The sequence below is a fragment of the Trichogramma pretiosum genome, unplaced genomic scaffold, assembly GCF_000599845.2.
Source record: "Trichogramma pretiosum strain Unisexual culture from Peru unplaced genomic scaffold, Tpre_2.0 scaffold10, whole genome shotgun sequence".
NCBI classification, from domain to species: domain Eukaryota; kingdom Metazoa; phylum Arthropoda; class Insecta; order Hymenoptera; family Trichogrammatidae; genus Trichogramma; species Trichogramma pretiosum.
The window spans coordinates 1,607,821-1,678,458 of record NW_019641652.1 but is presented as its reverse complement, the minus strand read 5'-3'; the positions used below and the strand labels follow the sequence as shown (position 1 = coordinate 1,678,458).

Genomic DNA, 70,638 nt, shown 5'->3' with positions numbered 1-70,638 from the left:
GACGGATTAATTTATATCCGATAAAAATTATAACTGCGCGTTATAGGTGGTAGAAAATTTTCACACCGCGGCCTCGACCGAAATTCCTCTATCGCATTACGTTATTATCAAACTCGCTATTAAACTTCCTTATCGTCCCTGTGTTAAGCTCCTTCTTCTTCTTCTTCTTCTTTGTCGCGTGGGTGGTTATTATAATCTTTCTCGAAGATTGAAAACTGAAACTCGATTACGGATACCGTCATCGTTCATCCCTCGGTTCATAAGATGTAATGAAAAACGTATACAATAAAATACGCGATATATAGCGACGGTCCGCGATATATAGCCGCTCGCGAAGTTCGCGCGCGCGCGCGAGCCTTGACTCAGTTTTTCGACGCAGATTTAGGATGGTTATAACGCGCGGTATACACGCGCGAGCGGCCTGTTGTGATGATAGCTACACACACACATACAAACTTACACTCAGCCGCTGCAGCAGTGGCAGTAGTAGTCTATATACTCACCTATTTATATATAACGTTTGTAACAAATAATGATGTATATCGTAACGATTCGCGCGCGCTTATATGTAGCGGCGGCCCACGCGAACTCTCCGTTATATTTTATACTCGAACTGCAGACGGTGTACGGCGGCACACCACGTGTTTGTTATTGTGGGTGTAGCGCGCACCGAAAGCTCTGTGTGCGTCGCGCGAAAATAATTCGGCGCGGAAATTAGCTCATCCGGTTCATAGGATAATAATAATTACGCGCTCTTGCGTATAGCTTGTAAACGTGCGATTTCGACTCTAAGATATTTGATCCAAACTCAGTGCGCGGTGTTTCCGATATGATCACAGATCGCCGATAAGAAATTCGTGATCGATATATCGAACTGACAGTGTGAAGCGTGACGCGAGTGCGCCATTGATCGAGCCGCCGCCGCCGCCATGGAGTGGTCCTGGTGGAAGGACTGGTGGCGACTGAAGCGCTGGCGATCGCGCAACAACGCGAACAGCTGCAAAACCGGCGACGACGATCAGGACGGTGCCGACGACGACGAGGACGACGACGACGACGACGATGAGAATAACTCGTACCCCGGGCGAAACGACGACGACGACGACTGCTGCTACTGCGACGAGTGCTTCGTAATGATATCGATGACAATTATTTATTTTAACGTATAGCTTCTTTTTTTTTGTCGAGCTTATACTCGAAGGCCTCTATAGGTATAGAAGAGAATCAGAGGCCGAGCTTGTTATACACGTGTGTGTGCGCGCGCCCTTCTGTGTATAACGCAAGAAAACGTATATACATTGTGCGTGCTCGTCTGGCATCGCGCCGACGTTCGAAGTTATAATATATCTGCGGCACATGTCTTACACGCACACACAGCAACACGGACGAGTGTAAATACACCGAGAAAACGCACCGCGCGTAATAACGTCGAACGCATTATTATAGCGTTAATTTCCATTGGCGGTCGAGAGACTTGGTCGCGCGAGTGCAACTGATTTATCTATAACAACGAGTCCGCGCCGACGTTTTATAAAAGCTAACCGAACTAATTTTAAGCGCTACTGAGTATAAGGTAGTCGAAAGATCGTTATCGTTCGAAAAACAAAAGAGACATCGAAGTGTCGTCGAAAAGCTCGCGGTGGATCACGGAAAGCTCGAGTTTTCCGCGGGGGAATTTTTTTGTTTTTCTCCGTTTTGCAAGTGCAACGTAATAATATGCACACGCGTTATAATTGAGCTAACTCGTGCGGCATACAGACGAGGTGTGTGTACAACGTATATTATATACTTTAACGCGTCGCGCGAATTGGCTGACATCCTAAAACGGAGCGCGGCGCAACTCGCACATTGACAGCTTAAGGATGAGTTTGTGTAAACTATGGGTCGCGCAGCATCTTACAATACGTACTTCTCTCTTTGTCTCCCTCTTTTTTTCACGAGTGCCTCGATGCGGTGTCGCGCGCTAATCCGAAAAAAAAGCTAACGCACGTGTGTCATCAAAAAGCTGGGAATAAGAGAGATAGAGAACGGTAGCCCCGCGCGGCGAACAGCTGACGAGATGCTACACGGCTGCGATACGCTCGCACGATGTATCGATATTTTTTTCTCGTCGTCGTCTTCTTCTTCTTCTAAATCTATAGTCTTTTGTAACGACATCGGTGTGCGCTGCTCCGTGCGCGACATGATGTAACTCACTTAGCGTCTTTCTCTCTCACACACTTATACATCTCTTGCTCGCTCATACACGCTCTCCGTTTCAGGTCAATAGAATATTTTGTACACGTATACAAATTCTACATTATATACATGTATGCCCGTGTACAGCGTTGATTTAAAATTTAAAGTCTATTTTTTCTCTCCGTCTCTTTCTCTCGCTTATCTGTTAGATTATACACGTGAGAGAGCTGCTGCTGCCGCTGCTCTGCCACTACCACCGCCGTTACCAAAATCACCACCACTGGCAGCAGCAGCTCACGGACTAAATATTTATCGCCGTTCGATGTCTGCGCCGATTATACATTATCATAATTTAGTAATACCTCGAAAATTGGCTCGCTGCTGGCCGGCCACTTCCGAGCGCGCGCCAGTACGATACTGCGTATTTTATAAAATAGACGACGAGCATTAGATACATAGACTGGCGAGAGTTCGTGTACATCGCGGAAAAAATTTTTTTCGATCTTTATATATAATTGTGCGTGGTGTGCGTTGACGTGCCGAGCCCTATATGTGTGTGCGTTTGTGCCTGTGTTTTGAGCAACGATAAACAGAGCCGTGTGCGACAGAGAGCCTCGTGGTGCCTTTTTTTTTTTCTTAACTTCCATTCGAGTGTTCTTTTTTCGTGATAATATCGACGATATGGTCATCAAGGTTCTTATATCTACACACAAACACGCAATTATATCTATACTCGATCACTCGCACTGTGTATAATACACACATATATACGAAATTATTACTTAGACACCACTCCCATTTAAATACACAGCAAATACGTATGTACGTACACCTGCGAATGAAATGTCCCTTATAGTCCCTAAAAAAAAACAAAAACAAACATAAAGAGATCGTAACTCGATTGTGAAAAGTGTGCGCTGCGAGTGAATTGACAGCAAAAAAAAAAAACAACGTCCCCATCCTAACTCAAGTATACGTTATTTTTTTCCTCTGTCAGGGCGAACTGTCGGAGGGCTGCGTCAACGAGGATGGCTTCCTGGCCGGCGGCGAGCCCGAGGGCGAGGGCAAGCAGGTCCTGGTGGGAATATGCGCCATGGCCAAGAAATCGCAGAGCAAGCCGATGAAGGAGATACTCACGCGCCTCGAGGAGTTCGAGTACATCAAGATCATCGTGTTCGCCGAGGAAGTCATTCTCAAGGTACGTAACAATTTCATAATACACGTTTACGAAGCAATTTTATGATTTTTTGAATTATTTTGTTTTTACACGCGCACGCAGGAGCCGGTGGACAAGTGGCCCGTAGTCGACTGCCTGATAAGCTTCCACAGCAAGGGATTCCCGCTGGACAAGGCCATCAAGTACGCCGAGCTGCGCAATCCCTTTATCATCAATAATCTCGACATGCAATACGACATACAGGTACGAATATTTTATTGAATTTTCTTGTCGATAGAAAAATTTTTACGTTATCGTTCGCACCTCCCGAATTTTCAGGATCGGAGACGAGTCTACGCTATTCTGGAGGGCGAGGGTATCGAGATACCAAGGTATGCGGTATTAGACAGAGATTCGCCCGATCCGAAACGTAAGTTCATCGTCCTGTTGTTGTTGTTGTTTTTTTGGTTGGTGTCTTCGAACTCTGTCTCGTAGTACAAAAAAAATAACTGTATTGTAAAACGTCGTAAATCTCGTTATAGCATGATATATCGAGTACAATGTGTAATAATTGTATCTATACTCTTTTGGTGTTTGTTGTGATCTAACTACGTGAAATTAGCATTCGACAAATGCATGCGTCTATCTTTATCTTCTCCGTCTTTCTCTCTTTCGCTATCTACTATTATTTTTTATGTGTTCACTCACACGCACATCTACACACGTAACAACGCACGTAATTATATGTAATTCTAATATTATGTATACGATACAAATAAAAGTAATAATAATTACGTATTGTCGATTATGCTCCGTTGTTGAGAGGCGGTGCTCTGCCCCACCACCACCCTCCTTCAGCTGCATGTGTTTTGTGCTGTGTTTGAATGTTCTAATCTTGACAATCGAAGGACCAAAGATTTTCTTCCAGAGCACGAGCTCGTCGAGTCCGAGGATCACGTCGAGGTCAACGGTGTCACCTTCAACAAGCCCTTCGTGGAGAAGCCCGTCTCGGCCGAGGATCACAACATCTACATCTACTATCCGACCTCGGCCGGTGGCGGCTCGCAGCGGCTCTTTCGCAAGATCGGCAGCCGCAGCTCGGTCTACTCGCCCGAGTCGCGGGTACGCAAGACGGGCTCGTACATCTACGAGGACTTCATGCCCACCGACGGCACGGACGTCAAGGTTTACACGGTCGGGCCGGATTACGCGCACGCGGAGGCCCGCAAAAGTCCCGCTCTCGACGGCAAGGTCGAGCGCGATTCCGAGGGCAAGGAGATCCGTTACCCGGTGATACTCAGCAACGCCGAGAAGCTCATCAGCCGCAAGGTCTGCATGGCCTTCAAGCAGACGGTCTGCGGCTTCGACTTGCTCAGGTCAGTTTTTTTGCTCTCTCTCTCTCTCTCCGCGGGGAGTCGTGTGTCGCTAATTGGTTGTTTATATATATAGAGCAACAAAAAAGCTTCGATTTCATTAAGCGCAGATGATGATGCCCCGCTGTCGGTGTCGATTTCTCAAAATAAACTTTTTAATTAGAAAAAAATAATGATAATAAAAGTAAATAGAATCCTCGAAGGTTGCGCTGACGCGCTGACCGTTTATCAAGCTTGCGATTGCGCGCGCGAAAAGAAAGAACGAGAGAGCGAGCGAGCTCGTTGTTACCTTATATCCTCGCACGCACGGAGGAGGAGACGAGAGCCTTTCTCACGTTACTCTCTCGTTCTGGTCGATTCGCGTTATACGTACTCGACTCTCAGTCACTCGCCAGTCGTACGATCGATCGGACGCGGAGCTTTTCCGTTGTCTACACGCATTATAATTAATTTTTTGTTTCTTTGTGTTTCCACTACTACGACAACAACAGAGCCAACGGCCAATCGTTCGTCTGCGACGTCAACGGATTCAGCTTCGTGAAGAACTCCAACAAGTACTACGATGACTGCGCCAAGATACTCGGCAACATGATCCTGCGGGAATTGGCTCCGACCTTGCACATACCCTGGAGCGTGCCCTTTCAACTCGACGATCCGCCGATCGTGCCCACGACCTTTGGCAAGATGTGAGGATTCTTTATTAGGATATATACAAGCTTGTTTTATGTTCTTACGATTTTTATTGCTCGCATTTTGTCTGTGTGTGTACTGTGTGTGCATTGTATAACGAGGCTCGAGAGAGTTTTATAACGTCGGCTTCGCGACGACGACAAAATGAAAATTCATTTCGGAAGTGCCGTGTTGCTATATATCGAGGAACGAACGAAATTATGCGCTTGAATTATTCCGCAAGTACGTAACACGGACGGACGATGCGTGTATATATAGTTTATATACGGGCCAATAAGAGTTACACGATGTGATATAAATGTGCAGATGCATCAACTTTTTTTTCTTTCAAGAGCCTTGTAATATCGTGAATCGAATCAAGTATAATTGTTATGACAGCGATATCGAATTGAAGCGAAGTTTCGAGCGTGAAATGCGATCGCCCGATGAAAACCGCGACCGATCGATCTCGATGTATACACACGGAGACGTATGTATGTGTGTAGAGGCATAATTTACCGGTGAATAGAAGCTCGAGCGCGTCGATTATTGTACGGCGTACTCATACGTGTATATCTATACTAATCGACGTCGCGTTGTTTTCAAGGATGGAATTACGATGCGTGGTCGCCGTCATAAGGCACGGAGACCGCACGCCCAAGCAGAAAATGAAGGTGGAAGTGCGACATCCCAAGTGAGTTGTCTTTCTTCTTTTTTTTTATCTTCTATATTGCGATTCTTCTTGTATTTTATCGATTTTCTCCCGTTTTTTCCAGATTCTTCGAAATTTTCGCCAAATACGATGGGTACAAGCACGGCCATGTCAAACTGAAACGTCCGAAGCAGCTGCAGGAGATCCTCGACACGGCGAGGAGCCTGCTCGCCGAGATACAGCACAGAGCCGCGGGCCCCGAGCTCGAGGAGAAGCAGGGAAAACTGGAACAGCTGAAAAGTGTTTTAGAAATGTAAGTCGAGCCTGCTATACAATAATACGGAAGAGGACGGATGCATATAATTAAACGAGTTTTTCTTGACGCAGGTACGGTCATTTTTCCGGAATCAATCGCAAAGTCCAAATGAAGTATCAACCTCGAGGTAGGCCAAGGGGCAGCTCTTCCGACGACGGGAGTAGCAGCAGTACGTTCATAAATAACTACTACTCCCACCGTAAACAACGACAACGACACACACGCGCGCACGCATAATCGCTAATTTATATCTTAAACACATACCCGCGCGCGCGACGACGATTCCGTGCGCATCGATCATACTCATGCGTTGCTGTTTCTTCTTGCAGATCGACTGGGCGAGCCGTCGCTGGTGCTGATACTGAAGTGGGGCGGCGAGCTGACGCCCGCGGGCAGGATCCAGGCCGAGGAGCTGGGCCGCATATTTCGCTGCATGTACCCTGGTGGTCAAGGTAGACACCTCAGTGGTTCGTATCGTACGCTCCTTTCGCTTCTTTTGCTGACGACTAAGTTTGATATCTCCGCCTAGTTCTCTTTGATAAAAAAAAAAAAAAAAAACAAACAAATCGGATACCTTAAGTATTTATCTAATGTCACAGTAAGATCTGTTTTTACTTATATATACCATGATATATAATGATTCATATTGTATAATTTAGACTGCGCTGTAATTTCGTTTGATTACTCTGTAAATATCTGTATCTATGCTGTATTTTCTTGGTTCTTTCTTTTGGTCGGCGCTGAGAGGACCTTGCAACTGCTGATGTTGATTATTATTACTATTGTTTCAACTTATAGAAGCTGGTAGTATTTGCGCGTGACTTTCACGTATGAAGAAAATTGCCGCTACTGCTGGTATTTTAATGAAATGACAAAAAGAAAATTAATATACTCGCACTGATTATCATGTTGATGCATTGAGAGACGTTTTGTAAAGAAAAAAATGATATAACGTTAGTCGAAAAGAAATGAACAGTTCGATCGATTCTGGTCAGCCTGAAAACTGTTCATTTTTCACGAAAAAAGCTGAAAGGACATGTAGATTAGCATTGTTAGAGTATAGAAAAGTAACGCAGACCCAGAAAAATGCTGAATGCATTGTGGCAACTTGGCATTTAATTGTACATTGCTTCTCTAAGTTTCAAAGCCAATGTCAAGTAGATAGCCTGGATATGGTTCGCGACGCGGAAAACATTGTTTTTCATGGGTCTGCGTAACCATTTAGTTTTTCCATCCAGTATTGTTTCTATGCTCTATCGATTTTTATATCGCACACTTTTCTTCACGTAATTTCGACCTCGGGGAAAAATAACTTTGCATTATTGTACTTTCAATTTCTTTTCCCCCTCCGGAATCCGAGAAGAAGTTTTTTTCATTATATAAGCTTTTCACACGGCTCGCGCTCGCAACGACGAAGCGAGCTTTTATAACAGCAGAAAGATCTCTATTCATGATTATTAAATGTTATTTCAGAGGAAGACTCAGAGATGTTACCAAGCCACGGTAACTTTTTTTTTCTCTCTCTCAAAAAAAGTTCATTGCTAGTTTTGTAGTTTAGTTATGTGAAAATTTTTATGTCAATGTTTCCTTGAACGACTCGGCACTCGCAGAACAGCAAAGGAACGTTTGTCGTTTCTCTCTCCCCCCCTCAATTTCTTCGTTCTCTTATACACTTACGCAAGCTGTAAACCGCCTTTGTATTTGTTGAAATAATGTCGCTAATTTAATAGCTTTACATCCCCTCCCCCTCTTTTTCATAAGTCTAGAAGAGGTTTATAAAAAAAAATTGTCTGTTATGCTGTTATGATTAATTTAAATCACGATCATATGAAACATGTGACACATCGTTATAGTCTCTCATAGTCAACAAAAAATCATCGTGCATCTCATTGCATACGAAAAATACTTCGAGTATTTCCAGTCGCTGGAAATATGCAAAAAAATCTTCATGACTTCGTTCTTCATTTCAAATGAAATTATGTTTTAATTTGCAATGTTTTTTGGTTTTGTTTGTTTATGATGTTTATCTATTTCATATAATCATACAATCGTGCTTTGGAAATGAGCCATTAGTGAATACTAGACCTATTTTTTAAGATTTTTAGCATTCTCTACTCAATTTCTAAAATGTAACGATAAATCATTGAAATAGTTATCTGTGCATGATTTTTATAAATATTGAAATATTTAAATTTTAGTCAAATTTTTTTTTCCTCCAAGAACTGCTTAAAACATTTTCCAATTGGCTTGTAAAAGTCCTTTACTCTGCAATTTTATCCTCGAACATATCAGTAAAAAATCAGCTACACTTGTCTAAATAACAAATTTTTCTAAAAAAAAAAAAAAAAAAACAAAATGTATTCACAATTCTTACTATTTATTGGCTCAAACTCCAAAACAAAAAAAAACCCACACGAGCAGCAATAAAAGCACAAAAATGATTACAACACAGTACACTCGATACAAATTAATTGAAAAAAAAACAAATGCTTTTACACTGCGTTCTGAAATATTGACAATTTTTGCGCTGACCTGGTATTTTCTGTTTCGTTTCCAATCGTAAAAAAAACAACAACAACAAACAAACATTAGGTGAATACGCCGGAGCTCAGGGACTAGGTTTGCTGCGGCTGCACTCGACCTTCCGACACGATCTGAAGATTTACGCGAGCGACGAGGGACGCGTGCAGATGACAGCCGCCGCCTTCGCCAAGGGCCTGCTGGCCCTCGAGGGCGAGCTCACGCCCATACTCGTGCAGATGGTCAAGAGCGCCAATACCAATGGCCTGCTGGACAACGATTGCGACAGCAGCAAGTATCAAAATATGTGAGTATTATCGTCGTCTCGAATGTCGTTTGCATAATATAAAAATCGAGCTGACGAATCTCTTCCCGGTTTGCGCAGGGTGAAAAACCGATTGCACGAGTACTTCCAGCAGGATCGGGACTTCACCGACGAGGACCGCGAAAAAATCAATCCCACCAACGCGCTGAGCATCAACACGGCCCTGGACTTCGTGAAGAATCCAGTGCGCTGCTGCCAGCACGTGCACATGCTGATCCAGAAGCTCATGGACATCGTGCGCATCAAGAAGGACGACCCGAAGACCAAGGACGCCATCCTGTATCACGGCGAGACCTGGGAGCTGATGGGCCGCAGGTGGGGCAAGATCGAGAAGGACTTCTGCACGAAGCAGAAGCGCTTCGACATATCCAAGATACCGGACATCTACGACTGCATCAAGTACGATCTGCAGCACAACAATCACACGCTGCAGTTCGAGCAGGCCGAGGAGCTCTACATCTACTCCAAGTACCTGGCCGACATCGTCATACCGCAGGAGTACGGCCTGACGGTGCAGGAAAAATTGACCATCGGCCAGGGTATATGCACGCCCCTGCTGAAGAAGATACGCGCCGATCTGCAGAGGAACATCGAGGAGCCCGGGGAGGAGAGCGTCAATAGATTGAATCCTAGGTACCAGTCGTTTACCGAACGGTAATGAAGACTGAACATTTGAGCAACGACTGATAATTTTTTTGCTTTTTCACACAGATATTCTCACGGGGTATCGAGTCCCGGCAGACACGTGCGCACAAGACTGTACTTTACCAGTGAAAGCCATGTACATTCATTATTAACGGTTTTACGATACGGTGGCTTGCTTGATGTCAGTGTCTTTGGCGCTTCATCCTCTCATGTTTCGATCCACCGGACGCCCGAGTCTCTCTAATGCACGGCAATCTGCCATTTTTGTTGCAGGTCTTGAACGACGAGCAATGGAGGAGAGCCATGGAGTACGTCAGCATGGTCTCGGAATTGAATTACATGTCGCAAATCGTCGTCATGCTGTACGAGGACCCCACGAAAGACCCGAGCAGCGAGGAACGATTCCACGTAGAATTGCATTTCAGTCCCGGCGTCAATTGTTGCGTGCAGAAAAATTTGCCGCCCGGGCCGGGCTTCAGGCCGCATTCGCGCAACGAGAGCAGCCATAATTTAGTGAGTCTATATTGTCACGATGAGCGCTAATTGTTTGAAAATAACAAGTACTTGTAATAATCCATTGTACATCGAGCAGCAAGACGTAGGCTCCGGTCAGGATTCGAACTGCAGCACGCGTATCGAGGAGGAAGACACGGAAGTAGGTCAATTAGAAGAAGACGTCGCGACGCCTCCGCAAGAGCCGGAAGTGTCGACTACGATAATCGAGGTCGATCCCGTCGACGCTGCCGACGCCGCCGATTCCACCTTGGACAGTCCCACGACGAGCCGAGCCATCAACATGATGGACTTGGATCCGAACATCATGGACGAGCCGTACGACAGTGGTTTTCTGCAGAGCTCGGCACCCATTCCCATAAGGTTTTTATTTCGAATGAAATTCGATCGAAATACAGAGAGAGAGGACGATTCTTGATTTCCCAATTTCAAACCCGTGTAGCGCGAGAACCGTGGCCGGTCACGAGGCGGCCAGACTGGGCAGTCAATTGGCCGCGAGTCAGAGGCAGCGCCGCGAGCGCGAGGCGGCCGGCATCATATGCGAGCCAAGGGCGCGCAGCTACGACCATCAGCGCCAAGACAAACCGGAAAAAAGTAAGTGCCAATCTTCATCGAGACACGTATTATTTGCCAATAATACCGCTATCTCCATCGGTCAGTATTATTATCACTTTATATTTGAATTCTTGCGATTTCTTCGATCGAGTATCGAGAGAAACAAAAAGTCAATGAAGCTATCATTTTGAAATAGTTTAAGGTGCTTCTTGAGGCGATACGTAATACATATATTTGACGTACATATTGCATGGGTATTTTTTCTTTACAAGTGGAAATTCTATTTTATTGACGTTAATTGGTCGTATACTTTCAATTGGGTACAACCTCATTTGGAGCTATTTTATTGAGACACTATTGAGTAAATTTATTAGAATCATTAAATATCATTGATGAGCTTTCATGGTGGATAGCTATGATTTTGGGCAACTATTTTATCCTGAGGCTGTGCCAAAAACTCTTCTTTTTTTCTTCTTTTTTTTTGTTGCCTTTTTTTTTTAAATAATCTATCTCTCTTTAAATGCATTGCACTACCTACTATTGAGACATTACTTTTCGTATAGAGCAAAAAAAAATTACGATAACGATGGCTTTTTTCGTTGTCTTTTTTTTTTCGTATCTTTATTCGTAGCTGCGGACAAGCTGCAGTATCAGAGCTTGGACGCGGTCGACAACGAAGGTACGTTTTTTCTTGTTCTATCCTTCACACCCCCTCAAATAGTCACTTTTTTCTCCGAGCGCCCACGACATCGAATCATAATCCGGTCATGCAGAACCACTCAAAATTATAAAACAAAAAATTTGAAAATTTCCAAAGAATGCAAATTAAACGAGGTCAGCATATATTAGTACGAACCTGTCTGTACAGATTAAATTTAAAAATGTCTGAACTCAATAATTTGCAAAGTAGGGAGAGGATGTATACTTGTAAAGGGGAGATCCCCAATGATGTAGTTGGGATTTCAAAACTCCCCCCCTTGCCGAGTAGTTGCATTTCAGTCGGACATTTTTGAAGGGAAGCATTTTTACAACCACAAATTATAATCACATTTATATAATAGACAATGAACTTAGTCGAGGGCTGCATTGCACTGCCTGAACTTTTGAGAATGACTCCCCCAAAGCTGGAGCTATGATTTGTTTTTTATTGCACCAAATTATATTTTTTTCGTTTACCCCGCAGTGCTATGATTTAAAAAAAAATCAATAAATAAATAAATAGATCTCTTGTCATAAAGTGTGCATCAGAATACACAATTCACCGATCTGATTCCTTTTACGAAAATTATTCTGTAGTATTTTTAACGATTCGACTGTCAAACATTGTTGAAAGACATTTTCTTACCGTACATCGTTAGTACATTGGTACCTCAAGCACACAAACTTTCAATCTTAATTTTAAAAAGACCTCCAGTACAGATGTGAATTTTTTTTGCGCGTAAAAACGAAGAAAATTCTTTTTCCTTTTCTCAATACTTACTGTGTTATTTTTATGCGTGTTTTTTATATCTAACTGTGTGCCAACGCACACACGACATAAGTACTTTCCCAAACAGAGTACCGTCGTGTGTGCCACTTTCGAATTTCTTCTGTTTTTTTTTTCAAATAATAATCAATAATACAATATTTTTTATACAATCATGTTTTTTGTAACCAGCAATGAATATAAAGATGCGAATTTTTTTTCTTACTCTTTATATGTATACTATCTATTTATATATGAAAACAAAATCTCTCACACACATCCGGATTTGAAATAACTCTTTGCTCTGTGATAGTTGTGCGCGTGGAAGCCATGACTAATTTTTATATTAGTGAAAAAAAAAAAAAAAACGAGTCGACCGTTTGGACCACACACAAACGGACACGCATCGGTCCTGCGTGATCGATCGCGTCTCCGTAATACTCCAAAAAGTGTGTGATCCACTCAGCCGCTCTTACTTTCCCTCAATTTCCTCGTCTTCCCTTTTTTATCACGTCTTGTCGATCCTCGTGATCCTTCACAAATATGTATATTTGCACTGGTTCTAATTTTTTTTTGTTAATTTAATAACTCTCTTTGTGTTTTATTATTACGCACACTCTTGGTGAATAGTTTTTTTTTTTGATCATTCGAATTCATTCGGTAACGTGATTTACATTAGAAGTTAAGGTTTGATATCGAGTGCTATAGTTTTTCTAGCTTAAAATCGAAAATATCAGTATCTGGTATTGATTTTAGATATAGACATGTTTTTGCTGCCTATTACATAGTCTATTTTTTTCGTCGTTGTACAATAGGCGCGTTGAATTTCGTCGGGTAGAGTATTTGTTATCGATCGACAAACATTCAAAGTTCATTGAATCATTCATCGTAAACGTTATTTTACAATGAATTCTTGTACTTTATATCCGTAATAGATTGACACGTTCTCTTCTTTTAACGCATTAGTTGCTTGATAATTGGTTTTTTATTTTCGTTGTCCTCTAACTTGTGTTCTCTAACGATACAAATGGAGAAAGTAGCGAGAGAAATGAGCTATGATACATTTTTCTCGCGGCTTTTCCAGCTTACTCAACGAGCTTTTAGCAAACTTAATTATCTAATTAATTAGCTGTGTTTTACATGGTTGCCTGTGACTAACGTTATCTGATATCTTCTTCTTAATAATTTTTTTTTTGTATCGATAGTCTCTATCGCGTAAACTGGTGGTCTATTTTATGATACATTATACATATTATTGTACATATTACGATTGAGAATGTATTTGGTACTTTTGTACTTGCGTCGACGCGTGTCACAAAGAACGTCATTTTAACTTGTAACGCGCGTCGACGCGCGTGGGTAATCAAAATAAATCGTGTAAATACACCATTATATGAATGTACAAAAAAAAAAAAACAGAACGTCGTAACACTCGTGAGAGCAGATTTAAGATGCAGTCCAACACATCATCCCAGACTATACTATGCTATATTACTCATCCCCGTAGACGATTATACTCTTATTTTGATTTTGATTTGCGCTGCGCATCAGCAAAATACGCGACTACAAATACACGAGTTCAAAATTTCAAAGGATGACAAAAAAAAACTTTTTTTAAAAATTTTTCGAAAAAGAAAAAGGAACAAAAACGTTTAATTCTATCTCTTTCTTTCTCTTTCTTTTCTCTTCTTCCGCACACCTCCCCGCTATCCCCCGCTCTTTTTCTTTATTATACTTCTCTCTCTCTCTCTCTATTTTCTTGTCTCGTCGACTTTTTAATTTCAAAAAAAAAAAATTACTAAAAACTAATTATTATCATCGTAAAATAATAATGTTATAACGTATTGATACTGTCTCTCTCTATCTCAACAAAAATAAATCCATCCCCCTTTATCATCATCTTCTATCTGTGTGTCATCGCGAAACAAAACCAAAAAAAAATCCAACGTCCACCCTAATAATCTCGATCATCGTCCATCCTCCAGCGAGTCGCTCGCCGAAACTCGCGGACATATTTCCGGACGACTGTCTGTCGAGCAAGCCCGCGCCCCTGGCCGGCAGTCTGCCGCACTCGGTGAGCTCGCCGGATCTCGCGCTGTCGCCCGTCGTCGCGAACGTCCTGCCGATCATCAACGTCGTCGAGGAACCTGCTGCACCTCCAGCGGCGCCGAACAAAACTACGACTACTACTACCACTCCCGTCGCGATACCAGCTCCTCTGATAACCCTGCACAACACCCCGCTAGCTTCGCCCGGCACGATAGCTACCGCCACCGCCGCCGCAGCAGCCGCAGCAGCAGCCGCCTCCTCCGACGTTATCGATTTTTCGCTGGCTGCCGCTAACGTCGTGGCTACTAATAATCGCAGTAACGCAGCAGCAGCGGCATCATCGCAAAAGATCGTCGCGGTTAACGACAACGGCCAATCGACGAGCCTTAGCAGCAGTAGTAATAACGCTAGATCGCAGATGCTACAGCTTCCCGGCAGTAACGCTTGCTACGTAGTGAAGAAGTACGGCCGCTCGCACTCGGCGATGACGCTGCCCGTGATCGAGATCAGCGGTGAGTCCACCCCGCCGCGAACGCCCGTCTCGCTCTTGTCCCGTCCGACGACGACGACGACCAACCAAGACGACGACGACGACGATAACAATTGCTTTAACAACGACGACGAGCTGCAGCTGCTACTCGACGACGAGACCAGCGGCGATTTTCTCCTGCCGCCCGACAAGCGTCGGCTGCTGCTGCTGCGCTCGTCGTCGTCCTCGCCGCTGCAGCGTCGGCATCGACACCACCATCATCATCATCATCATCATTATCACTACCACTACCATCACCACTACTGTCAACAAAATTTCGCGCAGACGACTGCTGCATCGCGTCAGCAGCGACACTCCCTCAGCTCGAATCAGCTCGAGATCGTGACCGAGGCCCTGCTGGAGAAACGCTCGCGCTCTCCATCCCCGGCCGCGGCCGATCGCTGCAACTGCTACAACTGCAACGTGTCCGAGCTCATAATGCAGAGCAGCGATCTGTCGCCCGCGGAGCGCTCCAACTTTCGCACCTACTTCTCGCGCTCGCTCTCCCACAAATTTTCCAACTGCTCGTGCTACGCCGGCTCACCTATCAATTATCATCATCGTCGTCGTCATTCTCGCTCTCCTCGCAATCCTGCTGCTGCCAGCGCCGACGCGTCGAGCAGCGCCTCGTCCTACGACGCCGCGAGTCCGAGCAGCAGCAGTCCGCCGACGCCCGAGAACGGACTCGTGACTACTACTACTACCAATTACGCGATGAAATTGACAAGATCGAACTCGTGTCCGGACTCTCTGTTAAAATTCGCGACATTTGAAGAAGCCGTCGTCGGTAAAAGACGACGCCACGACTCGCTGGACTCCGTGCTCTCGTCCTCCTCGTCCTGCTCCCTTCCATCCTGCGCCACGAAGCTGCATCCGAGCTGCTCGCTAGACTGCCTCAGGACGACGCCCATTGGCCACAATTATATTAATAATAATAATACTACTTTTAATAATGGCGCGTCCATGTATTTGCACGACAATTATCGTTACAAGAATTGCTGTTGTTGTTGTTGTTGTTGTTGTTCTTACTGCTGCTGGGGCTGTTGTTGCTGCTGTCTCAATTACTCGGACGTCGATCAGAATGACGTCGACGAACAGCAGCAGCAGCAGCAACAGTCGTCCAGCACCGCCGTCACCGCGTGGCTGGAATCTCATTCCAAATGTCAGCCGAGACGATCCCTGTCCGGGTCCGGCTGTTGTGTAAGAGCGAAATTTGATTTGGAATTAGATCCCAGGCACAAGTTCATCAACGCTAACTACCATCACCATCATCATCATCACAACCACAAGAACCGTAACCCGCACCATCATCACCATCATCAACATTGTCCAGTCTGTATAAATAATCCGCCACCGCAGCCGCAGCAAAGCACTAATAACTACGTCGCTGCTATTAACCAATCGTCCCACAACAACCAACACCAACACCACCACCATCATCATCATCATCATAATAAACATCATCATCATCAACATCACCATCATCACTGTCCCTCCGCCCAGCTGCGCAACAAGCTCCAGCAGCAAAGATCCTTCTCGTCCCCAGACACGCGACCTTCGATCATTCAACCTGACCCTACTACCTGTAACACAGCAAGGCGCCACCGTCACAGTATCTCCGGACAGATGAGTTATTTCAAACTGTTGGGCTACAACGTGAGCAAGAAGCTCACCGGCTCCGCGAACAGCCTCTTCAGCACGGCGGTGATCAGCGGCTCGTCGAGCGCGCCCAATCTCAAGGACATGGTGCCGCCTCACGCCTCGGCCGTTGCAGGTAAATCGGCGCTTACTACTTTTTTCCCCTTTGAGCCTTTTTTATTCAATATATATGTATCGTACGCGCAGCTATCGAAGGATTCGGAGGAGTGCCGCCCATCAGGCCGCTGGAGACGCTCCACAACGCCCTGTCGCTTCGCCAGCTCGACGTATTTCTCGAGATGATGACGGGGGCGCCGCTGTTTCGCACGCCGGCCTCGTCGCCGCCCAAGTCGTCGCCCATCGGGCCCGGACCGAACGGGACTGCGGCAGCGGCTGCGTCGTCGACGGCCGCTGGAGGAGGAGCAGGAGGACACCATCAGAATCTTGGCATCGAAGCGGCTAGGTAAAACAAAATGACGCGCGCCCGATTTATTTGTGCAACGACAGCAGCTTTTTTTTATACAGCTTGGTGATGATGTAATACTTTAGACGCACTTGAACGCTGAGAGTACACGCTTTGAATAGTCATCTATTATTTTTCATTTATCTTTTTTTTTTCAATGATATAACGTATATTAGGCACTGCTTTTTAAACCAATATAAATTAACCTTTTTTTCTATTGCCATTGATTTCAATAATCTTGTGCTATATAAATTGATATGATGAAATAAATATTAGAAAAAACCTCGAGCTTTGTGCAGGTTCAATGGAATATCAAACATTAAAAGAAAAGTAATCAATGCCAAATTTTATTCAAAGTACTTTTACATGCCATTTTCGTTGAAAATGTATGTATTAGTAATAATTTTTTTACGTAAACTGCAAAATGTATGCATAGAAATTCAATCGCATACTTTATTTTACATCGAAAAATGAACGAAAACGATTTAATACTATGCTCAAGTTTAAATATATGCTCTGAAAAAATCATAAAAATTCGATCCACGCGTAGCGCCTGCATCTACCGCTAGATGGCGAGTAAATCTGCAAGTGGCAAAATCAAAATGATTGTATAAGTGAAAGCCCGGTTTTGAAAAACCGACTTCTTTTCTGATGAAATAAGTGAATAATAATTTCATTAAATTTAAATTATCCAATTTAATTGAATTAAAGTTTCACATTTACACAAATGAATCTATTATTGTGTAAAATAATTAAGATTAAAATAATCCGAATTCAGTTGAAAGATTTTGCATTAAATTTAACGTGACGATTCACGACGAAATCTTTAAATTTAATTCAAATCACGTTCATTTAAATGCTTTTACACGAAGTTAAATTTAAATAAGTAAAGGGAAAAAACTTGCTCCACATTAATTTTCATGTAAATATTGTTAATAATGTACACATTGCAACGAGCAGACCTGTTTTTCCCTGCAGGAACTGGATGGTATTAAAAAAGAAGAAAATTGAAAAGAACTAACAGCTGATTAAAAACGATTTTTCCCTTCTCGTCAGGTTGTTTTGTTCCGTTTGGATAAGGATCAAGGAAATGTTTTCCCCGTCGGCTTTTATTAAAATCTTAAACTTATTTATCAGTGCAGGCAATTCGCTCAAACGGTACTTTTGCTTGTGTGACACTTTGTGTTTTTTTCTTTACTTGGCATTTTTATCTACGTGTGATTTGGCTTTACCCTCTTTTATTGTTACTTTGTTTTTTACGATTCATCAGCTCCTCCTCGAAAAAAATGCACACCCGCATACAGTGTACAAAAATTGTAAAAACGTCTTCTCATTCTTCAGCTCTGTACAAATCGTAAGCCATACATTACATTATATATCGTTTTGAAAACATGATAACCGTGAGTTTTGTGTACAATTAAAATCGAAACTCTTCATCCATTCCCGCCCCTATCTTTCTCTCTATCGCCCAAAATATTAATTCGTTCTTCGAACATCGAACAGATACATCACGCCCAATCCGATCAATTGCAAGGGCAACGGTGCGGCCGGCGGCAGCAGTCACGAGGCCGAGCTGATAGCCGATCTGAAGTTCCAAGCGTCGCCGACGAGCCCTAACAGTAAGTCAGAAGTCGCGCGAAAACAACAACAGCAACGTAAGTACGCCAACGAAACTGACGCGAAAATTGTGAAATCACCTGCCGCAGGCACAGGTTGGAGCAGCGAGCCGGCCTCGTTCCTGTCATCCGAGCCGTCGTCACCGGCGCCGACCTCGGCGGGCGAGTGCAGCATGTCTATGAGCTTGGTCAGTAACGACGGGTGAGGGCCTTAATCAAGTTTTTAATTCTTCATACCGGAGCGCACACGTACTTGATCTTCATACTTAATTTTTTTTTAATTTACTCGCCAGGCAAAAATATACGTCGAATCTCGACATAGACTTCGACGACTTCTGCGCGAACATCGAGCAGCAGCAGCAGCAACAGCAGCAGCAGCAGCATCAGCTTCTGCAGCAGGAGGCTCTGCGCGAGAGTCGCGGCAGCGTCTCGTACACGGACTACTACAGCAACGAGGATGGCCAGATCAGGCAGAGGGCGGCCTTGGGCGGCGACAACTGCTTCCCCGTGTACGTGAAGCCGCCGAGCTCTTCCGACGGCGACGCCAGTCCGACCGCCGAGGTCGACGAGGCCGAGGAGGAAGAGGAGGAGGAGGACAACAACCTCACCATCAAGCAGGAGGACGCCGAGCGACAGAAGAAGCAGGACGTGCAGCTGATCTTCGAGCAGAAGCAGAGCCAAGAGGCGGCCAAAGCCGGCAGTAGTTATAAGAAAATTGGCAGGTTGGTTCAGACATTTTTTTTATGTCTGGGTCGTAAATGAATGTATTTTTAACGATCGATCGCTTTGCACAGGTTCCTGGTCGAGAGTAGAAATCCCAACGAGATGCTCAGCTCGAGTCTGGCCTCCGCGGATAGCAAAGGCACGCCGTTGCCTACGACGGGCGGCGGCGGCGGCGGCGGCGGCAGCAGCTCGGACCCGAAGAAAAATCTGCTCCGCTCGCAGAGCGTCTACACGCCCAAGTCAATATTGTCGAGCGGCGGCGCCAAATCGGCGACCTCGCTGCAGAAGCAGTCCTCGCTGTCCATGTCCGCGAACGTCCAATTTCCGTCTGACCAAGAGCAGCAGCAGCAGCAGCAGCAGCCACAGCCACAGTTGACACTCGCGAGCAGTATCACTGACAAGGCTCACGTGACGTTCGGTTTCGACGTCGCGCAGAATAAACAAAACTGAATGTAATTCGTTATTATCAGCGTTTGGCGCTATTTTCTTTCGTTTTTCTATGGCCTGCAGGAATCTTATGTAATATCGGAGAGGCGTGATTTATATAGATATACATTTTTCCATTTATAAATAATTGCCTTGATCCTATACACCCCCCTCGCGAAGCAGTAGTAGAGAGCAGCAGTGTTTACTTTCAACGATGAACTCTTCTTTTTTTTTTGTTACGATCGTAATTTTTATACGTATACATGATGAAGATGATCAAGTAGGTTTTACAGAGATCGATTGTATTTTTTTACCACGTTGATACCATTATAATAATAGAGTAAAATGTTTATGATGAACGTGCGCGCCTGGTGATCCGACCAGTTATTGTTCACGATTGTTTACACAGAAATTTTTGCTTTGGCATTGTACGTTAAATTTTTATTTATTTATCATGATTGTAGTGTTGCCCCCCCCCCTCTTTTTTTTGTATTTACTTCCTCGAGAAAGAGAGTACATTTTTTGTGTATTCGACTTAAAAGTCTATTTTTATAATCATTGATGTATTAATTGTACGGTACCTGACTAAAGTGCTCGGCGGAGCGCTCGAAGCAAAATGTGGATTCAAAAAGTACTTACATACGTAAAGAAAAAAAAAATTTAAACAAAACAACAAATATCAAATTGAAATATTTTACGATTGATGATTTACCAGAATATATGTAAAAAAATATGTGTAAAAAAAAATAGTTGTTAATGTGCAAAGAATAGAGCGCTTTTGTATAGTTGCACATTTTTAACGCGTGTCCATATAGGTCAAATGAATTTGTATAACGATGTTATTTGCCGCGAATCTTTTTCTTTCGCGGTCGATCAAAAACAAAAAATTGATTATATTGCGATTCACGTGAAATTTTATTTATATCGTTTAAATAACGTTTTTCCGTGACGATAGTCGTTCGGTGTCAAGGTTCAATATTATATATGATGTAAAATGCAAATGCAGTCCACTTTGATGTCGTATTATTATTGTTATATTACATCGTGTGAGAAATAATTCTAACGAATGTAAACCATGTATATCGCGTGAAACGAATTGTAAACGAATGAAACGCTTTTCCGTTGAAAAATGAAACAAAAATTATAAATGAAAAAAATAATTGTTAATTTAATGAATTGTAGAAATATAAAAAGAAAAAGAGAAAATTAATAATAAATAATCATATATTACAAAAACTATCATTATTATTCGATGCACCGATCGCCTCGACCGCAATTAGTATCGATCGAGATTTTCACCCTATAGTTCTTACAACCACCTAGGCGTGCAAAAATAACAATTAGCCCCGTGTATGATACACGGACAAAAATATGTATTTTCGAACAAAAGGCGGCAACACAACAACGACACAACTGGCCCTCGGCGTCGTAGTTTAGTAGTAAGGTGCTTATCACACCCCATATTTCAGCCGAGCAGCTTCATTGACTTATCGCTTTATAATAACTGCTATGGTATACGGGGCACGGAGAATCTGTTTTCTCTCTCTCTCTCTAGGTCTCGACGCTTACACCGTAACAAATTCGGCTAATAAGTGCGAACCCCCCCCCCTCAGCTCGCAGAGTTAAACTATTGCCATTGTGTCATATATACGATGCGGACGCGAGGGGAGCCGTTCGTGTTGCTGCACGTGCGCATATTTAGCGCCCCGCGCGCGAGACACAGAGAGATTCACTTTGTTGCGTCGAAGCGTGTCAGGGATGGGCACGATATCATTTTTGATTTTCCCCGAATTCACGAAAATCTGGCTAATAATGTAATATCGGGGAATTGATCGGATATCGAGCGACGACGCGACGCTGCAGGTGTTGATTCGTACAGACAGGGATTTGGGATTTGCGTCGAGTTAGGCTACGTAAGCTCGTTGATTTTTTGACATCTTTTGCCTTATTACTGCACCAGATTCGAGTATTATATTTGCCGAGTATACTTGTGATTTTTTTGTTCTACATACGTTCCGAACCCGTCGCGTTTACAAGAAGCGCCGAAAAGCAGAAGCAGAGTCGGTTCTCTCTCTCAACTCCGAACTCCGAGGGCAGCAGAGCTCGCGGGGGCTGTATTATTATATATATATATATATACGCAGACGCGCAAGCTGCGCATTGATCCATAGCGTCAGCTTGCAGTTATTACTTTATACCTCGTCCACTGCTGTATAGATATAGATATTTTACAGAGGTTCATATATATACCAACGAGAGATGCGTATATGGATTTATACAAAGGCACCTACACACAAGCGTTCGAGTGTATTACGGTAAACGAGAGAGACTTTAGAGGATGAATTTTCTCTCGAATGAGTTAAAAACTTACGACTCAGAGATAATTACTGACGTACGCGTTTTATGAAATAATTCTTCGAGCCTCGTCTCCACGCCCTCGGAGCGTGAAATCGCGCATTTTAGGGAAACCCGACCGCATCGATTAAAAAAAAAAGAAGAAAGAAGAGATACGGAGCTAGACGTTCTTTTCATCGTCGCGACCCAAAACGTCAAACGTCATATTACGACTCGGTATGCTATACGGCACAAGTGAAAATCGGGGGCGACGTATACACTTTAGTAATAAGCGTTTCATATATTAATAATTTTATGCACCCCCTTTGTCGTCCCCCGCGTCACAGTTTACGTATACTATACCTTACGTATATACAGAAGCGCAAACAGCGCGCGCGCGAGATTCCGATTCGACGCGCGTTAAAAATTGCTCCGAACTGCGTATGCGTGTGTGTGGTTGCACGTCAAGTGACTCGGCTAATATGTATTTGATTAATTTCGCCTGTTGTCGCGAGGGATGTGTGCCGCCGGTGCAGCAGCACAACCAACCCCCCCAGCGAATCGAGAATAGAGAGGGGAAGAGAGTCTCTTGGCTTCGGCTTTTGCGGTGAAGACAATATTATATGGATAGGTCAAGCAGCAGCGGAGTTCGTCGTGTCGTTGTTGTATACTTAGCGGCACGAGGCTACGCGTGCCGCGCATCATACCGACTTCCGGATCCTTTTCACGAGTGCCGGAAATGATTTTATCGAGGGATGAGCTTATCCTTGGCTGGGCGAGAGTATTCTATAATCGTATATAATTTTTAATTAAGAATAAGCGAGTAAGACGAATTTTTTTTCGTCTGCGAGCGTGTGACTCGAGCTCAATCGTATGCAAAGTTTACAACGTCGTTGATCGGTGTTGTATGTGTCACTTATCAATCGCATATAATTTTGTTTCAACTGTAATAAAGATAAAGGGAAAAAAGAAGTGAAAGTATATGGTATTCGAAGAAAAAAAAAGAAATACACATGCTTATACGGCGCTCACGAGAAACATTTTAAAAAATTGATAACACGATTCGTGACTTATACTGTTTTAACGACATTATTAAACGGATCATCATGACGAGAAGAAAAACTTTTAGTTTTAGTTTTTCTCCTCGTCATTTTTCATCATCATCGCGTCATAATCACCTAATTTAATTTCGATTAAATATCTTCTTCTTCTTTTCTTTATCTGTACTTCACCTGCACGATCGTGTCTTACACCTGTATAATTGCATGTGTATACAGCGGCGATAATAATACTTACAACTCAATTATTTATAATCTCGTCATATTCGTCAAACATCTCTCGACGCATCCAATTTTACAACGCCAGACCCCGCGCGATGATGTAACAATTTTTTTTATTTTACCTAAAGAATTTCCAAATGCGCTAAAAAATTTTATTCAAAAATTAAACTATCTCACTTTTGCGAAGGACATAAGCGTACATGATATGATACTGAGCGACTGGAACGATCATTATTATAGCGTGCCGTATAGGCGACACCCTCGATTCTTCGAGCCAATGGCGGAGCTCGGTCGTTTGCGTTCCACCCTTGTACCGACCAATGAGAAGATGTCACTCATACGTACACAGATGAATTCGAGATAAATAAATCGAGACTTTTTGGGTATTGTTTGATTATTTTTTTTTATTGTTATTATTTTTCTGTGCAGCTTATGTACTGCTGCGAGTTGAAAATGATTTTTAAATGAAAAAATTTTAAATTCAACAATAGCTTTCAGTCAACTTTTTTTTTCAATCCTACAATGTTTTCACTCACAAATCAATGTTTATAAGATAAAACGACCAATACGTAATCTATCCAAGCATATAGAAATTACTAGTACATAGCCACGCGAGAAGCTGAGCCTATAAATTACGCCTAAGCTTATATTAATTTCGAAAGCCCAAAGTGTCATAACACACACACGTAGGGGTAGTTTCGAAAAACTAATCATACACACATATTACATTATACACAATAACAGGCGTAAAGACTCGAAACGCTTATACAGATATTACATTACGACGCAAGGGGTTGAGTATTAAATCGCTCGAGCGTCCCCGAAACTTCTCGGGGGTGGATGGGGGAGGCGTGTCCGTATCACATACACACATATACACCGGCGCAGCAGCACACCGAGATTTCTGATCCTGTACACATGTACGCGACGACGACGACGACGATTAGCCAGCGAGACAGAGAGAAGAGAGAAGAGAGGCTTTCGAGCCAGTGCAAAAATCTTGTCACAACAATCGAGTTTCGAGCTTGCACGAGGCCGCATCGTCGAGCCAGACCTGCTCTTTCGCGTGTTTATGGCTTCGGCGGTAAACAGTGACAAAATATCGCTCGTGAGTGTGTGCTCTAACGTTGTTCGTGATTAGTGGGTTTTTTGGCCCGATGTCTCGCGTCTCTTCGATTCTTGTATTTGCGAAAGGTACAAAGTGTGTTTGCGCGAGTTATATATCGTAGAAAGAAAGTGAGGGAGTGAGTGAGTGAGTGAGGCAGAGCGATAGACGAGTGCAAGGCGGGATATGAGCTACCCCGAGTCGCACTGGGAGATCAACGGTAATCATAATCCAGTAAGTTTATTTACTTTTCTAAGTCTACAACGACATTTTTTGTTCCGCGAACGTGCATATTGTGGTGAAAATTCTCAATTTAAAAAAATAGAGTACATAACGTCAAGTCGTCGCGCCATTCGTAATACGTACATAAATTTCGCTAATTGTTACATAAACGCCGCGTCTCTCTGCTCGTTGTGCATATATTTATGTATTAATAAAAAAATCAACGCAGAACGCTCAACGACGACATTTCTCGTTTCCCGCGTGCGTCAATTAACGCCTCATATTTACACCTTTTTTTTTTTATTATAAAAATTAGGTGATAACGTCGAGCGCGGAGATGACGCAGTACGTCGGCAGCGAGATACCGAATTATCACCCGATGTGGGACAGTCCCGTGCTGTATCCGACGGCGGCACCACCGCAGCACCAGCCTCCGCAATTGCCACCCACGCACCCGCACAATCTCGGCGGCGGAGGTGGCGGTGATCACGGCATCTACCGTCAGCCCTGCGCCCTCCTTCATCAGAGGTCGGTGTACATATATACTGACTCGTCATCCCCTTCAAGGGACGAGAAAAAAAATTGTATTTATACTTTGTTGTTTCTTTATCCCGCAGTCGTTACTCGCAAAACGGACGCTCGACGAACGGCAGCAGCAGCAGCAGCGGCGGCAGTGGCAGCGGCGGCGGTGGAGGAGGTTCGCTGAGCACGAGCTCGAAGAAGCCGAGGCGACGCGTAGCCACCGTGTCGCAGAGACGAGCCGCCAACATTCGCGAGAGGAGGCGCATGTTCAATCTCAACGAGGCTTTCGACAAACTACGACGCAAGGTCTTACCATCGATAAATGGAGCTTTTATAATTATCGCGTGTGCTTCTACTTGAATTTCTAATCCCTTTTATTTATTTTTTTTCTCGCAGGTGCCGACGTTCGCCTACGAGAAGCGACTGTCGCGCATCGAGACGCTTCGGCTGGCCATCACGTACATAGCCTTCATGGGCGAGCTGCTGGGCATCGAGCCGCCCAATCCCAAGACCGAGTACATACCCAGGGATTACTATCTGCCCAATAGTTAAGCGCTCGATCCGATGTAATATTGGTTTCGGAAAAAAGAAAAAAAAAATTCGAGCGAACAACTCGAGACTTGTAAATAATCGTCGTTTGTACACATAACGCGCGATCTATATAATTTTTAGAGCTAAACGTAAACCGTGTATCTAACGTTCAAGATAGCTATATGTAATACTTGTAAATTATGAATAAAAATTACTGTATAACGAAAAAACTCGTATACGAATTAAGAGCATCGATGCGTAACGCACATGATAGTCGTATAATTACATTATCATCGAATGCAATCAAGCTAATCTCTAAAACGAGAGATCGTGGTAATTGATAACGCGCGTATTATATGCGTATACTTTGAAATGTCAAAATAAAAGATCGTGTATATACGCCCGCTCGTGTTGTATTTTTATTTGTGTATCATAAGCATGAGATGCCGCTTTTTTTTCTAAGTTTTTTCTTCTCTATTAATTGCCTATTTATTTGTACACTTTCACAACGTATACCTCGCTAACGTGTCCGACGGGGAAAAATCCCAGACTCTGTAACGCGCGATGACACGTGACGCGAAAATCGAGTATTCACAGGAAAAGACAGATGCTTATTCTACAATTATTTACATATATTTACAATCGTCAACCACCACGAGGCGCGAGAAAAGAAAATCCTCACGCCATGACGGACTTCGGAGCCAACTTTTCCACCAGCATGGGATCATCGTCCTCGATTTTGTCCGTTGTCGGCTCGAGGCTCTGCGGCACGACGAGATATCGCTTCGAGCGCTTTCTCTGGAAGTCGGGCGAGTTCCAGGGCTGCAGCTCGCCGCTGCCCAGCAGCAGATAGACGAGATTGGTGGCGACGCCGACGGCGCATATGATCCAGAAGACGAGCTGCCACTCGCTCAGGGTCTGATTGACGGCGACGAGGCCGACCAGATAGGGACCGCCGATGCCGCACAGGCCTGCCGGACACGAACACGCATTTTTTTATTTTATTTATTATAATAAATTCGCGATGTTACGGGGCAACGATGATTATTATATATCTCTTACCTGCCAAGCCGTGACTGATGGCCGTGACGGTGCCCGCGTAATTCGGGCTCAGATCCAGGGTGTTGGCGCGTATACCCGGGAAGCTCGCGCCCACCGTGAACGTGCCGACGAACGACAGCACGAAGTACTGCAGCTTGTCGCAGGCCACGTAGGCCGACCACACGGACAGAAATCCGTGCACCGTTAGCGCGATGCTGGTCATCAATTTTCGCACGTTCGTCACCGACATCCAGTTATGGACTATCAACTGATCCGACAGCCAGGAGAAGAGCAGCGCCGAGGTGGTCATGCAGACGTTGGCACCGATGAACAGCCAGGCGTTCTCCTCGTCCGTCATCTTGAGCACGTTCATGGTGTACTTGGGCAGATCGCTGAGGATCGTGTAGGCGCCCCAGTCCTTGCCGCAGGTCACCGCGACGAGGGCCCAGAACGGAGCCGAGGTCAGCAGGTGGCGCCAGGGCACGGGCGGCGCGTCCCGATGTGTGCACTCGGCCAGCTGGGCGCCGAGTCTGGACTGCTCCTCGCGCCCGATGAACGGATGCTCGCGCGGACTGTTGTAGCAGAGCGCGGCGAACAGGCCGAACCAGAGACAGCTCGCGCCGCCGAAGATATAGTAGACGCCGCGCCAGCCCCAGTCCGAGGCGACGATGGGCCCGAGACCGAGACAGATGAGGCCGACGCCGAAGGTGCCCCCGACGAAGATCAAGCCGGTGATGCGCGAGCGCTCCTCCCGCGGGACCCACTGCGACATCATGACCGAGAGGGCGGGCTGGGTGAGGCCCTCGAACAGGCCCATGAGGATGCGCAGCACTATGAGAGCTCGGGCGCCACCCCAGTCGATGGTCCAGGGCGTCGCCACGGTGCAGACACCGGCGCCGAGCATACCCAGGCCGAGGACGTACTTGCCGCCGAATCGCTCGGCGAGCACGCCACCCGGCACGTGACTGAGCACGTAGCCCCAGTAGAACGAGCCGAGGATGACGCCCTGGGTGAGCTCGTCCCAGTCGTACGTCTCGTCCGCGACTTCCACCAGCTTGACGTTGGTGGTAGTGTAATTATTAACCGTGATGGGTTTGACCCGTTCGGGCGTCGGGCAGACGTCGTCCTCGAACTCGACGGCGTGCACGTGGCGTGGCACCATCTTGGGTATGGTGAGCGGCAGGGTCATGCGCATGGCCATCATGCAGGCCACGGCGAAGAAGGCCGCCACCGTGAAGATCCATTTCTGCGAGAGGCGGCCGCCTGTTGTATGCCCGTGGCAGAGAGAGAGATCGAGAGAGAGAAAATTGTTTTATTTCATAATTCTTTGTATATTGTTGACATAGACGATGTATTGTATAGATAAATGGATTTCCCAAGAATTTGTGTGCGATTGAAATAATTTGTACATTGGCAATTGGATTAAGTTTGCTTTGTTCTAACTCGTTGATGTGTAAACTTTTTGCGTTGTATTGAAATAGAATAAATAGAAGATTGAATTTTATTTTACTTTAGACAAATGATTTTTTTCAAAATTGTAATATATTTGACGATCGTTTCATTTTAAAATATTTCATGCACAAATCCCTTTAATTTGAATTATGTACTTTATTTTGTTACAATGATAAAGAAAAAAAAAGAAAATCATGTACTCACAGCAGGTTCGATCTTCCACAGGCATTTTGTGAAAAGTTTGAAAAATCAAAAAAAAGCGTAAAATAATCCGCACTATCACTGGTCACGAAATATAATCAATTCACCATACGAAATCTGCGTTTGCCATCTATCACAAAACTGCCTACCTACACACGACTACTGTAAAACTGTGCTCTATTATCGGCGCTACTCGCGACACGATCGATACGCATCTCGGGACTGTAATGCGCGCAAGTTTGAAAACGGCGTCAAAGTTATATTACATTTTATTCGTGCGCGTATATATATATGGCGTCGAACCGCGTGCTTATGTTGTAACTTATTATCGTTTGCCTATCGCACCAATCCGAATGGTAGCTTTGGTTTTGTTTTGATCTTGTGTTTTTTTTTATCTATACGTGTGTGTAAAGCTTTTCGATTTTAACGAAGATAAAGAATCGGATTCTCTTCGGTGTGTGTGTGTGTATGTAATTTTTTCCCAAAAATGAATGAGCATAATATACAAATATCCGATCGCGCGAATTCAGGGAATACACGCCGATACAGCCGCGTGCAGCTTTTCAAATTGTTGCTCGAACGAGCGCAAGACTAATTATAAAAGTTGATAATCGAATTATATGCGTGTCACGGCACGCGATCTCGCGTATATTTATAGTTGCGGAAGTGACCGCCGGCGGTACACCACCGAGCGCGTCTTTAATTTTACATTATACATAATAACGATGAAAAAAAAATATATACAATCGATATAGACGTGATGATAGTCGTGCACCGAGTGATAATTATAACGCTAATAGAGTGAATTTTTTTTTTTTTAATCGAGATAACGAAAAGTTCGAATCATGTCGCGAACGAAAGTCGCCGCACCATCGTGTCATCGCGCGTCGGGTTTTCCATTTCACGCCTGATTCCGTGAGGTTGCAATGTAATTATTGACACAATCGAGACCCGCAATTCGACTGCAGACGATTATTGAATAAGTCGAATTGTAGCGCCAATTTTGTGGATCGAGTACAAACGATACCGCCAAGAAGTATATGGAAATCTATGAATGCGCTCGAAGTGCATTACAAAATCGTGTACTGAGATTATCGAGGGATTAAGTGAAAATCCGCGTATTGCAGAAATCATTCATTCGTATCTTCATCGCTGTTTTACATTTAATGTACGAAACAATGAGAGCGGCCTTCTAAACTTCAAGGATCGTCCTTAGGATACCGAAAATCGAGCGAACTTTGCCCCCCTGCGGCGATTTTTCGCGCCTGGCCAAAAGTTTGGCCGTGTCGACGAGACGGCCGTCGGCAAAGCTGCATGCCACGACGCCGACGCGATTCGCTTGCATAGATAAAGCAGCGACGATACAGTCACCCGCGAGGCTCTCCGATGGAAAAATTTCAGCGCGCTACCGAGATATACTCGTCGAGTTATATCTTGGTTATCACAGTTGGGAAGCTTCCGAGCTTTACCGATCGTCAGCAATAATGCAGCGTTGGTAAATAATTTAATTCATAAAATCGACGAATCCAGTAAATGTGTAAGTGAAAGAATTGATGCAGATGTTATTATTAGTCGCGAAGAAAATTCTACGCGAATAGCAGTTCTGTCTATGTAAATTTTTTCCATAGTCAAAAGTAAAAGCCATGAAAATTTTTTTTAAATTTATCAAACATGAAATCCATAACGCTTCTATCTCTCTGAGTCCTGATAGGACGCAAGAATCCTTTATGTATGCAGTGGAATTGAAAGTTGCAGAAACCACAAAAAATACTGCAATTTGTCTTTTGATCTTAATTGATAGGATTGTCTTTTTTACATAAAAACATTTTTATTGCATTGTAGGCTTTCAAAAATTTGTAACAAAATTCTGAGATTTAAATTTTATCGGAGAATGATCTAAATTTGATCATTAAAAAACTAATGATGCAGATTAATAAGCGAAGTAATAACAGCTGTGTTGATACGTGAAGAAGGTATTTTGAACCAATGACGTTTTTTGTAGCTTTTAAACTGTGTTGTATATGACAGACTCACAAAAACTTGCATAAATTAGAGGTCCAATACAACACGGAGTAAAAAAGAAATTTTCGGACAGGTCCGGATTTAAACATGAATTGAAAAGGACAGAATAAGTCAGATCGATTGTCGACCTTTGCATCTATCCCTTCTCCAAGCTGATATGAGGTCCGAGTCAAGACTCAAGAGTCAGTACGAACACGCCATCTTCGACTTTTGATGGTGTCGGCGGCGGAATGATATTATTTAATTCACTAATTCCAATAATCAAAAAAGAAGATCTGACTGCCTTGGCCTATAAAGTAGCGGATGAACCACGCCTATATGGCCACAGCAAAAGCAGCAACAATGAATATATACATTTTTTATAACACATGTGTCCATTCACTCGATGTTATCGTGGTGAACTTGATGTCTGCCGGGAATTCGATTGTAAATACTTAGTTTTAAAAGACCAAATCGATTCCTCGAAGAAATCGTAGCTGAAATAAAATTTTAAATTATTTCAAATGTTGTAAGAATAATGTATAAACAAATAAATCAGTACTTAAATTATAAACAATATGATCATAAGCTATTTTGACCTCGTTCCTCGACAAACTGATCATGTCTATGGCCCAAACAAATTAGTTTGAATGTTGTCTTTCCCAATGAAACAATACATAATACCAAAAGATAAATTTTATTCATTCAATAAACTAAGTAGAAAGATTCATCGTTTATTTTAGGCACCAAAATGGTTAAAACTGAGAAGGAACCGAAGGATATCGTTTCAAAAGATTACTCAAGTAAAAACGACGATGTTTTTTCAGACGACAAAAAATACGTTTGTGATATTTGTCAGGAGGCATTTACACTAGAATCAAGTATGACAACACACCGAGACACAATTCATAGTGAAAACAAAGATTTCGTATGTAACAAATGTGAAAAGACATTTCAGTTCCGAAGTCATTTAAGTAGACACCAAATATCGGTACACAAAAACTGCAAAGATTTCATATGTAACAAGTGTGAGAGAAAATTTGAAAATAAATCCACTTTACTCAAGCACAAAAAAATATTCCACGAAGTTTACAAAGATTATTTATGCGAAAAGTGCGCGAAGAGATTTGGAAATAAACGAAGTTTGCTCTTACATGTAAAGACAGTGCACAATAAGTGCGATAAGAAATTCGAACAAAATTTGAAATTGTTAAGACATCAAAGGACAGTGCACGACTGTCAAAAAAGTTCCACCTTAAAAGTCAACAATGGCTACTTATGTGACAGTTGCGGTAAGAAATTTAGAAATGAAACAAGTTTGGTCTTGCACATAACAACAGTCCATGAAGGTCAGAAAGATTACGCATGTGAAAAGTGCGAGAAGAAATATGGGTATAAACATCATTTACTTCAACACCAAAGTACATTCCACGAGGGTCGCAAAGATTACTCATGTGACAAATGCGAGAAGAAATTTGGACTAAAATCGAATTTGCTTGCTCACCAAAGGATAGTCCACGAAGGTCGTAAAGATTTCGCATGCGACAAGTGCGAGAAGAAATTTGGACAAAAATCGAAATTGAATAAACACCAAAAGACAGTACACGAAGGTCAAAAAAATTTCGAATGTAACAAGTGTGAGAAGAAATTCGGGGTAAAATCGTATTTGCGCGTCCACCAAAAGACAGTTCATGATGGTTGCAGAGATTTTGCATGCGATCAATGCGAGAAAAAATTTACACAAAAATCGAATTTACTTATCCACTTAAAGACGATACATGGAGGTCGCAAGGATTATGCATGCGACAAATGCGAGAAGAAGTTTGGAAAAAAATGGATTTTGCTTCAGCATCAAAAGACAGTTCATGAAGGTCGTAAGGATTACGCATGTGGCAAGTGTGCTAAGAAATTCACACAAAAACCGAGTTTACTCATGCATCTAAAGACGGTACACGAAGGTCGCAAAGATTACGCTTGTGATAATTGCGAGAAGAAATTTGGTAAAAAATCACATTTGCTTTTCCATCAAAAAACAGTACACGAAGGTCGTAAAGATTTTACATGTGACGAGTGTGAGACAAAATTTGGATTTAAATCGGCTTTGCTCGTACACCAAAAGACAGTTCATGAAGGTCACAAAGATTACGCATGCGATCAATGCGAGAAGAAATTTGGCCGAAAACCAGGTTTTCTCCGCCATCAAAAGACAGTTCACGAAGGTAGTAAAGATTACGCATGTGGCAAGTGTGCTAAGAAATTCACACAAAAACGGAGTTTACTCAATCACCAAAAAACAGTACCCGAAGGTCGCAAAGAGTACGCTTGTGATAATTTCGAGAAGAAATTTGGTATAAAATCACATTTGCTTTACCATAAAAAAACAGTACACGAAGGCCGGAAAGATTTTGCATGTGACGAGTGTGAGACAAAATTTGGATTTAAATCGGCTTTGCTCGTACACCAAAGGACAGTCCATCAAGGTCGTAAGGATTTTGCTTGAGACAAATGCAAGAAGAAATGACGATTGAAAATTGTAAATATGTCTGTACTTATACATGTGTTTTTCTAAAATGTCATTAAAAATTGTGGCAAAATAATTTAACGCTATCTTCATTTTGTGCATTCACAACGATCATTACACCTTTGTTAGCTGTCACCTTTGTTTGCTGTGTATTTTTGTATTAGACGAAATTTCCCATGCTGCTAATTACTATCTCTCTGTTAATTTCTGTAAGTCTTGTTTGGAGCTGTAAAGGGTCAAACTTTTGGTGGGATACTTGATTTTTGATAAACCTCACGGGAAGATATGCTGAACTGATTACACATCCACAAATGAACGATTTTGATGAACTTGCTGTCGTCTAAGAGAGACAAGATCGATAATGACAATCAGTTTCTACCGAAAAAACCAACGCCTGGTCTGCTCCGACCAGACTCGCCGAGGAGCCCCTCCGGTCTCACTTCGTCCCCCTCTGGGACCCCCGAACCTCCTCAATCAGTAATATCCAGGCTGTTTTCAGGCAGATAATCCATGACCGATTATCATTGATTCGACGTTGCTGATCCACGTGGAAATCCAGGCAACTATTTTTCAACTGGGAGTAAGTAACTCAAGTACGCTGTGTAATTTTAAGACAATTTTCCCCGGTTTATTTGTCATATGATCATAAGCGATTTCGACATCGTTCCTCGACACACTATGATCATGTTTATAGCGAAAGCAAATTAGTTTGAATGTTGTCTTTCTCGAGGAAACAAGCCATAACATCAAAAGATAATTTCCTGAATCAATTTCCGTAGTACTAAATAGAAAAATTCATCGTTCAATTTAGGATAAAAAATGGATAAAAGTGAGAATAAATCCGAAGATATTGTCTCGAAAGATAACTTAAGTAAACATGACATTGTTTTTTTTGACGACAAACAACACGTTGATGATATGTACCAGGAGGTATTTACACTAGAATCAAGCATGATAGCACACCCAGACACAATTCACAATAATCAGAAAAATTATAAATGTGACAAGTGCGATCAGAAATTTGAGTTCCGAAGTCATTTGAGTAGACACCAAATAACGGAACACAAATGTTCCAAAGATTTTTCATGCAGCAAATGCGAGAGAAAATTTGAAAATAAATCGAGTCTGTTTACGCATCAAAAATTAGTACATAAAAATGGCGAAGATTTGATGTGCAAAAAGTGTGAGAAAAAATTTGAAAATAAATCAACTTTACTCAAGCACAAAAAAATATTCCACGAAGTTTTCAAAGATTATTTATGCGAAAAGTGCGCAAAGAGATTTGGAAATAAACGAAGTTTGCTCTTACATGTAAAGACAGTGCACAATAAGTGCGATAAGAAATTCGAACAAAATTTGAAATTGTTAAGACATCAAAGGACAGTGCACGACGGTCGAAAAAGGTCCACCCTCAAAGTAAACAAAGGCTACTTATGTGACAATTGCGGTAAGAAATTTGGAAATAAAACGAGTTTAGTTTTACACATAACAACAGTCCATGAAGGTCGAAAAGATTATGCATGTGAAAAATGCGAGAAAAAATTTAGACAAAAAGTGCATTTGTTGAAACACCAAAGAACAATTCATGAAGTACGGAAAGATTTCACATGCGACAAATGCGAGAAGAAGTTTGGACACAAATGGATTTTGCTTCAGCATCAAAAGACAGTTCATGAAGGTCGTAAGGATTACTCATGTGACAAGTGTGCTAAGAAATTTACACAAAAAACGAGTTTACTCACTCATCTAAAGACGATACATGAAATTCGCACAGATTACGCTTGTGATAATTGCGAGAAGAAATTTGGTAGAAAATCACATTTGCTTTTCCATAAAATAACAGTACACGAAGGTCGGAAAGATTTTGCATGTGACAAGTGTGAAAAGAAATTTGGATTGAAATCGTCTTTGATCGTACACCAAAAGACAGTTCACGAAAACCTCAAAGATTTCGTATGCGCCAATTGCGAGAAGGTATTTGGAGTAAAATCGAATTTACTTGTCCACCAAAGGACAGTTCATGAAGGTCGCAAAGATTTCGTATGTGACAAGTGCGAGAAGAAATTCGGACTAAAACATCATTTGCTTTTACATCAAAGAACGGTCCACGAAGGTCGCAAAGATTTTGCATGTGACAAGTGCGAGAAGAAATTTGGACAAAGCCAGTCTTTGCTTTTACATCGAACGACGGTCCATGAGGGTCGCAAAGATTTTGAATGCGATCAATGCAAGAAAAGATTTGGACAAAAAGCAAATTTTCTAATTCACCTTAAGGCAGTACACGAAAGTCGCAAAGATTATGTATGCGACAAGTGCAGGAAGAAGTTTGGACTAAAATGGATTTTGCTTCAACATCAAAAGACAGTACACGAAGGTAGTAAAGATTACGCATGTGACAAGTGTGCTAAGAAATTTACACAAAAGCCGAGTTTACTCACCCATCTAAAGACGGTACATGAACGTCGCAAAGACTACGCATGCGATCAATGCGAGAAGAAATTTACTCAAAAATCAAGTTGCTTCCGTCATCAAAGGACAGTCCATGAAGGTCGTAAAGATTTTGCTTGAGGCAAATGCAAGAAGAAATGACGATTGACAATTGTAAATATGTATGTATTTATACATATATTCTTCTAAAATGTCATTAAAAATTGTGCCAATATAATTTAACGTTATCTTAATTTTGTGAATTCATAACGATAATTACACCTATGTTCGCTGTCGTGGTGGTGCTTTATTTTTGTACTAGACGAAATTTCGCATGCTGGTAAGTACTACTCTCTTTTCATTTTTTGGTCTCTTGGTTTTTGCGACTGTTCATGCAACGAGATCAGTCGAAATAGTTTTGTTCATGTCTCGTTTGGAGCTGTGAAAGATTCAAACTTTTGGTGGGATACTTGATTTTTGATCATAAACCTCACGCGAAGATATGCTGAACTGATTAAACATCCACAAATGAACGATTTTGATGAACTTGCTGTCGGCTAAGAGAGACAAGATTGATAATGACAATCAGTTTCTACCGAAAAAACCAAAGCCTGGTCTGCTCCGACCAGACTCGCCGAGGAGCCCCTCCGGTCTCGATTCGTCCCCCTCTGAGACCCCCGAACCTTCTCAATCAGTAATATCCAGGCTGTTTTCAGGCAGATAATCCATGACCGATTATCATTGATTCGGCATTGCTAATCCACCTGGAAATCCAGGCAACTATTTTCAACTGGAAGTAAGTAACTCAAGTACGCTGTGTAATTTTAGGACAATTTTCCCCGGGTTATTTGTCATATGATCATAAGCGATTTCGACATCGTTCCTCGACACACTATGATCATGTTTATATAGCTAAAACAAATTAGTTTAAATGTTGTCGTTCTCGATGAAACAATCCCTAATACCAAAAGATCAATTTTAGTCATTCTATTTTCGTGGCGTTAAATACACGTAACAACTTCGAAAAGAAATTTGAGTTCCAAAATCATTTAAGGTGATGCCTTGGCCACAATTTTTACCGATCGAGTATTAAAAGTGTAAATTTTCATAACTTTTTTACTAGACCGATTTTCAAAAATCGGCTCTGTGGAGCCCGTCGTATTGTTGCTGTGAATAACTGCACCAAATTTCAGCCAATTTCATGGGGTAGTTTTCCCGGAAAACAGGATCAAAATTTTTTATCCTGCAAACAATAGTCAAAAATTTCAATCCTGTTTTCCTGGAAAACAGGATCAAAATTTTTTATCCTGCAAACAATAGTCAAAAATTTCAATCCTGTTTTCCTGGAAAACTACCCCATGAAATTGGCTGAAATTTGGTGCAGGTGTTCACAGCAACAATACGGAGGGCTCCACGGAGCCGTTTTGCGAAAATCAGCCTGAAAAAAAAGTTACGAAAATATACATTTTCTGAGCACAGTCGGTAAAAATTGTGGCCTAGGCATCCCCTTAACTAGACACCAAATATCAGTACACAACGACTTTGGCCAACGCGAGAAAAAATTTAGGAAAAAATCGAGTTCTCTTCTGCATCGAAAATCAGTGCATAAAGATCCAGAAAATTTCACATGTGACAAGTGCGAGAAAAAATTTGAAAATAAATCGATTTTACTTAAACACAAAAAAATATTCCACGATGTTTTCAAAGATTACTTATGTGAAAGATGCGCGAAGAGATTCAGAAATAAACAGAGTTTGCTTGTATACATCATGAGAGTTCATGACGGTCGTAAAGATTTCGCGTGTGATTATTGCGAGAAGAAATTTGGGTATGAACATGATTTACTCCAACATCAAAGTACCGTCCACGATGGTCGAAAGGATTATGTGTGTGACAAATGCCAAAAAAAATTTGGATATAAGCCGAATTTGCTCGTACACCAAAAAACAATCCATGAAGGTCGCAAAGATTTTGTATGCAACAAATGCGAGAAGAAATTCGGACAAAGCCAGTCTTTGCTTTTACATCAAAGAACGGTCCATGAAGGTCGCAAAAAGTTCACATGTGACAAGTGTGAGAAGAAATTCACTCAAAAAGGAAATTTTCTTACTCACCTAAAGGCAGTACACGAAGATCGTAAAGATTTCGCATGCGACAAATGCGAGAAGAATTTTGGACGAAAATGGATTTTGCTTCAGCATCAAAAGACAGTCCACGAAGGTCGTAAGGATTACGCATGTGACAAGTGTGTTACGAAATTTACACAAAAATCTAGTTTACTCACCCACCTAAAGACCGTACATGGAGATCAGAGAGATTTCGCATGTGACAGGTGCAAGAAGACATTTACTCAAAAAGCGAATTTTCTCTATCATCAAAGTACAATCCACGAAGATCGGAAAAATTGCGCATGTGATAAACTCGAAACAAAATTTGGAAGTAAACAGAATTTACTTACACACCAAAAGGTAGTCCATGAAGGTAGCAAAGCCTACGCATGCGATAAGTGCAAGAAAAAATTTACTCAAAAACCAAGTCTTCTCCGCCATCAAAAGACAGTTCACGAAGGTCGTATGGATTACGCATGTGACAAGTGTGCTAAGAAATTTACACAAAAACCGAGTTTACTCACCCACCTAAAGATGGTACATGGAGGTCGCAAAGATTTCACATGCGCCAATTGCGAGAAGGTATTTGGAATTAAATCGACTTTGCTTTTGCACCAAAAGACAGTCCATGAAGGTCGGAAAGATTACGCATGTGACAAGTGCCAGAAAGAATTTAAACAAAAAAGGAATCTTCTATCCCACCTAAAGTCAGTACACGATAGTCGCTAAGATTTCGCTTGAGACAAATGCAAAAAGATATGACGATTGACAATTATAAATAATGTATGCGCTTATAAATATGTTTTTCGTAAATGTCATAAAAAAAATGTGCCGCTAATTAAGTCATGGCCGCGGTCAGGATATTTGGGAATGAATATTTTGATTTTTTATAACACATGTGTCTATTCACTCGATGTTTTTTTGTGAACTTGATGTCTGTCGGGAATTTGATTGTAAAAACTTAGTTTGAAAAGACCAAATCGATTCCTCGAAGAAATCGTCGCTGAAATAAAATTTTAAATTATTTCAAATGTTGTAAGAGTAATGTATAAACAAAAAATAAATTAGTACTTAAATTGTAGACAGTATGATCATAAGCGATTTTGACATCGATCCTCGGCACACTGATCATGTTTATAGCCAAAACAAATTAGTTTGAATGTTGTCTTTCCCAATGAAACATAAAATCAAAAGATAAATTTGACTAATTTAATTTTCGAAGTGCTAAATAGAAAGTTAAATTTCAGTACCAAAATGGATAAAACTGAGAAGAAATTCGAGGAAGTTGTCTTTATGGATGATTTACATAAATACGACATTGTTGTTTCAGGCGACAAAAAATACGTTTGTGATATTTGTCAGGAGGCATTTACACTAGAATCAAGCATGATAACACATCGAGACTCAATTCACAATGAAAAAAAAGATTTTGCATGCGGCAAGTGCGATAAGAAATTTGAGTTCCGAAATCATTTAAGTAGACACCAAATATCGGTACACAAAAGCTGCAAAGATTTTGCATGCAACAATTGCGAAAGGAAATTTGAAAATAAATCCACTTTACTCAAGCACAGAAAAATATTCCACGAAGTTTTCAAAGATTATTTATGCGAAAGGTGCGCGAAGAGATTTGGAAATAAACGAAGTTTGTTCTTACATGTAAAGACAGTGCACAATAAGTGCGATAAGAAATTCGAACAAAATTTGAAATTGTTAAAACATCAAAGGACAGTGCACGACTGTCAAAAAAGTTCCACCTTAAAAGTCAACAATGGCTACTTATGTGACAGTTGCGGTAAGAAATTTAGCAATGACACAAGTTTGGTCTTGCACATAACAACAGTCCAAGAAGGTCGAAAAGATTACGCATGTAAAAAGTGTGAAAAGAAATTCGGGCATAAACATCATTTACTCCAACACCAAAAGACAGTACACGAAGGTCGAAAAGATTTCGAATGTAACAAGTGTGAGAAGAAATTCGGGGTAAAATCGTATTTGCGCGTCCACCAAAAGACAGTTCATGATGGTTGCAAAGATTTTGCATGCGATCAATGCGAGAAAAAATTTACACAAAAATCGAATTTACTTACCCACTTAAAGACGATACATGGAGGTCGCAAGGATTATGCATGCGACAAATGCGAGAAGAAGTTTGGACAAAAATGGATTTTGCTTCAGCATCAAAAGACAGTTCATGAAGGTCGAAAGGATTACGCATGTTACAAGTGTGCTAAGAAATTTACACAAAAACCGAGTTTACTCATGCATCTAAAGACGTTACATGAAAGTCGCAAAGATTACGCTTGTGATAATTGCGAGAAGAAATTTGGAATGAAGTCGAATTTGCTTATCCACCAAAGGACAGTCCATGAAGGTCGCAAAGATTTTGCATGCGACAAGTGCAAGAAGGAATTCACACAAAAAGGAAATTTTTTTAACCACCTAAAGACAGTACACGATAATCGCAAAGATTTTGCATGCGATAAGTGCGAAAAGAAATTTGGGCGAAAATCAAATTTGTTCAGGCACCAAAAGATTGTCCACGAAGGTCGGAAAGATTTTACATGTGACGAGTGCGGGAAGAAATGTGGAATAAAATGTAATTTGACTATGCACCAAAAATTAGTCCATGAAGATCGCAAAGATTTTGCTTGCGATCATTGCGAGCAGAAATTTGGAGAAAAATCAAAATTGTTTCGACACCAAAAGACAGTCCACGATGGTCGCAAAGATTACTTATGTGACAGCTGTGGTAAGAAATTTGGACAAAAATCGACTATGCTCATTCACCGAAAGACTGTACACGAAGGTCGTAAAGATTATGCATGTGACCGTTGCGAGAAAAAATTTGGACAAAAACCGCATCTACTTGCCCACCAAAGGACAGTCCACGAGGGTCGCAAAGATTTTGCATGAAGTAAAAGAGGAAATGACGATTGACAATTGTAAATAATGTATGTACTTATAAATATGTTTTTCCGAAATGTCATTAAAAAATGTGCTAATATAATTGAACGTTATCTTCATTTTGTGCATTCATAATTACGATCATTACACCTTTGTTCGCTGTCGTGGTGGTGCTTTATTTTTGTATTAGACGAAATTTCCCATGCTGCTAATTATTACTCTCTGTTAATTTCTGTAAGTCTTGTTTGGAGCTGTAAAAGGTTCAAGCTTTTATTGGGATACTTTATTTTTGATAAACCTCACGGAAAGATATGCTGAACTGATTCACCCAATAAGTCCAGGACGAACATATTTTTGATACTTTTTTGTACCGCTGTACTTTTGCTGAAAATGGGGTCTGGAGAACTTTCGAATAAGCATAATCTACGCAAAATTTAATGAACTTTCTGAATCCGGTGTCAGATTTTTGATATAACAAACAGGTCAAAAGTTGTGGATGGTTATATAAAAAAACGTAATTTCAAAAAAAAATTTCTTCTCCTTTTCCAATTTTCACATGAAAATCTTTTAAATACTAGCGTCTTCAGTACAAATAAAGCATCCATGGGTCTTTATCTTAAAGTTATGATGGTTCAGAATAGTGAAATATGATTTTAAGTACCAAAAATGGCGATTGGAAAACGAAAATATATAAGGAAATTTTTATCTCAAAAACGATGGATTTGAGGCACAAATTTTACGGATGAATGAGTTGTTTGATAAATTCTAATAATATCATATATTGAACAAATCAACGCTTTAAGTGACGAAATTTCGCATCACTCTTCAACCTGATTCATTTTCGAGTTCTAACTCATGGACCAATTCTGTAAATAATTTTTAAGACGTAAAATTAAATATCCCTTTAGAATCAGAGCTTAAACTTAAGATTGGGTGCGTGATTGAAAAGTTTGTCTATGTAGCTTCGTGAAATCTGCCTCTATCTTGATCGCTCGACTTGTATGCTGTATGTGAAAAAAATATATAATTCATAATATTTCAACATAGAAAAAAAGTTGTGATCGAATTATAAAATCGTAAATAAATTCATTTATTACATTTGCGTCACTTAGTTCGTGATCACGCTTAACTGTGATAATTTTTTCGAATATTATAAATATATCGAAATTGTTCGCACTTAATTCTCAGTTTTCAATTTCAATTAAATTATTACATAAATAAATGTATAACTAGCTGGGAACATGGATCATTATAGAGCTTTACGAGGTTCTCCTCGAGGAGGACTGCATTTTGACATGTGTCAAATTCATACTCGATCGAGGCCTCATAAAATTAAAAGCCCGAGGTACCAAATTACTCTATAAGAAAGGAGAACTCTGAGTAAATAACGAAGCATCCAAGAAGGATCTCAAGTAAGTGGATTCCTTTATTCAACATTCCATAATCGCTGTTTAATGAAAGTATGTATATTTGATTTTCAGACCTATTGAGCTGCAAGATCTGAGTTTACTGACCGACTACACCATGACCAAAGCCGTCGTTACACGTAAACATTAATCGGTGACTTCGCCAACGAGTAACTTAGCGAGCGATGTAGGACAGAGTGTGGTACCCTTCGTGGACATGAATGCCGCCATGTCACAGGGAGTCGACACTCCATTGTCCAGAGTCGAATTGACCCACAAAAGTCACAAAATTGGTGCAGCTGGTTACTTAGCACTATAGATTATAGTTCATGTTCGAGAAAAGAAATGATAATCCAAAAGTCTCGCCAAAGATACATAACTTCCATCTGTAATTATCTATATGATATCTATTGATGGCGTAGAAATAAAGTAAGATTTTCTGAAAAAAAATTATATAATTCAATTAAATCACTACGTTAAAATAAAATTTTTCATGAAAAAAATTTACATACGTCAACCACAAGTACCATCGTTTTATAAAATAGTAGAGCTTACAATAGCATTCTGAATGGGTGTTTTGTCTGACATGACTTTTTTGCCCCTACATTCGAAGCACCTGAAAAATAATTCTTATAATTTGAACATTGTGGAGAAAAAAAAATAATATGGTCTATCTGTAGTAAACTCTATATTGCAAGAGATATATCAATTGATCAATCGGTCAATCTACCAATCCATCAATCAATTAATATATCATTACAATGTTTCAGTTAGAAATTTGTACGATCTGTAAGATTCACCATATTGTCATTCAGACCTACACGTTTGAAATAACCATTGTGCATTCTAGCGCGATCGAGCGTGACCGTCGTTTTTATTTTAACTACTGGTTTAACGCGTCGGCAACTTATAACAACTAATATTCTGAACACTTAGTTTGAAAAAAATATTTACAAAAAAATTTGCTTTTGATTCATGTGGCCTCGGGGAGAATTTTATTCATAATTTTATTTTATGTTCAATTATATTTAAATTTATGTATTTTATTTTTCTTTACATGCCAAGAACAAAAGTCTAGAAACAATAAGACTTTTTCAGAAACCTCTAAAATCTGCTTGCTTATGAAGAAAAAACATTTCCTCTTCTAGGTATATTGATCAGAATTTTTTTCAAACCAAACTTATCCAAAAAAGTTGTTGGGCTCAACGTGGATTCGCTCAACATAAATTTAGACTTTTAAAGATAAATTAAGTACAAAATTCTGAAAACAAGTTTGAAAATTTTGATTCTCAAGCTGATTTCAGCATCACCCTGATACTATTATTAATAAATGATAGCCTAAACAGTTAACCAAATGACATTAACTATGAAAAACTATTTTTTTTTAAATTTAATTAGGTGGGCTTCTTTATTTTGAATGAGGAAATAAGTAGTGATTGAAGCATGACTGAAAAAGTAATCTCGATAGTTACATTTGCGTCACATACTTCGTGATCATGCGAGCAATTATGCATTTTTCCAAGAGTATAAATTTCCTTGAATTCCTAGAACTCAAAACTGCGTATTTAGTTAACAAAATTACTTTAATATGAATCTAATATCGACTGTATTTTCATTTTTATTTTTATTTGTTTCGGTGCGTAATGTAGCCGCGGGCGCAGAACCATTTCAAGTGGTTTTATCTGGACTCGATGTTTTCTCATCGTTAAATAATCCAAACGAATTATTCAAGTCTCTTCTTGACTTTGTTTCATTGATATCGTCGAATGAAGACTCAGTGGAAGAGAACTTGAGTGTCATTCGCAGTACACTCACTGATATCAATAATAAATTAGATGTCATTGCTGAAGATCTCCAGGGTTTCAGAGAAGAAGTTATTACTAAACTGGAAGAATTAAAGTTGGACGCTGTACTCATATCAAGATTAGATGACTTCTTTAAAAATGCAGAGAAGATAGACTTGTATTACGCTCGATTTACAGAAGTGTCGAAAGCAAAGTATCCACGAGCAGCTTTGGATGACTTCGTAAGCAGTGTCAGAACATTGAACGGAGGTGTAAGAACAATTTTGACCGAGATGCATAATGCACTGAGTCTTAATAGATGGACATCGAGTGCTTTCAACGTTATGTCCGATAACACTATTGTGAGTCTCTTCAAACATATATTGATTTATTTCTTTTTGAAATAAATGTTAACTTTTCAGGTTTCTTCTCTCGTTTGTTCGAGAGGCCGCTCTCAGCAACTTATTATTTACAATTTTTATAAAGCACTATGTGCAGCTGAGCTCAAAGGAATAACAATGGATTTGTTTGCAATTAAGAAGCAAATGAAAAAAAAGCAAGGTAGAAGTAATTTTTATCAAGTATTTTCTATTCTAATTTAATTAACACGTATCTTTCAAAAAATAGAGATGATTTGGGAAATAAATAGCATGCAAGCAGCATTCACTCAAAGATCCAATCAAGCTGTATCAGCTGTGAAAAAAGCCATGTCAAAAGCATCTCGTGAATTTTGGAGATGCAATTCGAGTCCTCGAGAAGGTGAGCAGCGATGAATTTCCAATGTAACAATTTTAAATCAATATTTTTGTAGGCGTCACTTTCGAGAAAGTTGGCCCGTTCATTTATAAATCATTCGAACCTGAGCGGGGTCTGAAGAAAATCGGAGATCCTCAAGGTCATCACTGGTGCGTCGGAGACTGTCCCCGATTTTCCAATGCTTTAAGTTTGTGTCCTCGCGGTCAATTTGCAGAAGACTGCAACAAGTTTGCACACAATTGTCCTGGTTATCTAAAGTTTTGCGAATCTTTCGATTCGACAATAAGAATTTGCAATTCACCGGTAATTCAACAAGATCGCAATTCAAACATTGATAAAATTTTCATGCTCTCTATTCTTTTGAAGGGTGGAAGCCAACGCAAGTACGAATATGTAGAAGGCTACAATGGGAAGTTCCTTGGTAAAAGAGGATCATGTGCGAGAGTGACTAATTATGCTTCATATTTGTATGGCTTTCATGAATGTCAAATTTGCTTATGTACATGTGAAAATCCCGATAAAAATTTGGATATTTATGTTAACTTGAGAGAAGTTGTGTCTGATGTATATCAAAACAAGTAAGAATTTCGAGATTTGAATGTTTTTCTATCTGTCATCATTAATATGAACAATATTTCAATTTTTTTACAGAGTCATCGTGGGGATTCGTCTGAAAAAAATCGATGGAATTTTTTATCTTCAAATACAAGAAGCTGTACTTTTACCATCGGGCACAGTCGATCCAAAAACGAAATCATGGGCACGAATTAACACGTATAAAAGAACTGACGGTAATGTGCGGGAAGGTGTCGATTATTTTCGATTAAGCTGGGATCACAGTTCAGTGGAGCTGGACGATATTGTGCTCAATGGCGATTCCGTTGTAACTGGGGTTAAATTCACTTTTGCTCAGGGTCTTTTAAGATTGGAAGTTCGAGGACATAGATTCGATTATAAGCAAGGAAAATTGAAAATTCCTAATTATTCGTGGCATCGTAATATTAAAAGTACCAGCAGTCTCAGGTAAATCTAATGATGATGCCTCGTACATGAATCAAACCCGTGCTAAATGAAAAAAATCAATTTTTAGCCAACTTGGACTGACTTACCTAGATTTGCCGTCAGATCATTCAAACAATCCGATTCATTCGTATCCAGGTCAGTATGTGACGTTGAGAACGAGCAGTCTTGAACACGATGTTGGACAGAGTATTATACCATTCTTGGACGTAGACCCTGTTGAATTGAGACAGCCAGCGCCTTTGTCAGGAATTGGATTATTCCATAAAAGTTACAAAAACGGCGCGGCTGGATATTTAACGCTTAAAATTTTGAACTATGATTATGAACCTTATGTTAAAATTGTTGTTTAAAAATCCGGAATACAACTAAGATTGAGTAGGTTAGTGAAGAGAAAGACTCAATAAAAAGAAAACAGTATTGTACCCCAAGAGGAATAGAAAATTAACAATAAATCGTTAAAAATTTTATTTCAATTCAATTTTATGTAAATACATCCAAATTTTTTCATTATTGAAAATAGTTATAGGCATAACGAGGATGCTTTTAATTCATTACTTTCTAGATATTAATGTAGCTTTTAAACGAAATATAAAGTATACACGTCTGAAAGACAGGGTGTGGTTCGTACACATAAGAGTTTTACACAATTAATTTTGTTCACGAGGTGAAGTGTACAAAAATTGTAAACACTTTTTATTGTAAATAATTCTTTTGTACCCACTTTTATTCGTACACAATTTTTTCGTCACACTTTTGTTTGTACACACCGAGTGGCAGTGCTAATTGTTTTATTGATTTGGTATTCTATCTCGTCAGCATGTAGAATTGTGTTTTTCTTGCGAGGATAGAGGAACACGTGTTATGTACGAGAAAAGCTCGAGAATCAATGCGAGAGTCGATTATCCGACGAGTCCCACCGAAATTAGCACTCTGCTGGCGGTGGCGATACTCGTCGCTCTTGTTACCGATTTTCAATTGTTATACGCGATCGGCTTATTTCGGAGTGATCTCACGAAACATTTTCATAACTCGAGTCTACGTCCGACATTCAAGTTTAATTTTAAGTCTAACCTTCACTATTTTTATGAAAGAAATGTGGCAATTAAATATCGATTTGCTGGATGAGATCTTCGACAGGATGGATATAGGGCTACGTTGAAGAATTACATGAAAGTTTGCACGTAAGTATCAATTTTCAAATACAAATGCAACTGTAAAAGAAATCGCGTAAAAAATCATGAGTCATGTCTCTTTTTTTTATAAACTCGCAGTGTAACGAATTCTATAATTATAAACAATAATTTAATTCCACCATTTAATAATAGTCATTTAATAATAATTATTTAATAATAATGTATTTTCATATTTTTTATTGTAGTATATTTAACCTGAAATTGTTTTATTGTTTTATAAATTAATAAAAAAATAAAATTTTGCTCGGTAGTTTATGGCGAGATCAAGCTGTGGCGATGATCAAAAGAAAGATATCCTCGGAGTTTTCTCTTTTCGTCGAGGAGGAGTTAGAGGAGATAAACGACGTCATGGTGGAGAACTTCGATGAAATCTACGATGAATATAAAACCAGCTGCTTCGTAGAACCTAAGACTTTCCAAAAATTGTTGGAAATATTAAAGGAGAGAGAGGTGCTGGAAAATAGCAACTATTTCATTTGTAAGTAGAAAATTTTATTTGTTGCAACATCAATCTTGACCAAAATGAATAATGATTTGAGAAGTCAGAGGTGGACACAGAGTGCTTTTGACGTATTATCTAATAAAGATATGGTAAGGCACTGAATTGATATGAAGATTTATATGTTGTATTATTGCATCATTGATAACGATTCAGGTGTCTTCACTCGTTTGTTCGAGAGGCCACTCGCAGCAACTCATCATTCTAAGAATCGAAACTGCATGATTCTTTAATTTATGATTTAGGTATTTTTATCATATGTGTCAATTGGTATTCAAACGTGAAACGATGTGATAAGTAAATATCATGTTGGGATTTTTATATAGAGAAGAAGGGAAATTATTTTTTTACTATTATGGGGGCCTGCCAGGATATCCTGGCGGGCGATGTCGCAAAAGTGCGGCGCTATCTGGCGCCAATCGGCTCAATAGGCTTTGGCCTATGGCTCAATGTTGCCCTACAGTCTAATGTGGACCTGTAGGGCCTGGCACGAAACAGGTTCACTGACCATATCACGGCGCTATTGTTCCCGACAGGCTAAGGCCTGCCGGGCTAAGCTGGCTCACGGCGCAAAATTCGCTATTCGCTGAGGCTACAGCCTCGCGGAATCGCTGGTGGATTTACAAAGAGCTACTTGTAGGCTCATTTGCCACGATCGTACCGTCGTAAGTCGCCAGCTTATATGCGAAAATTAATGACTCTCCGCTCGCGGATTCGAATATGACACCTTGCGGTGGAGCGCGAACTACGCAACACGGCGATGTCTCGGCAGCAGACTTGGAACGTTTCGGCAGTCGCGTCACAATCGTACACAGTGCAAATCGTGATCTACACGTGTATACACGTAAACATACGTCAGTGTACGGGGCTGCGCATTCGGAGAGTCTAAAGTCCGACGAAATTGGCACTGAAACTACTGCAGCGCAGCGCACTTACTCATACATGTGTATGTGCGTGTGTTATTTGCATGTGTTGCACACACAAGGCACGAGGGTCGCTCGAGCTTCTCTTTTCCATCGTACATAGCTGATGCTACTGCAGCTTCGTGTAGTGCACGATGCACTTTGCGTGTTCTACATTGTCATGTATACACCTAAGATAAGCTGATAACAATTTTTCATTATACATTTTTTTTTTGCGTTGACTCGATGTTGTCTGTCGGTCGAGTTTGTTTGGAAGTACTAAGTTTTAAAAAGCCCAAAAATTCCTTGAAGAAATCGTCGCCAAGTTAGAATTTTAAATTATTTAGAATATTGTAAGGATAATGTATAAATAGATACATCGGGATCTTAATCGTAAACAATATGACCATAAACGGGTTTGACATCGTTCCTCGACACACTGATCGTGTTTATAATAAGAACAAATTAGTTTGAATGTTGTCTTTCCCAATGAAACAATACATGATACCAAAAGATCAATTTTATTCATTCAATAAATAAAGTAGAAAGATCCATCGTTTATTTTAGGCACCAAAATGGTTAAAACTGAGAAGAAACCGGAGAATATCGTTTCAAAAGATAACTCAAGTGAAAACGACATTGCTGTTTCAGACGACAAGCAACACATCTGCGATATTTGTCTGGAGGCATTTACACTCGAATCAAGCTTGATAGCACACCGAGTCACTAGTCACAATGATCAGAAAGATTATCCTTGTGACAAGTGCGATCAGAAATTTGAGTTCCGAGGTCTTTTGAGTAGACACCAAATATCGGTACACAAAGGCCGAAATGAGTTTGATTGCGACAGATGTGTGAAGAAATTTGTGAAAAAATCGAGTTTGCTTAGGCACAAAAAATTAGCGCATAAAGATCGCGACGATTTCACATGTAACAAGTGTAAGAGGAAATTTGAAAATGAATTAACTTTATTCAAACACAAAAAAATATTCCATGAAGTTTTCAAAAATTACTTGTGTGAAGTGTGCGCGAAGAGATTCGATACGAAACTTGGTTTGCTTTTGCATATAAAGACAGTACACGATAAGCGTGAGCAGAAAATTGGACAAACATTGAAAGTGATTAGATACCAAAAGACAATCAACGATGGCAAAGATTTTGCATGCGACAAGTGCGATAAAAATTTTACCCGAAAATCAACATTGCTTTTACACCAAAAGGTAGTACACGAAGGTCGGAAATATTTAGCATGTGACAAGTGCGAGAAAAAATATGCACAAAAATCGCATCTGCGCAATCACCAAAAAACAGTCCACGAAGGTCGGAAAGATTTCGTATGTGACATGTGTGATAAGAAATTTTCACAAAAATCGGGTTTGCTATACCACCAAAAGACGATACATGAAGGTCGAAAAGATTACGCATGTAACAAATGCGAGAAAAAATTTACACTAAAATCAGATTTGTTAAGGCACCAAAGTACAGTTCACGAGGGTCGAAAAGATTATGCATGTGACCAATGTGAGAAGAAATTTGGACGAAAATCGAGTTTGTATGTACACCAAAGAATAATCCACGAAGGTCGCAAAGATTTTGCTTGAGATAAATGTTTTTTAAATTTCAATAAATACTGTGCCGAAATTATTATGTTGTATTTGAACCTCGCGCAAATAAATAAGATATCGCGTATCAAACAGAAATTAAGTCTAGATATTCTTTTGCAACAATTGTACGCCTTCGACGACGTCTTTCTCTCTTTCTCTTTCTTTGTCGGCGAGGAAGTCGGGATCGTTCCACTCTTGAAGCTCGCCGCTTCCCCAGATCAAGAACACCACCTCCGTGACGGCGAACATGAGAAAGACGATCCAGAAGACCGAGCGCCACTCGTCGACCGTCGAGTTGGGCGTCAGCAGGCCGACCAGGTACGGCGAGAAGATGCCGCTGAGCGTCGAGATGCCGTTGACCAGGCCCATTATCGTGCCGGCGTAATTCGGCCCGAGGTCGAGGGCGTTGGCGAGCACGCTGAAGGTCGCGCAGCCCAGCAGACTCTGGCCCAGCGTGAGAAAGCTCACGGCCAGGATCTTGTCGCAGCCGGCGTACGAGACGGCGACCATGAAGACGCCCGGACCGAAGGCGGCCACGGCGCTGCCGATCTTGCGTACTTGGCCGATGCTCAGGCGGCCCCGGGCGACGAGGTGGTCGGCGAAGCTGGACGCCACGATGCCCACGATCCACTTGCAGAGGTAGGGCAGCGACGACAGATAGCCGTTGCTCTCGATGGAGAACTTGAGCACGCCGCCGAGGTACTTGGGCATGTCGCTGACTATCGTGATGAAGCCCCAGGCGTTGCCGATCGTCGCTATCATCAGCGCCCACACGGGCTTGGATCTCAGTATCGCGCGCCACGGTATAGATTTGGAATTCGCGTGGTTGTTCGCTGTAGAAAGAAGTCAATTTTTAATAGAGAAATTGTGCCAATAATTGAAAATCCATTTGCGAAACCAACTCACTCAATTTTTCTTTCAAATACTTCGCCTCCCGTTCGGATATGAACGGATGCTCGTCCGGCCTGCTGTAGCAGAACGCTGCGTTTAGCAAAAACGCCACCAAGCCCATCACACCGTAGAAGTAAAAAACCACCTCCCAGTCGCTGGTGTACTTCAGGATGATTCCCGAGGCCGACATGCCGAAGATCGTGCCGAGATAGGCGCCCGAGAAGGTCAGGGCGGATGCCTTGGATCGCTCGTCCTCCGGAATCCATTGGGAGAGCAGAGCGGTGAGGGCGGGATAGGTCGGGCCCTCGCCCACGCCCATGAGCACTCGCAGCGCGATCAGGCCCCGGAGGCCGCCGTGACGGACGACGAGAGGCGTCGCCAGGGTGAGCAGCGAGGTCGACAGGATGCCGAGGCCGAGGGTGTGACGGCCGCCGAAGCGCTCGGCTATCACTCCGCCGGGGAGATTGGTGAAGAGGTAGCCCCAGTAGAAGGAGGACAGTATTATACCCTTGAAATATATACATTTTTTTTTTTAATTTTATTCCAGCCAAATTTGTTCAAATATCCATTCAAAACTTTTAACATAATTATTGAAAACAGTTGTCTGGCAAATCGTGTTTATTTTATTATTGTTTATTTTATTAGTGCCTAGGCATCAAAGTATTTTTAGAGCTTTTTATTTTATATTATTTTAAAAAATAAGTTAATATAAGAATAATTATAAATGATGACTACAAAAAAGCCTCTTATGATAAAAATTATATATAATTCGTAATGATGAATAAATTAGGGAAATCATACTTTAATAGTCCGAGATTCGTAAATAAAATATTATTCAATATTATATTTCATAAAAGAAACTAATTGTAATGTAAAAGTATCATATAACTAATAAAATTTAATGACCATTTTTAGATCACGTACATACATTTTCCAAAGAGTATAAATTTCCATTCGATTTCTAACTTTCATAACTTCGTATTCATTTAGAAAAAATAACTTCAACATGAATCTAATACTGACAATATTTTTATTTTCATTTCTATCCATTAATGTACGCGATACAGCAGTATTCTTAAAATATAAAAAATTATCATTTGAAATTTTATGCAGAATGTAGAGAGATTTTTCGTTTTAGAAGTACAATAAAAATAAAAATGCACAAAAAATTTTCATTAGAATCACGTACCTGAGTATATTCATCCCAATCAAACAAACGAGTTGTACGAGCAATATCATTTTTTCCCTCTGAATTAATTGAATTATTAAGACCAGGACACGTTTCTCCTTTTAATTCCAAGGTTTTTTCCGTTGACTCGACCATTTCTGTAATGGCTATAGATAAGCATATTCGCATGTGATATGCACTGAATAATCCTAAAAAACCCATCGTTACAATGACCCATCGTTGAGGAATATTTATACCTGTTAATAATAAAAAATTTATCAGAAAGATGTTATTCCATAAAAAATTAAGTATACCATAAGAAAATGTAGAAAAACGATTAACAGCAGACATAAATTCAAATTATTATTTCAAGTCTTCAGAGTTATACGAAAAATCAACTGGCTGAATCGAAATGAAATTTTTCAATAAATAAAAAAAACCACATTAAAATCGAGGTATCTTAATACATTTTAAATCTTTTGCAGCATGATTTTTATGCATAATATTTTACAGTTACGAGTACTTACAACAGGATTTCAGTACTGCCGCCATTTCAAATACATTTATTTCATGCACGGAATCAAGAACTCTTCTACCTAAAATATGACACTCAATCACACAAATCATAATTAAAATGTATAAAAAAATTTAACTTACCGTTGATGACAGTTTTTACAGCAACGTAAGCATTTGTAATATGCTTATTTTAAAATTAGTGAATTACTCAACCTTGCAACGCTCGATCAGGCTGTACATCTTTTACTTGTATCGCGAAAAACTAACTTGCTAAAAATAAGATTGAATTAGAAGTTACATTCTAGGAGATGAAAGCGTCATTGCTGTACTCTTCCATGAGTATAAAATGATATCAAGAATTCGGACGTCAAAAAAATTGTTCACAAAGATAGTAACTGATTTACAATTTACTGCATGCGTGCATAGGTACGTATATATTCAATAAATTACAACTCTACAAGTTAATGTTTAATATTATTAATGCTTAAGCTTATCTTAAATTCTTTCATTAAGCTCGGTTCATTTGTTCACAACAATCAAACAAACAAAATTTATTGAATTTGACGTTTTTTGGGTTCTTAATATCAAACATAATCAATACCTAACAAAAAATATATTAAGGGGACAAATACACCTTAAAATCGTACATACTAGAAAAGCGTCTCTAAATTTACAGGAGGTCTCCTTGACTTAAAAAATTTCAAATTTAATTGTATGTCTAGGTATCGAAACATTCAAGTTCAACCAATAATCTGTTCAAGTTCCTGAATCGCTCTATTTGTTTATTGCAACAATGCCTATGTTCGCTACCTCAGACATAGTGTTAGCACTATCAAAAGGCTCTGTGTGACTATAATTGTGAGAATATTCTCATAAAGTGAAAAAAATTTTTTAAAAAATATTAGTTTCATGCTATAATTATGGTTTTGACTTGTTGGATAATTTTGCTAGAGGTAGAGGTTTGTACATTTAGAGACACTTTTCCAGTATGTAGGAGTGAACATATTTTATTTAAAGGGTTAGTAAGAATCCTCAACGTTGAAAAATCTCAATTTTTATTTAAGGTCTATTTTTTTTTTTTTTTTTTTTTAAATAAAAAGGGTTTCGCAAAATGCAATGGAAAAGGGACAAAAAATACTACTCAAAAATGAAATAAAAATTTTTTTTAAACATAAAAGAAAGTAGTGCACAAAGTATTTTGTATTAATTGTTCTTTCTGATTATATTCAATAGACTATAGCCAATTATAGATTATTCGTTGCATAGAATTGTAAGTGAAATCTACAATCGAAACACTTTTATCTTATACATGTATTAAATTAGAAAAAAAGTAGGCAAAGTATAAGTAAAAGAATTATTTTTTTATTATAATTTTTATTATAATTTATTAATACTTAAATACATCGTGTATAATCTTAAAAAAATAAATTGAATCGATCAATTTTTGTATTTAAAAATTATCTAAACCTTTACTTATAAGATTCATACTAATGTAAAGTAGTCGAATAATATACACAACAAACAATTTTTCAATTGACGGCAAGAGTATATTATTAAAATAATTTCACTATTGTTTCGGCACACGATAATAGGAACTATGTATACAATATGTACAAATGTTTACATACAAAAACTATTTACAGCTTACAACATATTTTCTTATTTAATCGTAGTACCATAGAATAATGAACACTTGTGGATTTTGTTGTTTAAAAAAGGCATACTTTTCGCTCTCTAAGTTGCGTACTAATACACATAAGACAATATAAAATAAGGCGACGCCGACTAAAACGTCATTGATGTACTATATTCCTTGAGTAGGATGCGCTATCTCAAAACTCGATATAACAGCAGTTAAAGTTGTTAACAAAGATAGTAACTGATTTACAATTCGCTACACACGTGGGCATATGCGTGAGTATGATATTTTTAAGTAAAATAAGGCCTTCGCTAGTCAGCCTCAAAATGCCATAAGTCGAAACTAAATATTATTGCGACACGTGTATTATTGAGCTAACAATTATACTCAATTATCTACATTTATAATATCGCGATTTTGTATAAAAAAATACATTCTGTCAATGAGTATATTTAAAATTATGATATGAAATTTAATTACATTATAAATGGTAAAAAATGAAAATTTAAATGGATCCAAGTCAAAAAAACTTCACTGGTAAATCTTTGATTTTGAATTGAGTTACGAATTTTTGTTTACAATTCACCAATGAAATTTTCCAAACCAGGTACTTTTTACAAGTCAAGCATCTGATGGATGATGCATCACGGCAATAGCAAGGCACTTTTACAGCTCGCTGAGTAGTTTTTACAGTTTTTTCAAAGGCAAGAGTCATAGCTGTTTCGACCCATTTATTTACACGGGGAGCGAAAATACCGGTAAAAAAGTCTCCCCGAAGAGCACAGCATCGGTCGATCGCACTTCAAACGATTTCCGATTGCATCTGCAGCAGCTCGACGCTCTCCTTGGCCGCCTCGGCCGCCTCGGCCTTTTCGCGCTCGATCTTCTCCTTGAGATGAAAGCCCGGTTCGTTCCAGAACTGCACCTCGGCGCTGCCCCACATCACGTAGATGCTGTTGGTGATGGTGAGCACCGCGGAGATGGTGTAGAACACTCGGCTCCATTCCTCGGCGCTCTGATTGGGCGTGAGCAGGCCCACGACGTAGGGCGCGAGCATCCCCGTGACGCCGGTCAGACCGTTGGCCAGCGCCATGATGAAGCCCGAATAGTTGGGGCTGAGATCGATCACGTTGATCTTGATGCTGGGCAGAGCGGCGCCCATGCAGGTGACCCCGACAATGAGGGCGCTCACCGAGACGACGCGATTGCAGCCGCTCTGCGCGGCGACGATGGTGCATATGGCCGGGCCTATCGTGGCCACGGTATTGCCGAGCTTATGGATCTTCGTGCGGCTCATGTAGTTATTGTACTCCAGGAAGTCGGCGAATTTCGCCCACATGATGCTGCTGATGGCCATGCCGAAGTAGGGCACCGCCGAGAGCAAGCCGTTGTGGCCTATGGGAAAGCGCATCACCGACTTCATGTACTTGGGCATGTCGTTGACCATGGTGAGAAAGCCCCAGCCGTGGCCGACCGAGGCGGCAACGAGCGCCCAGACGGGTTTCGAGCGGATTATGTGCCTCCACGGCACCTGTGGCGGTTTCTTGTGCTTGTGCGCGCTCAGCTCGGCGCTCAGGTTCTTGGCTTCCTGCTCGTCCATGAACGGATGCTCCAGGGGCTCGTCGTAGCACAGCGGAAACCAGACCAAGCACCACAACAGGCTCATCGAGCCGAACAGATAGTAGACGATCTCCCAGCCGATCCGATCGGGCGCGAAATACGCCAGCAGCGGACCTGAGGTGCCCATGGCGGCGACGGTGCCGAGAGGGGCGCCCGCGTAGACTATGGCGGCGACGGTGGACTTGTGCTTGGCGGGCACCCACCCGGACAGCATGACGTTGAGAGCCGGATAGGCGAAGCCCTGAGCTAGACCGGTGACGATGCGAAAGCAGATAAGCACGCTGGCGCCGCCGCCCATCTTCAGCGCCGCCGGAATCAGCAGAGTGAACAGGCCGCTGACGAAGGTGGAGATCCCGAGGATCCGCTTGGCGCCGAACCTGTCGGCCAGCATGCCCGCTGGTATGTGCGTGAGGACGTAGCCCCAGAAAAACGACGACAGGATGATACCCTAGAAACGACGAAACGATATTAGCAAAAATTGGCGATTGGCGCATTTATTGTAGAAAAATCCAACTGTATCGTCGCTATCGATTGATATACTGCTCTGACGTAAAATACGGGCGTTCAAAATTGTCTGTACAATCCAATATTTTCTGGGGTTAAACGATTGAAAAATTTCCTGACGGTATTTTGACTTAACAATTTTACTTTGCTTATTTTTACTTTGCCACTAGCAGGTTTACAAATGAGCATGCTCGCCATCTAGCGGTCGAGGCTCACACTAGTAACAGTCCGGGCGTCAGCTATGGGTCGAGTATGGATTTTCAGGTCCATAAGGTAACCAAAGCTTTTTATAGGTTTCTTGGTGTGCTGAATCGATTTAGCTTGGTTACCAAGCGTTAAAATTGGTATTTTAAAAGTTATTAACAAATTAATTGTTTATAACTTAAAAAATTTGTTCAAAAAAATCTGAAAAAATTCACACGTATTCTTTGACTAATTCTAAGACTATTTTGTTCTTTGCATTTTTTCGTTTTAGACGTTCCTTACCGAGTTAGAAAATAGCAAAGTTGTTTTTTTACGCACGAATTTGTTCAGAAACCAATCATATTTTTAATCTTTACGATTTTCTAACTCGGTAAGGAACGTCTAAAACGAAAAAATGCAAAGAACAAAATAGTCTTAGAATTAGTCAAAGAATACGTGTAAATTTTTTCAGATTTTTTTAAACAAATTTTTTAAGTTATAAACAATAAATTTGTTAATAACTTTTAAAGTAGCAATTTTAACGCTTGGTAACGAAGCTAAATCGATTCAGCACACCAAAAAACCTATAAAAAGCTTTGGTTACCTTATGGACCTTAAAATGCATTCTCGACCCATAGCTAGCGCCTGGACTATAATGATTGATTTTCATTAATTTTTTGTACAATTACAGCAAAAACTACATTATTTTTAAAATATTAATTTTCAATCAAAATTCATAAATTTGAGTATAAAATTTAATGTTATTATTTATTTAACATTATAAAAGTATCGTAAATAAAATGTAATATCGGTTGATTTAATGTTAATGTTATGATTTACATTACATCTGCGTTTAATTGACGGTTTTCCTTTCTTTCAGGTTTATAGATAAAATTCACATTATTTTTCAAGAAATTGATAAACCAAAAGTAGGTGTGACATTCTACAGAATTAATTAAATGAATTAATAGAGCAATTAGCTATGATTTCGAGACATGAAGCATTTGAATTCAATTAGAAAATCGTTGATCACTATTACGAGAATACATTAAGTAATATGACATTATCATGTGTCAAGATCTCTGTAAAACTAATGTCCCGAAAAATTTCACCGGAAATCAGTGCTTATATATTATATATAATTGCATGGGTTAAAATTTTCTTATATAAAACTTTATCTTAAGCTTTTCCAATTTAGAAATGATCAGAGAGAGAGAGAGAGAGAGAGAGAGAGAGAGAAAGAGAGAGAGGCATCAAATGGAATAATTGCTTTCAGAAGCAATTATATGGTCATTGATCATAATTTTGAAGAGATATGAAGCAGAAACAAAACTTCTTTTTTGGTCTACCTGATTGAGTATTTATTGTATCGATTGAATTGAGAATCTACAATTATTAATTTTCCGATCAAGGATTTTGTACGATTGTTATCGATGTTATCTTAGAGTAAGCGTAATCACAAATTGTTTTAAATTAAAAATTAAATATCTGGTAATAACGATGAGCCGTGTATTACGCATTTTCCAAGATAAAAAATACTTGAATTTCTTGTTATACGAGAAAATTGAGTTTATCTTTTAATTTAGGTAAGGATTCATTTGTTGAAATATTTGTTGCTAAGAGGAAATTTTTCCTTTGAAATAATTTTTTAAGATGTATCATATTTTTAAGTTTTTTTTCTAATTTTCTCGCTCAAGGAGATCCGTTATATCCCAGCTCAAACGAGAAAATTTGAAATAATTCTTAACCGGAGTAACCAATGTCGTTTCATTTGAACTATTCATTTTGCACCACGTGAGAAAAATAATGCCAGCTACACATCTTCGGCAATTCAAACATTACTCATCGCGTGCCGATGGAATATTAAAATATTAAAACTCAATACGCACTCGTTTTTTTTCGTATAATGAAAGATCGCGCGAGGAATTTTTGCTCGATAAAAAGAGTTATTTTCATGCTAATATTAAGTACAAAATATTGTAAACAAACACTTGTTCGTTCGGTTTGCAAGCCGCGCAGTCGTTACAATAACGAACAAATATTTGAACCGAGTCTGATGGATTTGTTTTTCGCGATAAATCGATCGACGACGCACGAAAAACCAATTATCGAAAATTGCAGCGCGCGCACACGACTCCGAAAATTTTTCATTCCGCTCTCGTGCGAGCGCGCGAGCGCTTAGATTACACTGCACCGTCGCGCAATGTTTTTCTCGACAAAAGTATAAAAAAAAAAAGAAATGAAAGAAAGAAAACGAAGCGACTCACGCGAGCGAGGAGAAACTTTGTGTACGTATATCACCACGTGTTGCGCTGTTTCGCACTCATACACAGAGGTAAAAAGTCGCATTCGTGTGCGCGCGAGGTATAGATAAGTTATAATATAGTATAATGTACGCCTCGCACGTGTAACGTACGCGAATGTAAAAAAAACGAGCGGCAAAAATAATATCTCTCTCGTATCGAATTTTTTTTCGGCGCACAAATTGGTACAATTATTACACATTACATTACGTGGATCGTATCGCTAGTTCGACTCACCTGTATCGCTTCATCCCAGTCGTATACTCCTCCTTCGCCAATATTTGGATGTTCTGCGAAAGTCGGGGTCGTCGAGTTTAGAGTCGTGTTGGACGACGTCGGTGGCGGCGCATCGACGAGGTTGTAATCCGGGCATTGGCCGGCCCCGATGGTATCGTTCAGGCTCTCCTCGTGCTGTATGACCATCTGGGTGATGGCAATAGATGGGCATACCCGCACGTTGTACGAGCAGAAAAGACACAAGAACACCATGATAACGGTGACCCACATCTGATTGATTTTGGTACCTGTTGGACACGCGAAAAGACGACGGGTTAATAATAGATGTAAATGACAAAAAATAAAAAAAAAAAATGAATGAATAAAATAAACGATACTCACAGCACGTTGACACTCGCTCAGTCATCTTGGCAATTGTTATCTCGAACTTTTTCTCTCAAGTCACGCTACTGCACACGACTCAAACACGAGTAGCGTCTGTCTCTCTGTATTCACTCGCGAAATAAGTAAACAGAAAAAAAAAAAAAAGAAATACTGCACTGGATGCTTCTTTTTTTTTCAAGCTCGAACGCGACAAACAAACTTTATTAAAAAACGTCGAGACGAAAATAAAACGATGAAACGAAGCTGGCGCTTTGCTGACGAGTGCGTTCCGTTCAAGTCGGAGATCGGCTGGTGTCTGCCACAAGTGTTGCTGCGAGCTCACGAAAAAACCAACGACGGTGTGGGGGTAACAGCCGCGCACCGCTGATGCGCTAGAGTTGTAATTGTTACTATTGCTGCTGCTGCATCCATAGATACACGCGTGCTACTGCGCAGGTGGTAGGGGAGCAAGAATCGCCTAGAGTAGTCATTCGAAATAGTGGGGAGCGTTGACGAGTGAATGAAATCCACTGACCAAAAAAACTCTGAATCTAATAATCTGGGCGGTCTACCAAATCTTGGAAATACTATTGGTCGAATTATAAGTACCTGCGTATTACATCTCCTTGTCTGCCTAATTGTAATGAGGCGCTCGAATGATCCATCATGAGTAGTAGAGGCCACTTTCTCTCACTTGGCCATGCATTCTTACGATGTATTGATGATGTATTACCTATCCTATTACAGCGGTGAAGCGCTAACTACCATTAATTTCAGAAGAATCATCTCGAACTTCCGTCGAACGAAAAATTATTCAAAAACTTTAATGTAAAAATCGAGTCGCGCTCGTCGACGCAGCCGCCTCTGCGCTATTATTATTATGCATTGGCCCGCGCGCGTATTGCACGACGCGATGCACGCGACTCACGCGCGCATCCACACACTGAAACATTTGCATTCGCGTGTTTGCACAAAAACACGCATAAGCACGCACACAGACGCGCAAGAGCAAATTCTCGCCGATTGATAAGCGCGCGAGCGTGGAAAATCATTGACACTGGCGCGCGTGTGTAAGCAGCAGCGGCCGACTCGACGCGGGTTGCAGCACGATGCGTTTTTGTGTGCGTGTATATAGAATAGCGTTTATCACCGCAGCGAGAGATAATATACACTCGCTCGAGAACGAGGCAAAAAAAAATCTTACGCGGAAAAGCCATCGGAGGGGATATATCTTTATCTCTCTGCTTGGAGTCTCTCTTTGGGTTTTACTTGCTCGCTTGTGTACGAATCGCGATGATATCTGCAAAACAATTAGCGCCAGGTCGAAATTACGTACGTAAACATCGGTGTGTATAAAATCGACTGCGCCAACAGGTGCAGCGACGACGACGTTTGCGCGCTACGTGCATTGCTCTTCTTTTTTTTTGCCGTACAATTACGTAACGCGTATATGAGCGCATCCAGCATAAGTCGCGGTCACACCGCGCGATTACGGCATTTTCCGCCGAAAGTGTCGTATGTTTAGCTCGCTCGGAAATGTTTACCATGGGGTCAAAAAAAAAATCCAAACTTAAGGATCGATAGATTTTTTCCTCCTCTTTCTAGCGGTAACTCAAAAAATTCATAAAAATTTATTTAAAGGTTTGATATCGACTTGAATGTTTAAGTCGATTTATCCAAAAAATGTATCCTCCGATTTCAATTTAAACTGCACCAATCGAAAGAGGAGGTAAAAATCTATCGAAAACGATGTTTTCCAGGATAGAGAAATGATAACAACTATTAAAAATATCGACAACAATAGCACGGGACGGCGCGCGCGGACCTGTTTTTTGTGCGCCAACGGCGGCACACGCGCGGCGCCGTGTTTTTGTCTTTTCGTCTCGCTCGTAATCGCTTAAAAAGGGCTGAAAAAATGAAGTAAACAAGTAAATCGATAGATTTTTTCCTCCTCTTTCTGATGGCGTTGTTGAAAAAATTCTCAAAAATTTTTGTCATAGTCAAAACTTGATTTGAATTTTTAAGTCAATATTTCTTCAAGTATTTCAATTGTGACCTCAAAATTAACATTATCAATCGAAAGAAGAGGCAAAAATCTATCGGAAACGATGTTTTCCAGGATGGAGAAATGATAAAAACTATTAAAAATATCGACAACAATAGCACGGGACGGCGCGCGCGGACCTGTTTTCTGTGCGCCAACGGCGGCACACGCGCGGCGCCGTGTTTTTGTCTTTTCGTCTCGCTCGTAATCGCTTAAAAAGGGTTGAAAAAATGAAGTAAACAAGTAAATCGATAGATTTTTTCCTCCTCTTTCTGATGGCGTTGTTGAAAAAATTCTCAAAAATTTTTGTCATAGTCAAAACTTGATTTGAATTTTTAAGTCAATATTTCTTCAAGTATTTCAATTTTGACCTCAAAATTAACATTACCAATCGAAAGAAGAGGCAAAAATCTATCGAAAACGATGTTTTCCAGGATGGAGAAATGATAAACACTATTAAAAATATCGACAACAATAGCACGGGACGGCGCGCGCGGACCTGTTTTCTGTGCGCCAACGGCGGCACACGCGCGGCGCCGTGTTTTTGTCTTTTCGTCTCGCTCGTAATCGCTTAAAAAGGGCTGAAAAGATTATATTAACTCGGAAATCGATAGATTTTTTCCTCCTCTTTCTGATGGCGTTGTTGAAAAAATTCCCAAAAATTTTTTTCATAGTCAAAACTTGACGCGAATTTGTGCGGCGCGCGCGGACCTGTTTTCTGTGCGCCAACGGCGGCACACGCACGGTGCCGTGTGTTTGTCTTTTGGAATCGCTCGTAATCGCTTAAAAAGGGCTGAAAAAATTATATTAACACGTAAATCGATAGATTTTTTCCTCCTCTTTCTGATGGAGTTGTTGAAAAAATTCTCAAAAATTTTTTTCATAGTCAAAACTTGACGCGAATTTTTAAGTCAATATTTCTTCTAGTGTTTCAATTTTGACTGCAAAATTAACATTACTAATCGAAAGAAGAGGCAAAAATCTATCGAAAACGATGTTTTCCAGGATGGAAAAGTGATAAAAAGTATTAAAGATATCAAGATGAATAGCGCGGTGTGGCGCGCGCGGACCTGTTTTTTGTGCGCCCACGGCAGCACACGCGCGGCGCCGTGTGTTTGTCTTTTCGAATCGCTCGTAATCGCTTGAAAAGGGTTGAAAAAATTATATTAACTCGTAAATCGATAGATTTTTTCCTCCTCTTTCTGATGGCGTTGTTGAAAAAATTCCCAAAAATTTTTTTCATAGTCAAAACTTGACGCGAATTTGTGCGGCGCGCGCGGACCTGTTTTCTGTGCACCAACGGCGGCATACGCGCGGCGCCGTGTCTTTGTCTTTTCGATTCGCTCGTAATCGTTTAAAAAGGGCTAAAAAAATTATATTAACACGTAAATCGATAGATTTTTTCCTCTTCTTTCTGATGGCATTGTTGAAAAAATTCCCAAAAATTTTTTTCATACTCAAAACTTGACTTGAATTTTTAAGTCAATATTTCTTCTAGTACTTCAATTTTGACCTCAAAATTAACATTACCAATCGAAAAAAGAGGAAAAAATCTATCGATTTACGTGTTTAAATTATTTTTTCAGCATTTTTTTAGCGAGTCGAAAAGACATAGCCAGGAAAACAGATCCGCGCGCGCTAATCCGCGCTATTCATCTCGATATTTTTAATAGTTTTTATCATTTCTCCATCCTGGAAAACATCGTTTTCGATCGATTTTTGCCTCCTCTTTCGATTGGTGCAATTTATCGACTTAAACATTCAAGTCGAGTTTTAACCTCAAAATCAATTTTTAAGAATTTTTTAAGTTACACCACTAGAAAGTGGAGGAAAAAATCTATCGATCCTCGTGTTTGGATTTTTTTTCTGACTCTTGGTAAACATTTCCGAGCGAGCTAAACATACCACACGTTCGGCCAAAAATGCCGTTTTTTTGCGCGCGGGGTGGCCGACTTATGCTAGACGCGCTCATATATCCGCTATTATGTCCCGATGCAACAACAAAAAAGGAGGGAATAGAAAATTTGTTCATATATTTTTCTATTCGAGCTAGACGAGATAAAACTACAACGACGAGTCGCTACTCGTGCGTACATATGCTTATTTTAATGCGCATATGTGCACAGTTGCGTATAGTATTGGAACTTTCGCTTATATGTGTACACGGAGAATTGAAACATGATCTATTATAGTTAAACTCATTTTTACGAGTACCTTGCAGACATACGAAATTCCAATGCTCAAACAAAATAAATTTATGCACGTACGTTCAAGTATATATAGCGATACGTCGAATCATTGTCAACGCCTTCGAGCGCGCTAACGAGAATCAGAAAAATCTACGAAAAGTTCTACATTTCTACTGTGTTACACGTTAGAACAATGATATTAGATGATTCTTACTTGATGGAGCCATCATAAATCGTATCGAGATGCTTCGCTTTTGAATGCCACGTGAGAGAAAGTTAATCCTATTGTCCCGAGAAATGATGTATCACAGACACATTCATTTACATAATCATAATACCAGATCTACTAGTCATTAAACTGCAATTGGACGATTCTTCGATCGTAATCCAACGCCATCCATAACGAGATTCTTATTACAAAAAAGAGTAAAAATATAATGTAATAAAATTAATGATATTCCTTAACACAAATAGTAAATACCTAACATATTGCTATAGGTGCCCTGATCATGACGCTTCGCATACATAAACTCTTATCTCACCTTACACACACGCCGTAGAGCGACTTTTTCTCCGTACAGCAGCAGCAACGGCACACATATATTAGTTTATATATATTTACAATAAATTCGATTTAAATTGCAAACGATCGCCGTCGATCGCACACTCCCTGGGCGCGAGTCGCCGTTATCAACCATTTTTTTTGTTGTATCCTCCTCCGCCTTCATCGACGCGTCGTTTATGTATGTCACACGCGACTAATTAGCATATAATGAACAGATTGCCAGCGTATGTAACGTGGCTGCCGATCTCGTGCCGTGCAGCGAGGAACACCAACAACAAAAAAGAAACTCGTTTTACGTACTACTGCACAGCTGGCGACGAACGTTTTGGATTGATTACGACGACTCTATCTATTTTTTTCGCTTCACCTGTCTACGGCTCGATTCGATCGTCGAATGTTTTCGAGTTGTGTGTCCGAGAAAAAAGTCATTATTACGCATGGTGTACGAGTGCACATTACATTACATGTAGAGTATGCATTATAATTCAACAATGAGCAATGTCGCTCGCGTATTATATGTTGTGCATCGAGTGGAAAAAATATATATTGCGAATATATATCATACGCGAGGGAAATATCTTTTTCGATACGTGTATAAAATCGCATCGATAAGCTTTTGTATAGAAAATCGTGATAGATGCTTGGAGCCGTAAACGTTTGCATATAACAGACACGGGGCAACGACTTTTTGAAGGTAATAGCGGTGCACTGCACGATCGCGAGCACAATGACACTGGAAAAAGCATTTCCACGACGTTGCGCTGCTTTATTTACTTTTATTGCGTTGGGCTCGATTAGATTTTAAAGTTTAGCGTCGTGAAAATGTTTAGCCTTATTAATTCATGTACTATTAAAGACTGTCCATAATTGATGGTTGTATAATAAATAATATATTTTATTGCTACCTTTTCAACAATGGAGCGTAAACATTAAAATGTAAATAAATTTTTATTATATACATAAGGTAATGTTTAATCGTAAATTGTTTACGTTTATCGTTTGAAATTTATGTTTCTTTTGAAAACAATAAACAATGCACCTTCACTATTTTCCATTCTTAAAGTTTCGTTAACGTTTTATTTACAATAATAAACTCAACGCGATAAAACAATAATCGATATTCGTTTAAAATTTCAATGGGTAAAAAAGTTTTGGTCGAGCGTTTGATCCATGGGTAACTTTTACCATTACCGACTGTCGCTTCTTGCTTTCGGTATACGCTCCAATGGTAAGTGAATCACTAGTCGGTCAGAAAGAGAGTGATTTATCATTTCGTTGCCGTACAGCAGAGTGCGTTGCCCAACTTCGCTGTTTTTCGTTTTTAAAAATTACAAGCGTACACCAAAAGCTCGTATCTCTGAATTTTTACGGAAAAGGCCCGTAAAGAGAAGCTGAGAGGATCCCTGATGGATACATGCAAAAATGTGCTTGCGCTAAAGGAAGTATCTCAATGTACTTACACTTAGATTTGTTAAAGTAATTTTATTAATTCGCTCAATTTTCAATAAATTTAATTCTACATTCCATCTGATATTCTCGCGCTTTTCCTCTTTCAGATTGTTCTCGAAAAAATCATTGCCTTTCTTTACATTGATGATTGCTCGGTCAAATCGGCACACTTGAACAATCATCAGCAATAGTACAGAACCGATTAAAAAATTAAGCCAAGCAAACACAGCGAGAGGAAGAATAGTATAGTGTTTGCTCAATTCGTAATAAGTCTTAGAAATAAAACACACCTGAGAAGTGTCTCTTATCTGCCACACTAGACATCTTATCAAATAGCTAAAACGTCATATTATGGAATCGTTCGAGATAGGCGCAAATAAAAGAAAAAGACAAAACGAATTATCTATCTTAAAATTTCAATGATTGTTTGACTTACACTCCATTCATATGCGTATCAAAATCATAACGTGAATAATCGAGCACAGTTCATCCTCTCTCCCTATCTCTCTTTCTCTCGAAACATATGTGCGCGTATATCATTATCATATTTGTTTTGATTGGATTACCGCCGGATTATAAGTGTTGATATGTCCTGTTGCACGCGAGGAGAGAATCGAAGGGTTGAGTCGGGGCTCTCGAGCAAGGGGGTGAGCGAGATACGGACGCGCACAAGGGATGATGGACTCTACTTTGAAATTAATCGACTGTAAAATATCAGCATACTTTTCCTTCTCGATGAAAATTCATTCATTCATTCGAAGATAAATATTCTCGCGACTGATGATCGTTTTTAGAAATATCGACACTCGCGCATATGCTATAAAGTCGAATCATTAATATCTGCACGAACAACCCCTATCTGTCGAAGCGAGTAATGCCGAGCCGCACCGCGCCTATTACATATTATACACGCACACACACTCGAGAAACAAGTGCAATTTGGCCGTGCCACGATATACGGCTAGATAGATAGATAAAAAAAAACTTTTTTTTTCACGATTCCGAAGGGTTGTTCTTCCCCTCTGCTATAATAGAATATATACATAATACAGACGCGCACGGAGAGTCGAACTCGTGCCTCGACATCATTAAATTCCAATGAGTATGTATGTATGTACACGGGTGCCGTATAAAATTATATGCTCCAGATTTTCAGGTCGACTCCCCGCGCGATGCGCATATGGTAGAAACCTGCTCTCTGTCTCTCTGCACTGTATATATTCTTCCGACGCCTACGGATTAGCCGGATTATCAGCTAAGACTGGTTGTCCTTTTTTTTTCAAACGGGTGTATCACTTGCTGCGTCATAAGCTTATACGGTGTCGCACGCGCCAAGTGTTTGTTTGAAATACGTATTAATTTATTATCCGGACTCGAGTGCGATAATACCCATGAACGCGCGCGCCTTTTTTTCTTCTTCGTAAAAAACAGTTAGTCCTCGTATACAGATGCGTCGTTTGACAAGTCGGGCGAAAATGATCGGGGCGTTTTTATGGATTATTATTTTTTTTAGATCAACATCGACGAATTGATTTTGATCGATTACATCGGGCGTAATATCAATCTACTTTTTCCCTAGACACCCCCCGCGTGGACGTCGTTCTTTATATTTACTTTAACACGGGAAAAATATGTGCAAAACGCGCATAATAATGTAGTGTACATGCTCCCGGCTCGAGCTCGAGGCTCTTATTTATTTACGGAGGACGAGCGCGTCTCGTTGATTAAACGTTGAATTTATCAAACGCGTGATATAATATCCACCGTGGATGTAACGCGTAAACGGGCGAAACACGTCGAATTGTACATCGGTACACATAAACACGGATCAGAGAGAGAGAAAAAAACCAAGAATTAAATTAAACGAAGCGCGTACAATAAAAGCGAGGAATAATATATCCAACGTCTCTCTGTCTCTCGTCGAAGTTAGCATCAGCGAACAGCAGCGGTATAATAAGTACAATAAAGCAACATCATTCGGTACATTTATTTTGCTCATTTCTCCTCTGGTTCTCTCTCGCTCCTGTATGTATGCGTATGTTTATACATAGATATGCTCTCGAGAAGCTCGCCATATCCTCTATACACAAACATACGTATACAAGCGTACGAAATGGAAGTGGGGATATACCTTATACGGCGATCACGCTGGGCCAGTGGCGGGGAAGGCGCACGAGATATACACAACGGAGAGCGGAGGGATAAAAAGAGCTACCATGATGCCTGTGCCAGGGAAGGCGTGACCCGAGGAGTCCCGCGGCAGCCAATCGCCGAGCTAGCTCGCGGGGGATATGTATAACATAAGTCCATCCCATATGCACTGGTCGCCGCATGTGGCCCCTCCACATACATACACACATACACACTCACACTCGCGGCACGTATTAAACGCGTATGATGCTACCGTATATGTTTATACACTGTATTCAGTATGTAACACGCGAAAATAATACGCTATATGGAGCGAGTCGTTGTATACGTATGTATGTAGGTTGAACTTTGAAGAAAATCGTACCCCGATGTATATTATGCATCCTGATATCGATTTCCCTCGAAGGGCGTGTGTTCTTTGTCGCGCGCTGTTCTTGGCTTGATTTCGAAAGAGAGATGATAGCGAAAAGAAAGGATACGATAAGTATCGAGGATTCGTACGATATAATGTGTGTAATAAAAACAAGTTTCGATCGATCGATCGATTGCTAATTTTTAACGACCATAAATTCTATATACGTACTCAATGACCGAAAAATTTGATACACGAATACGAATTACATTCCCGATACATTTTTCGTACGCTCTGATATATCGATGATGATTCATCCCGAGCAGCTCATTCACGGATCACAATGGACGCGCGCGATTCTTTTCGTGCGACATCGAGAGAAGAAAAAAAAGCGTTTACTCAAAGTGCGTAAAAGTAGTCGTATTAAAAATCCTAAACGATTGTCGTAAATGAGTTTCAGAATATTTCCAATTTGTTTCCTCGGAATTTGTATTTGTATTTTTTTTTTTTTGACTCGTAGAGCACGGGGCATATAAAAATCTCAGGAATGCGTTTAAAACGATCATTTTCTTGTACGCATATACACAGGACGGGCGTACGTACGGAAACAGTGAAAAATTCGATGCAATTATACTTTTTTTTTGTATAAAATCTGCGCTTAAAAAATAGACGAGAAATTCCTCTACGAAACGACTGCTGCATTCCAGGCAGTTAAAAAAAACGTACATAAACGTAGTTTTTATTCACGTGTGTGTATATAGCTCTCTAGTCCTCTGTATATAAAGTAAGTATACTGGCAATATATAGGTTGACGGACTATAAATCTCCAAAAGGTGCCTTTGCCTCCAAAAGGTTATTTTGGACAGAAGTTTATTTCTGCCACGATCATGAATACAAATGATGGGATCATATACTGAACTTATTAATCTTTATCAGAAATTATGTTTTACATTAAATAATAGATCATTCATTTATAAGCTGATAAAACTTGATTTCTTTATCTCATATTAAAATAATTATCCTCTCGCAAAAAATAAAGTAGTTCTTACGCATCGTCAATTCAAATAATATGAAAAATGAGTTTTCTCGTAACTGAGAATCGATCGAGCTCTAAAATTACATTATTACAAAAATATATAGAAAGCATAAATCAAAGTTGTGCCAACAGATTGAATTTTCAGCGAATTTTCCAACCAATATTAAACTCCGTGCATCATATACAGCAACAGCAGTAGCAGCGGCTTTTACTACATAGCACGGGTGGTATAGCTGTATGTGCATTTGAGAGCACCGCAAGGGTATTATCCGAGCGTTGAAGCGAGCAACATTTTCTATACCTACGTACAAGCAGCGGAGGCCGCTGCGGAGCACGAGCGTATTTTGTGCACAACGGCGTGTGTCTGTGTATGTGTATTATACGTATAACAACTACCTGCTCTCTCTCTCTCTTATAGTTTCGACCGAGGCTAATAAGTTTCATCCCCGAGCTTGTGAGCACCCAATTATGAACTCGCTGGCTGCGTGATTAAAAATATAATTTTGCCGTCGTCTCGCCTGAGCTGGCTCGTATTATATATAGCGAGATATATAGCACCGAGAGTAGAGAGAGAGAGATAGAGTATGCGAGCTCCGCAAAGTTTAACCCGTGTAGCTATTATTATTCTTTTTTTTTTCTTTTTTTTAAAGCGTACACCATATCGCAGCAGCGATGAAACATTCATTGTCGCTGCTGGCGAGGATATTATATAATTTATTAACTCGACGCGACTCTTTTTCTTTTCGAGTAAATTTTTTTTGCTCGTCGCGTTTTCTTTCGAAGTATTCTTTACTGGGATGGCGTTTGGATGCGTTCATTTTTATAATATTCAAACCTTTTTTTAGAGATATTATGAAGAAATCGAGTTCGTGAACAAAATTTCATTTTCATAGTAGCTCCAGCTTACCTTCAGGAAAAAAATTGACAGTGGTATGTATAACACTTAGATTATTTTTGACAATCAAAAACATTTTTGTATGGCGAATCACATAAATAACTAGCATGATAACTAGCAATAACTAGAGAGTTACTATCTCTGAATTTAAGTACTGTAAAAATATCTAATAAATAAACTTAGACATGCTGGAAAGATTTTTTTTTCGATTGGATATATTGATAAATTTTTTTCTAAGAAAATTGTTTCCTCTTGGCTCAAGGAGACTAGTTAAGTTACAGGAAGAATCACCACTTTCCAATCAATAGTTTTGCTCGCGACTAATTGATAAGTTATCACCCCAAGGCATGAAGCGGAAAATTTCAGAATGAATATCCAAATTTTTCATTACACATGTGTATATGGATCTACTTACTCTATGTTTTTTGCGTTGATTCAATTTTACCGATCGGGAGTTTGTTTGGAAGATAAATCGATGAATGATTTGTAAACAATATAATCATAAGCAATTTTGACAATGTTCCTCGTCAAACTAATCTTGTTTATAATAAAAGCAAATTAGTTTGAATGTTGTCTTTGGAGATGAAACAAGCCTAACAAAAGATAAATTTTACTACTTTAATTTTTGTGACACTAAATAAAAGGATCCACAGTTCAATTTAAGCACTAAAATGGATCAAAGTGAGAAGAAAACCGAAGAAGTTGCCTCGAAAGATAATTTAAGTAAGAAAGACATTGTTGTTTCAGACGAAAAAAGATACGTTTCTGATATTTGTCAAGAAGCATTTCCATTAGAATCAAGCATGATTACACACCGAGAAACCATTCACAATGAAAAAAAAATGTTTGCATGCGGCAAGTGCCATAAGAAATTTCAGTTCCGAAGTCATTTGAGTAGACACC

At 40.3% G+C, this 70,638-nt stretch overlaps 6 protein-coding genes across 30 annotated transcripts in view; 3 read left to right on the top strand and 3 right to left on the bottom strand.

The window, feature by feature from the left end:
- LOC106656193 (inositol hexakisphosphate and diphosphoinositol-pentakisphosphate kinase 2) overlaps positions 1–21,103 on the top strand; it is a 28,959-nt gene extending 7,856 nt beyond the window's left edge. For 4 of the 23 annotated variants that reach the window (XM_023459995.1, XM_023459996.1, XM_023459999.1 and 1 more), the window contains exons 4-25: positions 3,176–3,376; positions 3,458–3,598; positions 3,674–3,764; positions 4,251–4,710; positions 5,199–5,393; positions 5,984–6,070; positions 6,153–6,341; positions 6,416–6,513; positions 6,674–6,811; positions 7,818–7,847; positions 8,937–9,171; positions 9,250–9,822; positions 9,901–10,015; positions 10,108–10,347; positions 10,427–10,710; positions 10,790–10,941; positions 11,534–11,581; positions 14,353–16,719; positions 16,791–17,046; positions 18,550–18,864; positions 18,956–19,384; positions 19,457–21,102. In XM_023459995.1, coding sequence (XP_023315763.1) covers positions 3,176–3,376; positions 3,458–3,598; positions 3,674–3,764; positions 4,251–4,710; positions 5,199–5,393; positions 5,984–6,070; positions 6,153–6,341; positions 6,416–6,513; positions 6,674–6,811; positions 7,818–7,847; positions 8,937–9,171; positions 9,250–9,822; positions 9,901–10,015; positions 10,108–10,347; positions 10,427–10,710; positions 10,790–10,941; positions 11,534–11,581; positions 14,353–16,719; positions 16,791–17,046; positions 18,550–18,864; positions 18,956–19,384; positions 19,457–19,835 — 7,023 coding nt within the window. In that variant the 3' untranslated portion in view covers positions 19,836–21,102. Of the gene's footprint in view, positions 1–2,792; positions 2,872–3,175; positions 3,377–3,457; positions 3,599–3,673; positions 3,765–4,250; positions 4,711–5,198; positions 5,394–5,983; positions 6,071–6,152; positions 6,342–6,415; positions 6,514–6,673; positions 6,812–7,817; positions 7,848–8,936; positions 9,172–9,249; positions 9,823–9,900; positions 10,016–10,107; positions 10,348–10,426; positions 10,711–10,789; positions 11,002–11,533; positions 11,582–14,352; positions 16,720–16,790; positions 17,047–18,549; positions 18,865–18,955; positions 19,385–19,456 lie in introns of those variants that run through there. The other 19 variants (XM_023460006.1, XM_023460007.1, XM_023460008.1 and 16 more) reach the window with 17 other exon arrangements.
- Positions 21,104–23,659: 2,556 nt separating this feature from the next.
- LOC106655925 (sialin-like) lies at positions 23,660–28,527 on the bottom strand. The gene is made up of 4 exons (XM_014376535.1): positions 28,503–28,527; positions 26,868–28,109; positions 26,560–26,776; positions 23,660–23,846 (listed from the first exon to the last, which is right to left on the bottom strand). Exons 1-4 carry the CDS (start codon positions 28,525–28,527, stop codon positions 23,660–23,662), a joined length of 1,671 nt encoding a protein of 556 aa, XP_014232021.1.
- LOC111693891 (protein Fer3-like) lies at positions 24,492–25,886 on the top strand. The gene is made up of 4 exons (XM_023459969.1): positions 24,492–24,764; positions 25,069–25,280; positions 25,370–25,580; positions 25,671–25,886. Exons 1-4 carry the CDS (start codon positions 24,717–24,719, stop codon positions 25,824–25,826), a joined length of 627 nt encoding a protein of 208 aa, XP_023315737.1. The 5' UTR covers positions 24,492–24,716; the 3' UTR covers positions 25,827–25,886.
- A 15,785-nt stretch (positions 28,528–44,312) lies between the features above and the next one.
- On the top strand, positions 44,313–45,852 carry LOC106655924. The gene is made up of 5 exons (XM_023460024.1): positions 44,313–44,412; positions 44,465–44,712; positions 44,776–44,987; positions 45,061–45,432; positions 45,500–45,852. The coding sequence occupies exons 1-5, from the start codon at positions 44,361–44,363 to the stop codon at positions 45,780–45,782; spliced, it is 1,167 nt and encodes a 388-aa protein (XP_023315792.1). The 5' UTR covers positions 44,313–44,360; the 3' UTR covers positions 45,783–45,852.
- Positions 45,853–49,596: 3,744 nt separating this feature from the next.
- On the bottom strand, positions 49,597–52,504 carry LOC106656102 (sialin-like). Of its 2 annotated transcripts, none has more exons than XM_014376774.1 (5): positions 52,347–52,504; positions 52,217–52,285; positions 51,711–51,946; positions 50,537–51,029; positions 49,597–50,463 (listed from the first exon to the last, which is right to left on the bottom strand). In XM_014376774.1, the coding sequence occupies exons 2-5, from the start codon at positions 52,239–52,241 to the stop codon at positions 49,733–49,735; spliced, it is 1,485 nt and encodes a 494-aa protein (XP_014232260.1). In that variant the 5' UTR covers positions 52,242–52,285; positions 52,347–52,504; the 3' UTR covers positions 49,597–49,732. The 2 variants fall into 2 exon arrangements, with proteins under 2 accessions (XP_014232260.1, XP_023315717.1); XM_023459949.1 differs by having other exon boundaries at positions 52,217–52,281.
- A 2,118-nt stretch (positions 52,505–54,622) lies between these two features.
- LOC106656090 (putative inorganic phosphate cotransporter) lies at positions 54,623–59,833 on the bottom strand. 2 transcript variants are annotated; one of them, XM_023459937.1, is made up of 4 exons: positions 59,664–59,833; positions 59,073–59,584; positions 58,692–58,978; positions 54,623–55,912 (listed from the first exon to the last, which is right to left on the bottom strand). In XM_023459937.1, the coding sequence occupies exons 2-4, from the start codon at positions 59,095–59,097 to the stop codon at positions 54,647–54,649; spliced, it is 1,578 nt and encodes a 525-aa protein (XP_023315705.1). In that variant the 5' UTR covers positions 59,098–59,584; positions 59,664–59,833; the 3' UTR covers positions 54,623–54,646. The 2 variants fall into 2 exon arrangements, with proteins under 2 accessions (XP_023315705.1, XP_014232240.1); XM_014376754.2 differs by having other exon boundaries at positions 59,073–59,833.
- Positions 59,834–70,638: the final 10,805 nt, after the last annotated feature.

What these genes read in the sequence shown, in the direction of transcription:
- LOC111693891 (XM_023459969.1), top strand. Translation starts at nt 24,717, where the DNA reads ATGAGCTACCCCGAGTCGCACTGGGAGATCAACGGTAATCATAATCCA. An exon ending in TCAACGGTAATCATAATCCA is followed by an intron (nt 24,765 to 25,068) that starts GTAAGTTTATTT and finishes TATAAAAATTAG; the next exon opens with GTGATAACGTCGAGCGCGGA. An exon ending in TCGACAAACTACGACGCAAG is followed by an intron (nt 25,581 to 25,670) that starts GTCTTACCATCG and finishes TTTTTCTCGCAG; the next exon opens with GTGCCGACGTTCGCCTACGA.
- LOC106655925 (XM_014376535.1), bottom strand. Translation starts at nt 28,527, where the DNA reads ATGCCTGTGGAAGATCGAACCTGCT. An exon ending in CATCAGTCACGGCTTGGCAG is followed by an intron (nt 26,777 to 26,867) that starts GTAAGAGATATA and finishes CGTGTCCGGCAG; the next exon opens with GCCTGTGCGGCATCGGCGGT. An exon ending in GTCGTGCCGCAGAGCCTCGA is followed by an intron (nt 23,847 to 26,559) that starts GCCGACAACGGA and finishes TAAGCTGCACAG; the next exon opens with AAAAATAATAACAATAAAAA.
- LOC106655924 (XM_023460024.1), top strand. Translation starts at nt 44,361, where the DNA reads ATGTCAAAAGCATCTCGTGAATTTTGGAGATGCAATTCGAGTCCTCGA. An exon ending in TCTGATGTATATCAAAACAA is followed by an intron (nt 44,988 to 45,060) that starts GTAAGAATTTCG and finishes ATTTTTTTACAG; the next exon opens with AGTCATCGTGGGGATTCGTC. An exon ending in AAAAGTACCAGCAGTCTCAG is followed by an intron (nt 45,433 to 45,499) that starts GTAAATCTAATG and finishes ATCAATTTTTAG; the next exon opens with CCAACTTGGACTGACTTACC.
- LOC106656102 (XM_014376774.1), bottom strand. Translation starts at nt 52,241, where the DNA reads ATGGCGGCAGTACTGAAATCCTGTT. An exon ending in GGCAGTACTGAAATCCTGTT is followed by an intron (nt 51,947 to 52,216) that starts GTAAGTACTCGT and finishes TATTATTAACAG; the next exon opens with GTATAAATATTCCTCAACGA. An exon ending in ATTGGGATGAATATACTCAG is followed by an intron (nt 51,030 to 51,710) that starts GTACGTGATTCT and finishes ATATATTTCAAG; the next exon opens with GGTATAATACTGTCCTCCTT.
- LOC106656090 (XM_014376754.2), bottom strand. Translation starts at nt 59,097, where the DNA reads ATGACTGAGCGAGTGTCAACGTGCT. An exon ending in TGAGCGAGTGTCAACGTGCT is followed by an intron (nt 58,979 to 59,072) that starts GTGAGTATCGTT and finishes CGTGTCCAACAG; the next exon opens with GTACCAAAATCAATCAGATG. An exon ending in ACTGGGATGAAGCGATACAG is followed by an intron (nt 55,913 to 58,691) that starts GTGAGTCGAACT and finishes CGTCGTTTCTAG; the next exon opens with GGTATCATCCTGTCGTCGTT.